Here is a 72,089-nt window from a genome sequence, read left to right as displayed (position 1 = left end):
AGAGGTTCCAGTTACATGAAAAAAAAAGGAGAGGTGGAGCTTAGTCCCAGCAGGTAGGTCTTTACCCACCAGCTCTCAGGTAAAAGAATATCAGTCATAGAGCTTGCAGATGATGAGAAAAAGAACTACACATAGTGTAAAACTGCATAGTGATCAGAAACAGTGTTGTTCCTCATGTTTAGAGACTGGACTACTGATTAAGTCAAAGTATTTTAAAGGGGTTGGCCACTATAACCCAACATTACTACGTTAAGTACAATATATAGTACTATATATAGTACTAAATGTGAGAAAGTAGTCAGAAGGTCATGCCAAGGGCACCTGCTATGCTGGTGGTTATGATGGAGGTGGCATAGAAACAGTAAGGCATGAATGCTCCCGCCAGAAGCCAGCAGGATACAGCACAGCACAGGAAGTAGCGGCACAGGAAGTACCATTAGGGTCTTTTACATACCCTGGTAAAGTTTTGTGGTATGGACAACCAGTTTCTAAAGTGAGGCATGTTTTAATCTTTGAGATCACAGGATTTACTGATTGGTTCTCCCAGAATTTATATTGAAACCATCAAAAAATGTAATGAACTACTAATAAACATACAGTATCAGCCCTCGAGGGGATAAGTGTGACTAATAATCCACCTGAAACTCAACTTTTAGTTTAGAGAGTCATCATCCTTTTATGTTGATCTCCTTGTTTTCTAATCCATTTACCATGACTTCATGTACGAGTGACGTCTACTCTGACAGCTCTAGTAGTTTTATTCCTGGAAACCCTACACTTATTTGCGTCTTACGCTGCTAAAACGCTTCACTAAATTATCAATAATTTGCACATCTTAGACCTGAATATAACCATGACAAAATATGTTGCAGGATTACCTTTTGTGAAATACAAGAAGGACGAATACATTTGTCTGGAGGCACCAGACCATATGATTTATAACTGAGTTGTTCAGATGAAGTTTGAAGGTTCCCAGGCTTCATTTTATACAAGCACCAGTCAGTATTACTGAAATAATGCACCTAGTGCATTCCATTCCTTCTTACAGTAGAACTGGAATAGGACTAACCAGTGGAAGCAACACAAAAGAAGATCCAAATATTAAAGAATTAACATATATATTTCATATTCATGCTATGTATGCCCTGAAACATGTTACTATTTGTAGCTTCTAGGGAATCTGGGTTGAATTTGAATTAATATTTTTTCTTATTACTGTTGTTGTAATTAATCTTGTGTTGATTATTACCACTCCTTAGTTGAGTTTACAAGTTGTGACTATTTTACTACAATGAATTATATGCATTATAGGCAGATAAGCTCTTATGAAGGTCTATCTACTTTCCAATGGGGTGAAGCTCTACATCTGTTGCATCAGTGTACGTCAGGACCATGAAGAGATCTTTTCCCTGAGGTATGTATATGATAATTCATTGCTGGGCCAAATCTGTTTTGCCTTAATCAAACACCCAAACACCCATGTTACCAAGAGTTAGAATAAGAGCTGGAATTATAAGATTATGCTCCATGCAGTACAATATCTTGCTCTCTTACCCTATGTCTGTGAACGAGATGGCATGGGTGCCATTGGGGGAACTCGGATCCTTGCCTGTAGGCACCCAGGTTGTCACCCCAGCACAGAGTTTGCCAGACAGGACTCACAGGAAAACCATTCCTCTTTTAGCTACCTTGTAAGGCAGCTCCCTTGACATCAAGCATGACCTCCAGGAAGCCTTAAGACATGATGCATTCATGGCTATTAGTCTCCACAAGGGGGCTTTAATTGGCAGTCTCCGTAAGGAGAACTCTTACTTCTGACCCTAGTCCCAATCCTCTCACTCAGCCAAACCATTTCCCTGCGATATACTGAAGAGACCCAACCAAGTCGAAGCAGTGCTGTCAACAGTTGGTGGCCTGTTTTTCTGGAACAGATATTCTGATTTGGTTTTAATCCTGCATCGTGTCATAAGGCTTCCTGAAGGTCATGCTCGAAGTCCAGGGAGCTGCCTTACAAGGTAGCTAAAAGAGACGTGGTTGTCCTTATCCCATCCTGGAAAACTTAGCATATTTTCCCAGGAACCCCTAGTGGAGTATCCATGGCTATAAGACTCCACAGGCCTACATGGTGGCCTTAATTGTCCCATCCCTGGCGCAATCCCCAATCCGGAATTTCCGTCGATAATGAACTCTGCCGCGATTCACTTAGATCGTGTGCCAGATTTCCTGCATGTGTCACTACCCCGCTCAGGTCCACCGGAGTTCACCTTCCTTTTCCTGCTGCATGGAAGTGCATTGTCTTGTGACACAATTTTAAAGGCAAATCCCACGCTCAGTCTGAATCCGTCTGTTCGTCTGACAGCCCGCCCCCCCATTTCTGTTGCATGAAAGCCGGCGTGATTGCGCCAAAATACGATGCGTGTGACACAATCCCCTTTTAAATACCTGTCACAGCCGTGCAATCCCCGAAAATGTTGGAATATCCCATGAAAGTGCGGTCCGCGGACCCTTAGTAAATAAGCCCCATTATGTCCAGACAGCAGATTACCTAACACAGTCTTCATTTCTAGATTAGACCGTAACCGTTCTGTGATATATTGATGCAATAGACATTAAAGGGTTGAAACCATATACATGGTTTATTCATCCAGTTAATTATTGCATATTCCATGAAATAATAGTGCGTGGGAAGAGACATGCTAACATGTCCTCTATGAGCTCAATTGATGTCCCCTGGACACGATAAATAATCACAAATCTGTTTGGCTGCTGCTGAAAGTATCTTATGTACTTGTTTTATGTAGCATTTATCAAGCTAAGAGAAGTCAGGCCAGTGCGACTCTTTTCCATCCCCTTAAAACCTTACAGATCCTATGAATACAGCGTTCAAAACACATTGGGGCTTATTTACTGGATCCTTGGGGCTTAATAGTCCGTGCATGCACTTTCGTCGGATTTTAGACATTTTGGGGATTTGCGTCGCTGTGACAGGTATTTAATTGGGGATTGTGTCGCACGCGATCGGATTGTGGCGCCAATGCGCTGGCTTTCATGCGACAGGAATCAGGGGGCAGGATGATCCGACTGATTCGGACTGAGTTCTGGATTTAATATTCAAATTGTGTTGCAACCAAAGAAGAAGGTGAACTCTGGCGGACCTGAGTGGGGAAGTGACAGATGCAGGATATCGGGCGCACAATCTTTGTGAAGTGCGGCACAGTGCTTTGGAGTTAAACAATGCACATCGGGGAACGCGCCAGGGACAGGTAAGTAAATGTCCCCTATTGTATGAATAAAACTGGGTTCACAGCTCGTTCTTTTCCTATATGTTGTAAGTACATGTCGTGTGGATTCCTGATGTGTCCTTGCTTATATGGAGGGACTTGTCACCATCCTGATTGCAGGTGAGTGATTGGCTGCTGCAGATGTTTGGGGTGTTTGCCCAGTGATCTCACTGTCCTTATATGGACAGTGATCAGACTGGCGTCTTTCCTCCTGCTACGCAACTTTACTCAGCAGAGGCTGGAGGACGTTGTTTCTACTCCCCATAGGCTTTTGTTGCCTCCACTGAGTGTATTATATTGCTCAGCAAGAAGGAGGTGGATGGAAAGATGTAGCTTGTTGTGTCTTTCCATCCTTTTTGTTTCACAGGATACGTTGTATATTGAGCAGACGTTGGACAACTATTATGCCTCAGTCTGCCAGTATATGTCAATGGGTATGCTGAGAATATATGATACGCTAAGCATATAGTAAAAACAGTGTGAACCCAGTCTTATGCAGAGTCTACCAGAATATTGAAGAACATCATTGTGATCCAGTCACTGTCCTCAATAATAGGTCAGAGATGATTTCTGGGACTAAATTCTCATGACAGGTTCCCTTGAAGGATTTTCTCTCTTGGATGCTGTTGTCATCACTTACTCTCATGTTTTCAACATAGGTTTTTTCCTGTACTATCTCCCCTTTCTCGACTCATGAGACCTTATGTTGACAATCTCTAATCTATTCATTCAACTGAATGTTAGCCCTTTAGTGTTCTGTATTCTTCTAACACATTTACATTGTTTGTGTGATTTATAATCCATTGTCCCTCATAATATCTTGTGTTTACTTTGCTCCTGTGTAAATGTGGATATTTTATCCTTAACTGATTTTTGATATGTAATGTACAATGTTCCCCCCTTTCCTGTTTATTACAATGAGATAAAGAAGATGGGAAGCAGCAGGAGTTGAAACATCCAGGACCAGGGTGCTCATCCAGGAGCAACAGGACAACCAGCTTGGTGAAGGAGTAATGCAGACTCTTCAAGAGCAAAATGTTAGAAATTTTTTAATTAATACTGTTTAGAAAGTTGCTTTATTTTGTATTTAAAAAGCGAATGAACAGTAAATATTGAGTGCAATGGAAATTACACATTTGAAGACTGTGTTGATAAAAAAAAATCCATAGCTGTATCTAAAATAAATTAGACAGAAACCTGTGCATGCCCAAGACTGGATCAATATGAAGAGAGTAGGGCTAATTAAATCTCCTTGCGCTGACCTATAAATGTTAATTTGTAGCATGCAGACAGCTTTTTATACTGTTTACAGCTTTATGGGAACATAGTTACATTGGATGGTTGAAAAAAGACATATGTCCATCAAGTGCAACCAAAGAAAGAAAGGAATAAGGAAGTGATGTAAGGAGAACACAATTCTATATTGAAATAAAACCAACAATGTTATTTTGGTGTAAAAAGGCATCTAGACCCTTCATGAAGCTCTCTGCTGTCCCTACTGTGAGCAGCTCCTGAGCTCAGCTATTCCACGGATTCACAGATCTTACAATAAAGAATCTTTATCTCATCTGGAGATTCAACCTTGTTTCCTCCAGATGAAGACAGTGCCCCCTTCACAATTTAAAGGACACCTGTCATCAGGTCTGTGTCACTAGTCCTGTCACTACTACCTGTTGGAGCAGCTCACAAGGATCCCATATCTAGTTATTTCATACATTAATCATTGTAAAATCATCTATTTTTTTATCATGTAAATGAGGCTGGTCACATGGTCAGAGGCAGTGATGTCACCCCTGTTCCCCCTCCCCTCTCCTCCCCCTGCTCATGTCTGTGTGTAATGTATAGTAAAGCATTGCTAGTGTGTGTGCTGCATCTGCCAACATGCTGCATCCTCCTAATATACAGATGAGAGACACAGACATCAGCTACACATGAATCTGACATGTTCTGCTGTAACATGGCTGCCTGGAGCTGCTGTATCTCTCCTATACACACACACATGCATACACAGGCTGCAGGGGGCGCCACCACAATCATATAGAGATAGTGGGGAACATTTACTAAGGGTCCGCGGACCGCATTTTCATCGGGTTTCCCTACTTTTTCCGTTTTTTGGGGCACGCAAATGGATTTTGGTGCAATCTTTTTGGCACCGACTTTCATGTTGCACAAATCGGGGGCATGGCCGTCGGACAACCCGACTGATTCGGACAAAGGGCGGGATTCAGCATTCAAAATTGTGTCGCAAGCCATGCACTTACATGCACCGAGAAGAAGCTGGTGAACTCCGGCGACACATGCAGGAAATTGGACGCACGATCTTGGTGAATCGCAGCGGCTCCGAATCCTCGTCGGACAATGCACCTCGAGGATCGCGACAGGACGGGTAAATAAATGTGCCCCATTTTCTTTTAAGACTTGATTGTGGGATGTGATGTGTGGGAACCAAAGGGAGAGAGCCTATCCCTGACACGAGGGATCACAGAGACAACTGCACATATACAACCACCAATTATAAGAGCAACCTGCTGGACATTATTAATGGGATTTTTCAGTATTCAGATGTTACCATTAGAAATCCCCTTTAATGAATGACAGTTTCATTTTTACATTATGTATAACCTCCATTAGATCTCTTTCAAACATCTGTATATGTATTTTTATAGGACTATTAACTAATGTATTCCTCAGTAAGTATTACACTGACAAGTAAAAATCGTATTTTATATTCCATTACGCCATTCCGTACAATCACACTAAAAGAAAACTGCAAAAATCTCAGAGAATGTTCTCGCTGCGGTGAGCAATGCTTCTTGCCACCTCTCTTGGCTTCAGTCGGGGTAAAACCTAAGTTGACAGCTAAATGTTACTTATGAAAGGTTACATACTAACCTACTCATCAATCAAACCATCCTACGAACATCAAGGTCAGCAAATCTGCTGTGTGGAAGAATTAAACATGCATGAAAAAGGAAGTAAGAAATAGATAAATGTCCAAGTGATCATTCTCATGTTGCATCATACGCTTTATTGGTTTTAACTGAATCCAAAACAAGGCGAGCTTAATTAAATGGAAAGGCAGACATGGACACATTGATAATTCTGATGATCTGACCAATAGTGAGTGCCTGGGGCAATATTTAATAGCATTTAACAAATCATCCACATTAATCGCTGTGCATTTTGGGGTCAGATGTATATGTTGTTTTTCCAAAACATTTTATTCATAGCTAGTGATGAGCAGACCCAGTGATGACTAGTTTGAGTCCGTGATGAACATTGCGGGTCAGGTCTCCAAACCCTGACTTCAGCTCAAAATCCAAGTACAGGGTTCAGCTCACTCACCGATGGTAATACCTGTGATCAGCACTGATTGCGGTTGCTAATTCTTTAAATTCTTTAAAGCTGCTAATAAGTTTTAAATACGGGGGACGAGTGGGCATCACCATTGAAATGCAAGCGGCACATGTGTGTCAAAGGATGACCGCTCCCTAATGGCTTAACAGGAAGTGATGATCCTCGGGAACAAGTGCTGCCAGTGGCATTTAAAGAGTTAATTACCTCGATTATGGGGGTTGCCAGCAGGTGTGAGCGTTCCAATTAAGCACTGAACTCAAACAGCACTTTCAGGTTCAGGTTTGGTCAAACATGGACTGAAAATGGTCCACTGGCCAATACCACCTTGTTCACATTCAAGTGTCTATGTTAAATCTGTCCACATTTAATATAATAGGGGATTTACCATTAATATTTGTAGATTCTATGAAATATTTTTGCAATATTCACCAGTACTTCATTATCACTACAGATAACAAAACCACAAGGGACCATGCTTGTCACTAAATTTAGCAGAGATAGAGGGTGATTTATCACAGCTTGTACCCCAATTTTCTGTTGTAAAAGCCCTGAAATAGTAGTTATTCCTGGTGCATGGAATTGCAACTATTTTTCCTCTTACATTCCCTCTATGTTAAGTGGGCATGAAGGGAGGTGAAGCAGGTCATCCTTGGAACTGGTGCAGGTTATATAGCGCAATAAAACAGGAACTAGCACAGCTTATAGCACATTTCTATGCCACCCAGGACTTGGTGTAGAATTGTCCAGGCACACACCAGCCATCGGCTCTATCAGAAAGCTGGAGCCTAAATCAGGCACAGCTGGAGGGATGGGATTTGCATCACATATTGCAACAGCATGTATTAAATCCCCCCATAGTGTGGATTCCTAAAGATTTGATATGGGGGTACACCGGGAGCAGAGCATTTGTCAGTTCTTCACCCCAAGGCAGTTTAGAATCTTCCAAAGGGAGTCAATTGCCAGAGTTATGGCTGACATATTAAGAAACTGTAGGCACTGATACATGGCATGCCGTCAGCAGGTGACAAACATGGCTGGGTAGGTAGAGATTAGAGATCAAAAATGCTCTAAAGTAAGCAGTGACTGCCCTAGTTACTACAAACAATGTGAATTCAAAGGGTTAATATAAAACATTACAATATCCTCAACATTAAAAAAAATTCTAATACTTCAATACTGGACGAAGCCACAGCAGCACAAACACAAGATCTTGCCAAAATCACCATTTTCTAACATAGGCTGTTCTAGGGATCTTTTCTAATAGCTAAACCATGAAAAACATCTATTTAAAGGAAATCTACCATTTGTTTTCATGCATTGCGAACCAAACATACCTTGAGAATGCTGTAGCTACACTGATGCAGAAACATATCTTGTTTTATCCCTGAACTGAGTGGTTTTGCTGAAAAATGTTTCTAGGTGTCACAGAGATACCCACAGTTTATTTTACAGTTGGAAATGGGGAGCTGTATAAAAAAATGTTTTAATTATGGGGAGATCCTCCTCTTTAATATGACAACAGAACTGTGTTTCCAGAAGAAATAGCTGTGAAGTTTGCCACTGTCATGACATCTTAACATGTGCCAACTAGAGATGAGCGAGTATACTCGTCCGAGTATACTGCTCGGTCGAGTATTAGCATACTCGGACCGGCTCGTTACTCGGACGAGTATCTCGCCGGCTCGAGATCGAGCAGTAAATTAATAAAATAAATTTAATAAAAGTATTTTTATTGTAAAAAAAAAAATATTACAGATGTTTGCAGATGTTTTACTTGTAAGAACACATTGAAATAACAATATTCTTCACTGTTCGCGCGTGTCTCCCGCTAAGTTAGGAGATGTTCGGAACATCTGGAATGTGAAGAATATTGTTCTTTCAATGTGTTCTGCACTTAAATGCTCCTGTATTTACTGTTTTTAATGTTTTAATTCTATTCTTCACTTTGCAGCTGTGCGCGCGTATCTCCGAACCTATCGGGAGACACGCGCGCACACCTGCAATGTGAAGAATAGAATTAAAACATTAAAAACAGTGAAAACATGAACATTTAAGGGCACAACACATTGATATAACACTATTCTTCACTTTGCAGATGTGCGGGCGTATCTCCGAACCTATCGGGAGACACGCGCGCACACCTGCAATGTGAAGAATAGAATTAAAACATTAAAAACAGTGAACACAGGACCATTTAAGGGCAGAACACATTGAAATAACACTATTCTTCACATTCCAGATGTTCGTGCACATCTCCTAACTTAGCGGGAGACACGCGCGAACACCTGCAAAGTGAAGAATAGTGTTATTTCAATGTGTTCTTACAAGTAAAACATCTGCAAACATCTGGAATTTTTTTTTTTTGCACTGTTCTTTTACTGTTCAGTTTTATTAAAAAAAAATGCTCGGGTCTCCCATTGACTTCAATGGGGCTCGTTATTCGAGACGAGCACTCGAGCATCTGGAAAAGTTCGTCTCGAATAACGAGCACCCGAGCATTTTAGTGCTCGCTCATCTCTAGTGCCAACCTATCTAAATATAAAAATGTGAACAGCTAATAGAGTGCGATACTTTTCAGCCTTCCGACATATGTATATGTTATATGTATACTTATAATAAAAGTAAAAAATAAATATCTGAATGTAGTTTTACTTTGGGTCTGTCACCTGACCTACCTAATTATTTACAGATACATAATTTCCTATGTAATAGAAGTGGCAACACAATAGTTCGATGCAGATTAATGTAAGGACCTGATACATTGTGAATGGCACAAAAATTGTGTAAACGCTCTGTTGAAACTATTTACTAGTAACAGTAAGCAAAACATCAAATGTGCGCAATGAAAGTAAGATTGACACGGACTTTAATAGTAAATGTATGTTTAAAAAGACAATAATATCTGCAATTCATTCCTTTATGTCTGCTTAAGACACCTGCTGGGGAAAGTGTTTTAACATATAGTGCAAAATGCTGAAATTGTAGTGGTGACAGCTGAAACAGTGTGTAGGAGTAAAAGAGTCAAGCTGGCTCCATTGTTGGCGAGGCACGTAGAGGAATGGCGACTAAAGTTATCTCAACAAAAATATCCGGATTGAACAAAATGTCAGAAGAGATTTCCGGTGTTATTTATCTTATTTATTAATTTTGTTAAGATTTTTGCAGTTGATATAAATTATTTTACACTAAAGATGGCCTTGCATGAAGTTCAAAGCGTTAAAGTAGTGGATGTAGATTGTTATTTATTGGGTTTGGTTTAAACCTACACGAGCTATAATATTTATTTTTAACTTTATTACATTTTTTGTAGGACATAGTATGTTTTAAAGGACATCTATCACCAGATCAAGGATTGTAAACCAAGCATACAGTGAGTGGTTTTGCTCAAAAAACGGACCTTGGGAAAGCTGGGTGCCTACAAGCTGCTGTGTTTCATGACGCTTCCTGAACTGTCCATACAGGACAAATCAACTTGAGCTGGATGACTCCTACACAGCAGCTGGGAGAGCCACAGGAGCCACAAAGCCTCATTATCATAATTTTATAATTGTTTTGTCAGCAGAACCACTGGGATCAGGGATTAAACAAGATATATTTCTGCATCCGAGTAATCACAGCATTCTCAAGGTATGTTTGGTTCATAATGCATGAAAGTGGTAGATTTCCTTTAAATTGATACATTTCTTGGAGTGCAGGCCCCAGGATAGACTCCCCTTAAGCTCATGTAGGGGGCATATATAGCCTTATGACGGGAGAAGGGGAATCCCTGTAGTTTCCCTCTCACCTTTCAGAACACGCTCCACTGTACCCCTCCTCCCTGTGTATCCTATCCTTATTGTATCTGTCTAAATGTCTGTCTTGTCGTGTATTGTGTTCTAGCCTTATTAACATGCTCATTCCAGGCGTGCAGCGCACTGCAATTTTTGGAACTAAACCCCATACTATCCTGAAAGGAATAGGGTGACATGTTGTCAGGGGTAGGGATGCGGCGGTCAAATGGTAGGCACTCTTCAGAGTTCAAATCTGGAGTCTGCTCCCTCTCCACCCGGAAGGCCATTATACTCTTTCAGGGCCTCACTGGAGGCATAATGTGTGACCTGGATATATGTTTATCATACATTGTATGTTATGTACTGATTATTGTAGGCTCTGCCTAATGTTTTGTGAGTTTTTGTTCTACAATGTTTAATAAAATTGATTCAACATTAAATTGATACATTTCATTTGAGAAGTTTCTGACATATTTTTAATCTCATACTTTACATTATCCTCTACTACAGGAGGTTTTAGATTCCTTTTTTCCCCAAAAAATATCTTTTTTTAATCCATCAGACACTTAACAGAATCAACAGCTTAATACACAGATAAAGTGCTTATCTAAGTGGAGGGAAGTTAAGAGTATTGAACCAGACAATTTGCTCTTAATTTCCCAGAGCAGATAAAAAACTACAGTATCTTGTGGAGCCACCTGGGAAATTAACTCCTCCGCTATCAAATCTGCTAAACAATCTACATCCCGTGAAAGGTGGCATGGACCATTATTCTCTTTATGTTAACCCTCGGTGGAGTAGTCAAGATAACTTTTCATTAACATAGCTTTAGAAATGTAAGTAAAGATTGGAAACATATATTTTCCTGTAACTTTCAGTTGCCCTTTGATAAATGAACAAAGGACCCAGCGAGAAGTGAGTGGTGACATAATTACTGCTGGGTAAGTAAAGGTGACTCATTTCTAAATGTTATAATTGATATGTATTTTCTTAATTAGGCTGTTTAGCATTATTTATTAAAATATCCGTATACTATGCACAGATTTATGTATCTTCTACCAGATAATATAAAACTGGCTATATGCAACTCTTAAAGGGGTTGTCCTGTGAAGACTTACCCTATCATGTGTCCTTCTCCGGAACTCCCTTAATAGAAAACTGGTGTGTAAAAGAGTCCTTTGAATTCAAGACAAACATTTATGCGCTCTCCTGGAAATATCATATGTTTGACGGAATGCAAACATCCCAGGGAAACCAGCTGATCATCCCAGTGCTATTGGTGTTAGAGGCACAGATAGTGATATATTAAAGGAATTGGTCACGCAACCTTATGATTTTGTAAAGTGTAGGGTTATGATATTAGGTAATTTACTATCATACATCTATTAAATGTTCAGCAGGGCAAATCCTGGCCATAAAATGGCCGAAGACGAAGGGTCATGTGATCTTAATAGTAATAATAATCTTTATTTACATAGCTCCATCATATTCCATAGCACTTTAGAACTCATAGGGGACATATACAAATATAATATTACATTACAGAATACAAACAGTCATATGGAATGATAGGAGTGAGGACCCTGCTCACAAGAGCCTACAGTCTAAGGGGCACATTTACTTACCCGGTCCTGACGTGATCCCCATCCGGACGGTCCGATGAAGAGGTAGTCCGGCGCGATTCACCAAGATCGTGCGCCCGAGATCCTGCATGTGTCGCTTCCCTGCTGAGGTCCGCCGGAGTTCACCTTCTTCTTCCTGGTGTATGTGAGTGCGTGTCTTGTGACACAATTTGAGATGTTAAATCCCGCGCGTTGTTCGAATCCGTCAGATCATCCGACGCCACGCCCCCGATTTCTGCCGAGTAAAAGACGGCGGCAATGCACCAAAATCCGATCGCGTGCGCCAAAAACCCCAGTTAAATGCAGCGCAAAACGGAAAAATTCAGGAAACGCTTGGAAATGCGTTTTGCTGACCCTTAGCAAATGTGCCCCTATGAGTTTTAACTGCCCATGACCAATCTACCTTTCAGAACCTTAGGCACTGACCCCTCAGCACAGATATCTGAAGCTATTCTGCCTGTTGATGACAGCTCTGCTCCCTAATTGTGATAGGCCCCGCCCCCTCAGTGACATCAAATGCACTGCAAGCAACCGACTACATGTGCATCACATGACCTGCCCAGGCAGCTGCAGGACATGTGATGTGGACATGTGACCAGCGGCCATCTTTAGTTCTGTGTGTACTCCACAGGGACAAAATCAATTAACTGATTACAGGGCCAGTAACATTTTAATCCTTTGTTACAGTGTATGTCACACAGAATTTTTCTGCTAAGGGGAGCAAAATTTTAAATAACAACTAAATATTAGCTTATGTTTTATTGACCCATTTAAATACTAATTATGCTTATTCCCCTTTAAGAACACATCACTTACTGGTTACACCCAGTTGTCAATTTTGATTACAACGCGAAGGAAAAGCTGTGACATCAATGCTATTCTATGGCCAAACCTTTCCAAAATGTAAAAACCCAATGTAAAAAGGAGCTGGAGAGATTTGCTGACGTAGATTAAGTCACACTTATGCCTTGGCACAATTAAAGGGTTTATTTCAGTAAAGCTTTTGGTTGACTTAATCAATGAGCTCATTCCTTCGGCTGCATCCAATTATCAGTTTACTGTACTGGGATTTCTGGTAATAAATCAACATATATTACTTTACATTTCACAGGAAGCCAATGGCAGAGCATGAGAACAGTTATGTTATTAAATGTACAGTTGGACCTCAGCTTTATGAGGATATTGATGAATAGACTAGTTCCAATTTATAAAATAAGTCTGTATCTTCTGATCTCATGAATCAGTCTTCAGCTTGTATACATTTTCTGCCAGTGAAGTGAGTAACAGACTTTGTCTGTAATTAGAAGGACTATGGAAATATCAACTAATAAATAAATCGGAATAGACGCTTTCAGTCGATCTTTCTGTACAATGAAGTTTTTATTTAATAGGGTTACTTTTTAACAACACAACGGGGCTCATTTACTTAGGGTCCGCGGAGCACATTTTCGTCAGGCTTCCCAGCGATTTCCGTTTTACGGCGTATCGCACGCGATCAGATTTTGCCGCTTGGAGGTGGCTTGTGCGCGACAGAAATGGGGGGGGGGGCCTCGGACAACCCGACGGATTCGGACAACGCGCAAGATGTAACATTTAGAATCGTGTCGCAAGACATGCACCGGGAAGAAGAAGGTGAACTCCGGCGGACCATGGCTGGGTAGCGACGGATGCAGTGACTTGGGTCATACAGTCTTCATGAATCGCGCCGGACTTCATCCTTGTCGGACCGTCCAAATCGGGGATCACACCTGGACCGGGTAAGTAAATTTGCCCCTATATTGTATTTTAGGAGAAATAATTCTGCATTACAAAAAAAAGACTAATAGTCATATGTACAATGGGATACAAATAAGACAAGGGAGGGGGGGCAAAACTGGATTTCATTATTGGTTACACTTGATGGTTACACTTTTACTGGATTACTGGAAACACATTGGAGACTGATATATGTTTAAATAGACCATCAGGCCGAATATAATCGGCAGAAGCGGCACAACAATGTCACATCACTGGATGAGAAAGATAATAAAAAGACACATGTACATATAAAAAAACATAGTGTACCCATTTTTAAAAAAGAATCTACAGGCAGTCCCCAGGTTATATACAAGATAGGTTCCATAGGTTTGTTCCAAACTTGAATTTGTATGTAAGTCGAAACTGTATATTTTATAATTGTAGATTCAGACAAAAAAAAAATTATTGGCCCAGTGACAATTGTAGTTTCAATATTTTTTGCTGTATTTGGACTAAGGATTATCAATAAAGCTTCATTACAGACACTTTACAGCTGATCATTACAGTCTGGGACTATAGTAAAGCATCCAGAGCCTCACCGGCTGTTACACTGTGCAGGAGTATTCCTCTCCCTGTTACTGGGGCAGATTTATCAAGTGTCTGAAAGTCAGAATATTTCTAGTTGCCCATGGCAATCAATCACAGCTCAGCTTTTATTTTACCAGTGCTCAAAAATATTTTAAAGGGGAGCTGTGATTGGTTGCCATGGGCAATTAGAAATATTCTGACTTTCAGAAATTTGATAAATCTGCCCCACTGCGTGAGATTACATCAGGCATAGCCCCACATACATACCCCATAGTACTACATGCTCATTAGCATAATTTCTAAGGGGCAGCACGGTTGCTCAGTGGTTAGCACTACAGCCGTACAGCGCTGGGGTCCTAAGGTTCAAGTCACATCCAGGTCAACATTCTGCAAAGAGTTTTTATGTTCTCTCTCGTGTTTGTGTGGGTTTCCTCCGGTTTCCTCCCACACTCCAAAGCATACTGGTAGGGTGATTAGATTGTGAGCACCATGGGGACAGGGACTGATTTGGTAAGCTCTGTGGAGCGCTGCTTAATCTGTGTGCGCTATGTAAATAAAGGAATTATTATTATTAAGTTGATTTTTGAAGGAAGGAGGCTTTTCATAAAAAATATAAAAAGATTTCTAGGTCAGAGTGCCTAGATCTATGAGTAAGTGCCCCTGATTTTTTTTCCCACAGGCACACTGTTACAGATCTTTAGCAATGACAGGTCCTGGAGTCTTATAAAGTGACGAGCAAAGCCAATATGAAGGAACCCACTCACTCGCTTTTGGCTCACACTGGTGGCTTTTCCGTCAGCAGTCAAAGGGTTAAAACCTGCTAGTACATGCTCTATATTTTTATACAACTAGTATATGGTACGGTATTAACAACGGCAATATAAATGGTTGGACGTATTATCCATTGAAATTAATGTGGCCAGATGTAACCAGTAAAAAAACAAAATGAGTAGCCTACGATCATTTTCATACGGCCATGTGAACGCAGTCTAAGGCTACATTCACACGAACGTATAGGAGACGTACATACGGCCGACATATATACGGCATATATACGTCCCACATACATTGCAATGGGCGCCCAATGGGAGCAGCACGGTGCTGCACTACTCCGTGCCCCTTAGAAAGATCTTTCTCCGGAATACAGCGCCATGCACCATATATTCCTATGGGGAGGGGCAGAGCTCTCCCCCTCCTCCTCTCCCCCAGCACTGCCGTGTGCCCCCCATGCTACGGTACAACGGCCAACGGCAGTGTGGATGTAGCCTAATGGTGGGAAAAATACCTTTATCTAGTATAACCATAGTATAAATAAAAGCAGATCTTACCTAATGAGAGGTCAACTCTTACATATGGAAACCTTTCACTCCTATGTCTGTCGTATCTACCTTATTCAATCCGATTAATTTACACTTATGCTTATTATTCCACCAACTACCATATCATTTCTTAAATTTAATATTTAAATCCAAAAGTGAAGAGGAAATACTATCTTATAGCAAAAACTATAAGCATTTTATTCTATGGACATTCAGTCGTGTAGATGTCAGTATAAGGAGACAATCCGCATGTCACTGTCATAAACTGGATGTCAGTGATCACAAGAGATGGAAGGGCGGCTACAAATGAGAGGTCACTTAGCACAGAGGGACATACAAGGGAGCGTCGGTGGAGTCAGCAGTGTTTGCACAAAGTAAGGAAACGATGGCCGAATCGCTAGGAAGAAGAAAATCAGATTAAATAATTAGTGTCAATTAGCTCCAGCAAAATCATTCTCCAAACAATTGGTCTCAAGTGCCCCGCTTAATTATGTGAGACTTTCATTGCTTCTTATCAAGTCTGCTTTGATTCATGTTTGACTCTTGAAGCTCCCAATGGTGCAATTAATTATTGTCTACTAAATAAACCCCTTGCAATTAATTGCTACAGAAAACAGTATAGCACTTTAATAAAAAAAAAAAATCCTTATCGTGGTACTGCAAATACTTATGCAATTTCATTCCATTTTAAGACTTATACGGCTAATGCTCTGCAACGGGGAGCTGCGATGTGGACATTATGATGGTCTTGATGGCTGTACCTGCTGCTGAATTAAGACACCAAATGAGATGTCCAATCAGGTTAATAGAGATCCGTAATGACTTATCGGTGGTTGGTCATAAACCCATAGGCAGCCTAATGCACCGCAGCAGTTAAAAGGAAATAGAGGTGTCTGCCTAATAGAATGAAGTCGTTAATTATGGAAATAGTTGTAAATAAGCATTGTTTTCTAAGTGGAAATAATGTCCCTAAATTGACTGATGCACACAAATTTGCCATTTACATTCACTAACTACCTTTTAAACATAAAATATAAGCATCCCATTAAGGCAGGACATACATATTACAATAATATTGGATCAACGTAACAATTTTCATCAAATGTTTATATGGAAGGGGGGTGTCATCTCTAATTTCTGAAACCCCAGGAATGAAGCATCCGGCATAGTACATTATAATTTGCCCAATTCTCTGTTCTTTGGGAGGTGTCTACTGTTGACTTTCATCTGAACAACAGGCAGGTTTCATTGGCAGAAGGGAAGTATTTTAAAACTGTCTATCAGATGGTCCCGATGGACAGTTAACACATAGTGGGGGGAATTTATTAAGACTGACCTAATGAATGTCAGTCTTAATATTTCCGCCGTCAGTGTATTGGATGTCAGATATTCTCAGAGACTCCCACCTTTTAGTATGTCCAGAGGGAAGTGTCCTCACACCCTCGGCTGCCACGCTCCCCAACGGTTAGTTTTGGGGCTTTTTACATGTCTTGTCCTCCAGAAAACTATGGACAAGGTATGATAAAGTCCACTCACTGGGGGAAAACAGAAGCAGACTGCTCCACTTTCAGTGTAATTGTAAAGTCAAGTAATTGCAGCTCACATACAAGTGGATAGGAGCAGTATCCAAGTCTGACCACTAAACTGAGAATGGAGCTGTTAGTTTTGACGGCTGAGAACATAACTCATAACTTTTGGCATTTGGACTCCACTTATGTGATATTGATGCGCTATTGTGGAGCCTGAAACCTTGAAGCTGTTAACAACAAATATAAAAATCTGTATTATATGCAATATGTTTAATGTGGCATCCATTTGAATAAATCAAATTTTCGGAGACTGATGAACAAGGATTAGTTGACACAAGGTATTATCAGTCCTCGTGTTAGCCTTTAACTGACGTCAGCATTTACCAGGGGATCCTTGCACTCTGATAACATGGTTTCCGGATGGCATTTAAATAGTTAACACCCTCGATCAATGCTGGATGTTAATGGCGAAGGGGGTGGTGAGCTGCATGCCAAATGCAAACTTCTGGCTGATGTCTGGGTTCGGGTTCAGGGATCCAAATCCACACTATTCGTCAAAGACTCTCTTTTTTAGAGGGTTTTCTTTTTATTCCTAGGTGATGTTGATTTCTTTATCTGGGTATTTCTGATATTACAGATCACTAAACAAAAGTCTGTAATATTGGTCCATCAGGTTGGTGCATCGAGCCCCTATCATTCTTCAATACATACATGACAATTAGTATGACTACTTTCTTCTTCATATGGGTTGTCTGATGGGGACCTCAAAATACGCTCCAATAAAACTTCACTTACACCCTCGACATACTATTGATAACTTCTGTCAAAGCATCATGACGGACCCTGGGGTCCTATGCCTGATGTATTCCCACTACTGGCAAATGTCAATCAAACATGTTGAACACAGTAGACATTTTATGCAGGTAATGGTGATCTGAGCTAAAACAATCAGGTAAACTTATGTGGTCAATTTGATTTAAGATTACCATATATAATCGATAGAAGTATATCGATAGCAGGCCACACATATTTCTGAACATAGAGGTTATCACATTGTTCATTCTGGTTACATGTTTCTACTGACATCAAGCAAAGAAAATTTTATTAAGAAAAGATGAATTACCGTATATACTCGAGTATAAGCCGACCTGAGTATAAGCCGAAACCCCTAATTTCAACACAAAAAACTGGGAAAACCTATTGATTCGAGTATAAGCCGAGGGTGGGAAATGCATTGGTTACAGCCTCCCAGTATATAGTCTGCCAGCCCCTGTAGCATACAGCCTGCTCAGCCCCTGTAGCATACAGCCTGCCCAGCCCCTGTTGTAGGAAAAAAAATCTACACTGTACTCATTTTTCCGACGTCCCCCATAGGTCCTCTTCTGTCTCAGACTGTCTCAGACAGAAGAGGACCTATGGGTGACGTCAGAAAGGTGAGTTTTGACTTTATTTTTTAGTTGACTCGAGTATAAGCCGAATTAGGGTTTTTGAGCACAAATTTTGTGTTGAAAAACTAGGCTTATACTCGAGTATATAAGGTATATCAGAACGATCTCAGTCAACTTTTTCTAATCAATAATAAAGTGTTGGTTTCTCAAAATAAATTTTGCAAATGAATAAGTTTAGTATTGAAATTATCCATTTTCATAAGCTTTAATCTAAGGTGTATGCCCACCTTAATGGGGGGCCAAGGCATGGGTGTCACAAAGAACAAAGTGCGCTTACCCTGCTTGGGTTCTTGGTTGTAGCATCATGCTGGTACTTCCAGTCTTTGTGGTGCCAGAGTTTCATGGTACTTGCGTTGACCAATCCATGGCCTACTTGGAACATGGGGTGTCACTTGTGTTGGAGAGTAAGTGCAAAGTGTCAGAGGCTAAATACACACCAGCCACTAGGGTTTACAAGAATTTCTGGAAAAACCCTTTAAGGTGTAATTCAGACAATAGTATATAATATCGCAACACTTTGATTCTATGTCAAAATCACCAAAATACAGAACAATCTGTAGGTAGCCGTTGCTTATTTGGACTTAAATCTCACATCAACACAAGGCAACGCATAAGCATCTAAAGCGGCAGTTATTGTTCTATATCTAGTCATTCTGATTTCTAGTCACCTAGAACCTACAGAAAATGAAGTATTAGGAGAAATTCATGTGAGGAATAGGAGTGATTGTCCTGCTCAAAAATCTCAAAACAGAAGATTAAGCTGGACGAGATTGATTAACCCCAAAGTTGGTTGACAGTAAAGGATTAGATATAGGGGAGGGTTGGGGTAAAGAGAATTAATGAATATCTTTCACAGTACAGCAATACTCAGTAATATATGCATCATAACTAATCAAATAGTGTCACAAGGAATGTCTATAACACGTTGACCTATGGAAGAGATACCAAGAAGCAGAATGTTATATTTTTGTTTGAGCCTTTAATACTAAGAGGCATTGTACGATAATGTTTACATTTTCTGTCAAAATGACCGTACCGTGTAGTCTTTGGTGGTTTTTGATTTATGGGTTTATCATCTGCCTTGAAGCTTTGGGATATTAGACACATGTCACTGGGCCTATAAATCTCAGGCCGCGTTCACATTGGGAAAGTGTTGTGTTACTTTTCAGATGCATTCAGAAAATCCTCCCTCAAATTACAACTTGTAGACTAGAAGATCATTCATAGAATTTACTAAGTTTCTACAGCAGGTCTTGACCAGATTGGTAACTTAGGAAGTATTTTCACTAACAATTTAACCATTTCCAGACTCTCATAGCCAAGACAAGGTCAAGACTATTAATTAAATATGAGGGATGTTCCTTCCGTTTTTGGAGGATTAAAGAAGATAGGAATAAATTATATTAGCATAAGATAATAAAATACTATTTCAGATGGAATATATGTGGGCTTGTACGCAATTCAATCCTTTCATCTTATTAACTTGCTTTAAATTTACATTTGTTGGCTCGGCTCTAATGTGATCTATTGTTCAATGTTAAAGGAAATCTTCCAATCAGATATTGTAAACTAAGCACACTGATATACTGGTGTGCGCCCCCTCTGGCTGGATCTGCTCTTCTTTTAGCTTCTTATGCCTTTGTTTTTACAAAGAATGTAAATGAGCCTGAGGGGCTTCTGTCTCAATATCTGTCTTTATTTGCATAAATTTGAAAGCCTTTTCTGTAAAAAAAAAAAAAAGAGGAAATAACAAGCTGAAAAAAAAGAACCTGTCAGAGGGGGCACACACCAGTATGTACGTGTGCTAGGTTTATAATCCTTCATCCTGGTGGTACATGTCTTCAGGCAGCGTATTCTAGATTTCCACACTGGCAGTTGCTCCTTTATGATGATCATAAGTATGAAGAGTGGAGTCTTTAAGAATGTTCTGGTTCCCCATTCAATTGACCTGACCTGTGGATAGGTAACCAGAAAGGGATCAATAGGGATCTCAAACCCTGCATCTATTACCTGTTATAGGCTTTGGAGCCTACAGTGATGTCCACTTTATTATGAAGGCATGAAAATTTAGTTGGGAACCAGAAAACCCTGCATAAGCTTCTTATGTTACAACTACTCACTTTGCATTCAAATACTGGACCTCCACTGTGCCCATAATGATGACCTATCCAAGGGATAAGGTATACCAGATCCTAAAAAATAAAAGCCCTTTGAAAAAAACATCTTGATAAATCCAAACAGGGCCCTTCTACGCCAGTCATGAATGGCTGCAGGCTATAGGCAGTGCACAGACATGGGACTACCCTACCGTACAACCGTACAAGTGGGTGGAGAAATTGCAATTCCGGCGTCTATGCCAGGAACTGCGACTGTTTTCAGATGTACAAGTCGTGATAAATCCACCCCAATATGTAGATATCAAAAGATAAAATATGTTTATAGATAGATAGGATTCAATGAAGAGGCAGCACTGATAGATAGATAGATAGATAGATAGATAGATAGATAGATAGATAGATAGATAGATAGATAGATAGATAGATAGATAGGATTCAATGAAGAGGCAGCACTCTGATGTATGTGAGCAAAGGGTGAATCTTTTATTCTATAGCGATGTTTCGGCGTAGTGATGCACCTTTTTCAAGCACATGTTTATTCATAAAAAGATAGAGACATAATTGATAATATGATACATAATAGATAGATAGATAGATAGATAGATAGATAGATAGATAGATAGATAGATAGATAGATAGATAGATAGATAGATAGATACATACATACATACATACCTACATACATACATACATACATGGATTATACTGAAGATGATAGAGATAGACAATAGATGTATAGATAAAAAGACTGATTAACAGATTTGATATAGATAGATGAAAGGTACTGGAGATGGTAGATCAAAAGATAATAGATTTATAGATTGACAGATATGATATAGATAGATAAATATATAGATTTTAGATGGATAAATATTAGATACTGGAGATGATAGAGAAAGATAATAGATGTTTAGATAAAGAGACTGATATACAGATTTGATATAAATAAATAGATACATCTGAGATGGATAGGTAATGGATACTGGAGATGATAGAGAAGGATAATATATGTGTAGATAGACAGATATGATATAGATAGATAATATTTACATCTTTGCGGTGGTAACAGGCGGTACATATGTTCTAGACGTGGAACACATCGGCGCAGATAATTACTGTTTATGTCAATAATCAAAATCCTCTTACAGGAAATTAAGTCTCATGAAGTAGATGTTCTGATTAAACGCTTTATTTCTCTTTAAGGTGATGCAAATCACTGTATGTTTAATGAAGGCATTAATGTGCTGCCGGGAGGACAGGGCTGGTACAACTTGCCTGTACATTGTTATGGAGAGAGTTAAAGGAGACAGAAGGCACAATGACATGTTAAATTACCTGCATGATGTATGACTTAATGAACCCCCTTGTGTTGATCACGCTCGGCATTAATCAAGAGCCATGAACAGATTCCCTTATTTTCTCAATGCTTCTCTGATAAACTGCAATTTCATTTAACCTTGGACAGCCACTTTAATAGCTTCCACGGGACAACTGTCAATACTTCCCTGAGTGAATATACAGTGATTAAACTGCAACACAAGATGCATGCCATGAATTTTCTTCATTTGAAATTAGAAATTTTATTTTTGGTTATTTGCATAAAATATGCTAAAAACATTAGGACATAAAGATTTATATTTACGGTGGAATATCATCTGGAAGAAGCTTTCGGGATTCCTTAAAGGAAGTTACTGGGATTAAATGTAAAAGATGCCGAAGAACAAATTAGAAAGAGATTTCTGATAGCTTCCAAAAGGTTTTATTTTGTTCGGATTTAGATAATGTTGACCGATACCAACAGGAGTCCAAGACCAGCCCTTCCACCAATCAGCTTATAACCTATGTATTGCTGGTTCTGTGTAATTGGTGCTGGTGCCTCATTTTCACTAAAGACAGATCGTAAAACCCCATGACACCTGCAGTGCAAAAATGCCTCTCTGCCTTTTCTAAGCATTTGCATTACAATATAATTGTGTGTTATAACTTACTCTTCCATCCTGACAAAATCCTGGAGTAGTCACAGGGGCGGGGCTTTGGTTTGGATGCATTTCAAAAAAACAACATGTGATTTGTCTGAGCCGCAGGATGCCTCCATCTTTGTGCTCCTGTACAGCTTGTCCCTCCCCCACTGATGTCAGGCTGACCAGGCTGTGACCTCTGAGAAGGAGCAGGAGGAGGAGCTGTACAGGAGCATAAAGGTGGGGGCCCAGCTGTGAGGAGTAACACAGACAAGTCACATGTTGTTTTTTGAAATGCATCTATACCAAAGCCCAGGCCCTGTGATTACACCAGGATTTTTGCAGGGTGCAAGGGTAAGTTATAACACACAATTATATTGTAATGCAAATGCTTAGAAAAGGCAGATAGGCATATGTGCACTGCAGGTGTAATAAGCTTCTGCAACCTGTCTTTAGTGAAAATGAGGCCCCTGGTGACAGGTTCCCTTTAAAGTGATGAAATAAAGAAAATCCATTTTTTATGCATCTTCCGTGACTGTGCTGGATTTCTCTTGGATGTTGGTTTGCCATTTCTTTGAAGACTTACACGCTATATCCGTGCAGGGGGAGGATTGTAAAGAGAACCATAAGGGTGAGCTGGCTACCTCGCTGTATTTGCTTGTCTCGTTTTGGCTCATTGTTTTCTCCAAATATTACACTTGTATTACAGTTATACCTAGATAGTCAGGTACTGTATAGGACCACCCTCCAGACTCCTGTGACCAGAATAAGTAAATACAAAATGATAGCTTATATAGAGTCTTTTTCCAACAAAACTTTATATGTCTCTGCTCTGTCAGTCCTCCTGCTCTATAACATGCTGATTGTAAATAAGAAACTATGTACAATCTTCTCATCTCCTCCTGCTCTATAACATCCTGCCTCCAGATTGGACACTATGTACAATCTTCTCACCTCCTCCTGTTCTTTAACATTCTTCATGCACATAGGACTCTAAGTACAATCTGCTCAGCTAATCCTATTCTATAAAATGATGCTTGCAAAATATTCTGCTTGTAGATACCATCTACAATCTGATAAGCTCCACCTGCAGACAGAACACTTTGTACAATTTTTGCAACTTTTTTGCAAATTTTTAGGTGCAAACTTGTGATAGATGCTGTGCAAACATCTGCAGAACAGCCACTCAATATGTCAGATAAGGTGCAAACACTCAAAACCACTAAGTGCTGGACTTTTGCTTGCAACCAAAAAAGTTAGAGACAAATGTAATAACGGCACCAAAAAAACTGTGCAAAGAAAATTGCAAAAACAGTCTAAAAATGATTATCAATGTCCCCCCACAGTGTATGAGCACTGGGAGGGCTGCGGGCAATAATATTGTGTGTGCTGGGGGATCACTTGGTGTAATCTAGAGAAGGAGAAGGAGGTGCTGCATAATGTGAAGGGAGGGGATCATTTGCTCTAGGCAGTGCTGATGAGTCCTTCAATCACAGTTGAATTGTTAGACAACAAGGTTTAGAGAGTAATATCCGTACTTACAGCAGATTTTTTTTTTGCACTTTTGCGTTTTCTTTTCTTATTCACTTTTGCTTTGATGTAAATGTAATAATTTCATGCTATTGCCATTCTCAAAAGTACAGGCAGTCCTCGGGTTACATACAAGATAAGGTCCATAGGTTTTTTTCTTAAGTTGAATTTGTATGTAAGTCAAAATTGTATATTTTATAATTGTAGATCCAGACAAAAAAATTTTTTGCCCCTGTGACAATTGGAGTTTCAAAATTTTTTGCTGTAATGGGACCAAGGATTATCAATAAAACTTCATTACAGACACCTTACAGCTGATCATTGCAGCCTGGGACTATATTAAAGCACCCAGAGAATTTTACCAGAAGTCACAGGGGGCAGAGGGGTCTGTCTTTAACTAGGGGTCGTCTGTAAGTCAGGTGTCTTTAAGTAGGGGACTGCCTGTACGTTTTGTGTACTTTAGTACAATGTATATAGATCTGATCATGTAAGTTATGAAAGGTCAGAGGTCAAATTTTGATAAGCATGTGCAGCATAACATATCATCTAAAAATACTTTTACAAAATATAAAATGTTTCGATGTCATGTTTTTGTGGCTTCTATTGTATTCTAGTTACAGTGGTGGATTCTACATCATTTGGGGAAATCGGAGTCTATAGACCCATGTGTGCTTAAAAAAATTATTCTCATAAATGCAAAAATTTGAATGCCCAAAAATCTTAATTTTAATCTTGACTTTATATATGTAAAAAAAACATTGTCATTGGTGGTATCAGATGTACACATTACTCTGGAGGTGGCATTTCCCACCATAGGAGCAGTACTGCTCTACCATGACTGAAAAGTATACATCATTGGTGAATTTCAAAATTCACTATATTTGTCAGTGTGTGCTGTCAATGTTCTAACACTTTATGCATTTGCTTTGTATATAGTATATGTGTATGGATACATACTAAATGTATAAAAGCATGGCATCACTTTCTATAAAGTCTTACATTTCTGCACTGGGTCACACTTTCATCATGGAGCCATGAACTGTGAAATAAGTGGTTAGATACGGTTGGGTGGGAGGTCCCTCATAGGGTCTGGAGAAGGTCCCACCCAGGGTCTGGAGAAGATCCCTCATAGGATCTGGAGAGCTGAAGGGCAACTAGTGACCTTTGATGTGGAAGAAGTAAATTATTGAGACTTAAAGTTTTTGTGGCAGAGACAATTAAGAAATAGTACGGCTGACAGTAAGTCTCTTCTTGAGTAAAAAATGAAAGGCAAGACTGGTCTGTCCATAGTTCCCTTAAAAATTGACATGTAAATTTTTGGGTATATTTTTAAGAGAGGACAAATTTCCAATAATCAAACCCTAATAGATTTCATTGTGCTCCTGATTATTTGAATCTGTCCACCCTTTTACAAGATATGGCCACGAGAAGTTGTGAATAAGCTAATACTGACCAAGGGGACGGTGACCTTTATTTCTGTCTATGAAAATAAAAGAGAACCATTCCCTTGGTAAGCAAAGGCTGATTCACATGACAAGTCCCAGGGTGCAAATCTTAGGAATTAGTAGATGAATTTAAAAATATAAATAAAAGCCAAAAGGATCAGGAGCTGAGGTCAATGTAGGTTTGTTATTATGTTTTTGATGCTTAGTCTTTTCTACTTATACTTTATACAAGTCCTTTACACAATTACATTGTTTTTTTTCTGTACAATCAAAGAATTTGTTCTGTGGTTTTATCTTTTGAAAAATTTATTTTTGATCATGATCATGTAAATTTTGGATTTATGAGTTATCTTAGAATCCAGAGACTTTCTGTTCTAACTGCAGAAGCAAGAGGGCTAAAACTTAGTTTTCTAGTCACCTTAGACATACTTAAGTTTATAAAGAATGATTTCTTTGAAGCAGCTATCCTCTGACCCTTGTTGTGTGATATTGAGCTCTTCTCTTCCTCTGTGTGGCCCTATTCTTGACCTAATTGACATATTGTCCTGGAATGAATGCCTTAGGAACAATTGAGTTTTCAATTGTTGCTGTTCACACTGGTGCATCACAGTATACGACTCTGTTCACATCACATATATGACCTCTGTTTATCATATATGGCAGGACATATGTGTAAAATAGATGCCTGCGATGGATACAAAAAAAGTGGATCATTGCATCCTGCGGTAAAAAAATAAAACATATACAGGCGGTCCCCTACTTAAGAACACTCGACTTACATACGACCTGTACTCTACTATTTACCGAGTACTTTTATATAGTCCTTCTACAATTACACATTCCTTTCCTTGTGCAGTACACTGACATAAGAGAGGAGAGATTATTAAATAATCGATTCAAAAAAATGTTACCGAATTTGTCTAAGTATTTGATTTGGGTCTGAATGAACTTGGTCCAAATTGATGTGTCTCCAATTCCCTCTGGAGGTCTATTGGTCTAGAAACCGCTTTAGGATTGTAAAACACAGATTATTCATGAAAGGTCCTATCTCAAATTTAAAAAAAATGTTTAAATTTTCCATCGTCCTTATCTGTTTAATGACAGAAGTACTTATCTGGCATTTTAAAAGGTTGGTCCAGAGTAAGGAAGAAAATGTCCTGATTCACTTTGGTGTTTGAAAATTGCCACATTGGTACAGAATCTATGAACCAACAAATATATTTACTTATTTCTACTGGGAGTTGATGTCTGAAATTACTTTTCTTTTGCCTCTTTATAGCTAACGGAACCCTGTAAATATCTTATCACCTGTATAATATATCAGGGCACATTTACTTACCAGGTCACTTGAGTTCACTGAAAGTGTATTGTCTGTGTATAATGCTGCGTTATTCACTAAGATCGTGCGCCAGAAATCAAGAATGTGTCGCTTCCCTGCTCAGGTCCGACAGAGTTCACCATCTTTTTTGTGGTGCACCTTTAACATTGGGGCGTGCAACACAATTTCAAATTTAAATACGGTGCCCGGTCCTAATCAGCTGGATGGCACAACCCCTAATTTGTGTCGCACGGAAGCCAGCGCAGCTGCGCCACAAAAGGGTCGCGTGCAACACAATCGCAGCGCACAGACTTCTTAAATACCTGTGCGAGCCGTTTTAGCCACGAAGAATGGGAACAGTCTGACTAAAGTGCATCGCAAAGCCCTTAGTAAATGTGGCCCAGTATCTTTTCCAGCTTTGACCCTAAATCTACACAACCCAACAATAAATACATATTATGAAGTCATATTGATGAGCAAATTACCCACAAATATTGTTTTCCAAACTAAATATTTACAGTTTACAAGTTCCTAGCGTAACAATAGGGATTGCATATTATTGAATCAGCCTCTTTTGCTTTATATATTATATAATTTATGTAATAAATTTAGTAGTTAAGTTTCACTTTTAATCTCCCAAAGCAAAGTTACCAAACACAATATATAACCAAAGCGATAACCAGAAGCTGCAGGAAGTGACTCAGTATTAGAGCCTGTTATATAAAACTGTGGCACCGGCTCCACAGAAAAGGACAGTGTTTAAGAGAAGATTTCAATAAGAACACAATAATTAAAACTTGAGAGGTGTTTTCTGTGTGTGAGGGAGACAGACAGAGAAAGCCGGCACTTGATCCTTCTTGTCTCACTACCCAGAGGAGGCAGCTGTATTCTCCTTGATATTGGGCCACACATATAAAAGGGATGACAGATGTAGAGCCACCCCTTTCGAGCAGTCATGAACTCCCCCTACTAAACAATGCTTCCTGACAGTTGAGGAGATTCATTTGTTTCTATAAAACAGCCAGCTGCCTCTCTTGTAGTTTCTGTAACAGAGCACACAACGCTCTTCCACAATTCTTCAGATGCGATCACATGGAAATACGGAAAGTCAACGGCCACCTTCCTGGAAAATTTATGGTTAGGTTATGTGTTTATGGACCACTATAAATAACTGCATTAAACTAAGACTCATATAGGATTGCATATTCTGAAGACTTGGGATAAATATTTACTTCTTTTTCCATGTTAATGAATTTTCAAGGTCAGGGAAAATATTGGAAAATACAGGAATCATTCCAAGTTACAAATTTTGGTTGTAATTTGTTTAAAATTCAGGGACTTGCAGCTCAAAGTCAAAGAATTTGGCAACGATATAGTACACAATGCTGGGCTTTATGTCCTATTGTTCAATATCTTTTAGCTTTTAGACCTAGAAGTCTTGAAGCCATGGATGAAGGGAGCAATAGAAAGCCAACAACATCCAATGTGACCACAACATTTGCTTACAGGGATAAGATGTATCTTCCTAGTTGCTCTAATGTTATAGGACATCATATATTATTACACTAAGCTACATCTGATGCTACCTCTTAAATAATATTATCTTTCTCATATCAAAATGTCTTTATACAGTATCTGCTTAAAAGAAGGTTTCCAGCTTTGACCATTAACACAAGATCGGTAGGTTTTTGTCAAATAAACCCCCCCTTCCCCCCGTAAGCTCATACTTGCTGCCTATTGCGGCAGTATCAACATATAGAGTGGAAGCTCTGTTCTCTGTGAAGTGGCTGGTAACTGAAATGCTGTCTGGACATAGGAGCTATTCCTCTGCCTTCATTCATTTTGTTGACTCTAGTTTCATTAGTTTGTAAACCGCTTCAACACCATAAAGGGGTTCTCCAGTGAAATACAAGTTAGCACCTATCCAGAGATCATCAGAATGGGGATCCGTTCTACCTCCGTCATAGCCAAAGATGAAGAGTGTGGCCGGTTGCTGTCTTCATCTATATGTTGCTGACGGAGATTGCAGAGTACAATGCTTGCCTATCTCTGTCAGCACTATGGAGATGAATGGAACAGGCACTTTTCATTTTAGGCTATGAAGGGGGCACAAATGAGGGATGCACAATGCAACCCAATTCTGATCATCTGTGGAGGTCCCATCATTGAGACCTCCACCAATCAGCAAATTAGCTCCTATCCAGTAACTTGTATGTGACTGGAGAACCCCTTTTACAACGAATAACATACACTGCATTGTTCAGGATGTATTTCGATGGCACATGGGCTCTATATTGGCGGAGATGACATCTCTAGAAAGGGGGAAGAGGGCATTTGTTGCTAATCCAAGAAATCCTCCTAGAGATCCAAAAGATTCTCCTAGGCTCCAATGACTGTCATATAATTATTTTAAAATTATGTTACATTTCCTTTATTTGTGTAAAAGCTTGGTCACACTCTTCTGTCCACACCACTGCCTCTCTATTGTTCTTTTTTGTCAAGTCCGTTAAGGGAGCAACTATGGAAATAAATTCAGGAATGAACCGCCTATAATAACCGGAAAGACCTATAAAGGATCGGACTTCATTTTTAGTGGTTGGTACACTAGCTGATTGAACGGCTTGGACTTTTGGGATTTCGGCCTGTACTTTCCCATTACCCACAATAAATGCAAAGGTAATTTGTTTCCTGAAATCCCAAAGAACATTTAGGTGGATTAATTGTGAAACCTGCATTCTTAATTTCAGCTATGACCTTTTCCAAGTGATATAAATGGTCTTTCCATGATCTACTGAATATGACAACATTGTCCAAATATGCCGCATTATATTCCACATGATCCATCAAAAGAATGTCCATAGCTCTCTAAAATGTGGCAGGAGCACAATGGAGACCAAATGGCATGGTTTTGAATTGGTACAAACCCCTAGGCATCGCAAAAGCAGTTTTTTCTTTGGATTTTTCATCAAGTGGAATTTGCCAATAACCCATGCAGAAATCCAAGCAGATCATCAACGCGAGGCATTGGGTAGCTGTCAAAAGTAGACATAGCATTAATTTTGCGAACACCTTATTGTCCCATCTTTTTTCCCAACCATCACTACAGGTGAAGAACTTTTGGATGGTTCAACAACTCCTAGTTTTAGCATATCCTCCACTTTACTTTCTGCCTTGCACTTTAATTTTTCTGGTAGCCGGTAAGGCTTCTGTCTGACTGGAGCATGATCACCAGTATTTATTTCATGATGAACAAAGGAAACACAGCCAGGCCTACTTCCAAATGCATGTGAACTTGACCTAATAAGGTTTCTGAAGCCACATTGTTGCTCCTTAGATAACTCTGGATCCAAAGTTACCTCTGACCAATCTGCACAGTTTATAAACAAATCATAGACCTCTTCAGACATATTCTGTGAAGACTCTGTGACAATGTTACAAGCAGTTTTAGCTTCTGGATCATTCTCTGGTTCCAGCCACTGTTTCAGTAAGTTGACATGGTAAACCTTACTGCTTAGTTTTTTATCTGGGGGTTCAATTTCAAAATCAACTGGACTTTTCTGTCTGATAACTCTGTAAGGCCCTTTCCATCGTGCCAACAACTTATTTTCAGTTCACTTTTTCACAAAAGAAGAACCTTGTCACCAGGGGCGCACCTGCCATGAGGCGAGCCGAGAATCTCGCCTCAGGCGGTGCGCCTCCTACTGGCCAAGGGGGCAGCGTCATGCTCCCACCAGATGGCACATGCTCCCTCCCGCCAGCCAGGCGACACTTCCACCCGCCTGCCTGGCCGGCACATACATACGCCCGCACATACACACGGCCGGCACTTCATCCCTCCATCTGGCCGTCCTCCCACCAGCACTTCCTCCCGCCAGCACTTCCACCCACCGACACTTCCACCCGCCCGCTGGCTGGCACGACGACGATCCGCCAGTCGGCACATTTACCTTCCCACCTGCCGGCACATGCACCCTCCAGCCAGCCGGCACATGCACCCTCCATCCACCTGTCCTCCCGCCGGCACTTCCACCCACCGATCGGCACATTCTCCCTCGCACTGGCACTTCTACCCACCGACACATCCCCCTGCCCACCGCACCTGTACGCTCTGGGTTCCCCCACTCCCTGCATACCCCCCTCTGCTCCCGACTCCCCACCTCCCCACAGGAGGACACGGCCGAAGCTGCCATATATATATATATATATGGCATATATATATGTGTGTGTGTATGTATGTATATATGTTTGCATATTTGTATATTCTGTATATGGTGTGTATATTTGCTGTATGTATGGGCAGTGTGTATATGCTGTATATACTGTTTGTATATGTGTATTTGCTATATGTATATTCAGTATGTGTGTAGATGTTGTATATTCTGTATGTGTGTATATATATTGTATGCATATGCAGTATTGGTCAGTGGCATAGAAGCCCTGGAATAATTGCAAATTTTAGCTTTATACTAGATGGCGGCATGCTGTATGCATTTTATACTACATGGTGACACGCATTATCAATTACATATATGATGGGGGAGGGGCTCTCTATATGGCTCGCCTCAGGCAGCAGAAAGGCTTTGTTCACCCCTGCTTGTCACCAACCCTAATTGCCTTATTTCTGGAATGTTGATCATACCATTTCTTTTGATAGCCCATGATAATGTACACAAAGCCAAAAGCTATCTCCATCAATTGTTGCAGTCTCTCTCTAATTTGTAAAACATATTCTATAACATTTTTCTGATAACCAGGGTTACCTTCCCAAACCTCTTTGATAACATCCAAGAGTCCCCTTGGTCGTCTCCCATATAACAAATCAAACGGGTTAAACCCAGTGAACTCTTGTGGGACTTCACTATAGGCAAATAACAGAAAAGGTAACCATCTATCTCATTGTTTTGGGTCATTGTGTACACATTTTCTAAGCATTTTCTTCAAGGTTTGGTCATACCGCTCAGTCAGCCCATCTGTTTGTGGATGGTAATCAGTAGTTCTGAGAGACTGAATACCAAGAAGTTGATATACTTCAGATAGCAAAGAGGAGGTAAAATTACTACCCTGACCAGTCAGAATACACTTCTGTAAAGCAACCCTGCTAAAGACATTCAGAATTTCTTCAGCAACCCTCTTAGTTACTGTACGCATAGGAATGGCTTCAGGGTAGTTGGTACTGTAATCTACAATGGTAAGAATAAAGAGGGGAACTCTTCTCTAATGGACCAATAATATCTATACCAACTGTATGAAATGGTTCATCAACTACTGGCAAGGGTATAAGCTGTGCTTTAGGAGGGACAGAAGCAGTGTATTGGCATACAGGGCACTTACAAAAATAGTTGGTTATTGCATCATAAACGCCAGGCCAATAAAATCAATAAAGTACCCTGGCCAATGTCTTCTTATAACCCATGTGACCAGCAATAGGAACGTTATGTTTCAGGTTCAACCAACTGTTTGACTGGTTCTCCTGTCTTTGGGTGACTACACACTCTATACAGAATATTATTTTCACTTAGAAAAAAGGGGTAGCAGGCCATTTACCACTTTTTTCAACATCTTTACAGTTATTTTGCTCATATAACGGCTTAATGCCAGTGTCCTGTTTCTGCCGCAATGCAATATCAGTGTCCCAGAGTTCAACATTTTTATACTTGTCATCCTGGGAAAGTCTTTTCCTGAAGACCTGCTGTTCTGGAGCATGCTGACGCTTTAATGATGGTGGCTCCATGATGTCCTCATGAAACGGGAAGATGTCCTCCAAACTCTCTGCTCTAGTAGTCACAGCAGACAAATAATGCTCCCTCAATAGCAAGTCATCAAATCTAAGTGTAATTCTACCAAGCATCACCGGAACTTGTAGTCTAGGAACAACAACTGCTGGCATAGAGAAACATTTTCCATTCACCAGTAGTTCAACATTCGATGTTGAGTAATTTTTTGTATCTCCATGAACACAGGTAATCGGTACTTTGGGAAAGTCTATCTTACTGGTTATCAAATCCTCCTTTAGCAGGCTTAATTTACTTCTAGAATCCAGCAAGGTATCCACAGTCTGTCCGTTAATTTGAACTGGTGGGATAAAGTCACTGAAAGCGGAAAAGAATGCAGATGCTCAGATTTCAATGCTCTTGTTGGGCAAAATTTGGCTACATGACCCTTACCCTGACAGACATAGCACACTCTGTCACTGGAAGCAGTTTTCATTGGTGTGCTAGCCTCTTGTCCTCTACCTCCAGAGATCATTTGGGACTTTCTGGATTGTCCAATTGCAGATTTCTGTATGTCTCTTTTTACAAGTAGAAAGTCATCTGCCAATGAAATAGCTTTTTTAGCATTTTTGGGTCTGTTTTTGAACCCAGGCATCAGCTGGAAGAATGTTTAGAAACTGTTCAAGTACAATAACTTCACTGATCTGTTGAATAGTTCTGGTTTCTGGCTTCATCCATTCCGAGTATAGGTCTTGCAGGCGGGTGACTTTTCTTGGACTATCAGTGAGACAATACTTGAGCTCTCTGAACCTCTGTCTGTAGGTTTCCTCACTGATGTCATATCACCTCAAAATAGTCTCTTTAACCGGGTCATAGTTATTAGCATCACGTATGTCCCTGTGACTATACACCAGCTGGGCTTGTCCAGTAAGATATGGGGCTAATCTTACCACCCACTGTTCCTTAGGCCACTGACATGTGCTTGCAATCCTTTCGAATGTCATCAAATATGCCTCAATATCATCTTGTGGAGTAAGTTTTGTCATGTGAGGGTCTTTCCAAGTAGACACAGGTGCAGGATGAGGAGGTGAAACAGCTTGCTGTTCCATGTTAAAGGAAACCTACCACTTCCGATGGTGGTTATAAGCTGCAAAGGCTGTGCACCAGCTCAGGGTTAGCTGGTGCCGGCGCTTATTTTCGTTATATTTTTAAATAGATGTAAAGTGTTTAAACGCTTTATTAATCTTTATATAGGAAGTGGCTTCACCGCACCGTGGTCCACGCACGGTGAGAACGATCCGCATTAAATTAACGCAAAACACCGGCGGCTCATTCCCGTTCGTTAGCGTTTCCATAGAAACGCCGATGCGATCGGGCCACGGCCCACCCTGGTGGGTGCAGCTTTGTCTGCGTTTTCAAACGCAGACAAAGTGGTGCATGTGGCACCAGCCTTATACCCACCATCGGAAGTGGTAGGTTTCCTTTGTCAGCAACAGTTCCCTCCAGCGTTCATCCTGACGTTACAATTCTTCACAGTTTCTCCTGATCTCCTCCATTTGCCTTTTTTCGGCTTCAATCTGCTGCACAGTTAACCATTTCATCAGGTCAGCAATATTCTCAGGTAAAGTCTTTTCGGGAGGTTTGGTCACACCTGGAGTTAATGAAGCAGCAGCAGCAGCTCCCTGGACCTCTGATTCATCCTCTTTTTCGGCCTGATTTTAGGTCTGGCACCTGGATTTTCCATCTTGCTGGACTTACTTGTAGAAACTCGCTTAGCAGGCACAGTTTCGTTTGGTTTAACCTTTCAGGACCTCGCTCTTTTTTGTTTTTTCATTTTTATTTTTTACTTCCCACAATCAAAAATCTATAACTTTTTTATTTTTACACGTAAAGAGCTCTATGATGGCTTGTTTTCTGCATAACAAATTGCACTTCATAGTGATGGTAGTTGTTATTCCATGCCATGTACTGGGAAGTGGGTAAAAAATTCCAAATGCTGTGAAATAGGTGAAAAAACGTATTTGCAGCGTTTTCTTGTGGGCTTGGAATTGACGGCTTTCACTGTGCGCCACAAAGGACATGTCTATTTTATTCTTTGGGTCGGTGCGATCACGGGGATAACAAGTTTGTATAGGTTTCACAATGTTTTCATACATTTACAGAAATTAAAAACTCGTGTAGAATTTTTTTTTTTTTATTTCGGTGTACAGAGGTGTGTGGTATCAATGCTATGATTTTTAGGAATGTACAACCTTTTGATCACTTTTATTGATTTTTTAATATTTTTCAAAAATGGCAAAAAAAGTGCCATTTTCGACTTTAGGCGCTATTTTCCGCTACGGAGTAAAATGTAAAAAAACTGTTAACTTTTACTATTTTTCAGACTCCCTAGGGTACTTTAACCCTTGGTTGTCTGATTGATCCTACCATACTACAGTATGGCAGTATATGCGGATTTTCCTCCTCATTCATTACAATTAGCAAATCGCACATTATAATGAATGGATTGAAACAAGACATCCTTGGGTCTTCTGTGAGCTCCCACAGCCGACCCATGCTATTACATCACAGGTTGTGAAAGAGTTAATGCACCAGGATCGAGTCTTGTAGATACATAAGAGTACTTAGAGCAATACTCCGCAGACCAGCAGAAGGCAACCCACAAATCTCTGCAATCAAAAATCCCCCCAATTGCTGGTCAGTGCAACCTTTTATACAAGGGAAAATTCCCACAATTCTCTGCAGCTTTCCCTATAAAACACCAGAGCTGCTGCTGGCGCCTCTTATAAGGTCAGAGCAGACCCACCATGCTGCAGGTAAGTAGAGCAGAACATATATTACATTGTAACAGCACATTCCCTGGTTTTGGTACACAGCTCCCAGGTGGTAATACTAGACAGAAGAGAGTAGAGCATTAGGTGGCCGCCTAATGACAGAAGTAGAATAAGTCATTCACACAGAAGTTACCAACCAGGAAACTAATGTACCACAACCAGTTTTATAAAAAAAAACCAGTTATCAATACTACAAAAAACATGCGCCTTCTTCACAGGCGGTAAGTGGGCTGAGCATCAAACGCTTTGAATGATTTTATTACTTAACTAAAAGATTTTAGTTTTTGCAAACATGTTTTACAGTGTTAATGTTTGTTCCTTGACCTAATGTGATGATGGAGCCACAGGTTTCCATTAATGGCGGATGCTGGGAAAAATAGCTCATCTGGTGGATTTTGCCGCACCTATTCACTGCTTTCAATAATGGTGTCTGTCAGAAGTTTATTCTAAGAAGTTGGAGAAATGGCTGCATAGCCAGTTTCCCCAGCATTACCTAAACTTTACTGAATGGGTAAGAACTTAAGGCAAGAATCAGTGCGTATTCACATGTTGTGCTTTGGTTGCGTTTTCATTGCATTTGAAAAACGCATTACAACACCTGATGAGGTGATTTGCATATTACATTGATGATAACATTTACGTTTACAAAACTCCTTAAAAGCGATGTTAACGCATGTGTTAACGTATGTGTTTACAAAACGCATGTTAACATAGTGTTAACACATGTAAATAGTAATCACCAAATTACCTCTACACAGCTGTTGTAATTCCTTTAAACGCAATGAAAATGCAACCAAAACGCAACTTGTGAACGCGCCCTCAGGGTAAGTGGGTTCTCCACGTAGTGTCTTATACTTATCAGCTGTGAAGAGAAACTCATTTCAAGTGGCAGGTTCTGCTTTGTAGTAGATAACTGCACACCTGATTCTGCCCCCCATATTGCTGCAAGTGGTGCAGTCTGAGGCAAGAAGCTCAACTATTAGTATTTAAACCACACTTTGTATGAATGAAACGGATAATAAAATACTCTTTTGCCACATTCTAATATAGTTTTTTCCTATTTTTTTGACTTATTTCCTATTATTTATTCTATTTTATTTTATGACCTGGCCTTTTTTTTGTTTTTTTCATTTCTATTTTTCACTCCCCACCTTCAAAAATCTAACTTTTTTTATTTTTACATGTTACAAGAGCTGTGTGGTGGCTTATTTTCTGCGTAACAAATTGCACTTCATAGTGAGGGTATTTAATATTCCATGCCATGTACTGGGAAGTGGGAAAAAAATCCAAATGCAGTGAAAAAGGTGAAAAAAACATTTGCGCCGTTTTCTTGTGGGCTTGGTTTTACAGCTTTCACTGTTCGCCCCAGAACACACCAAAACTTCGTTATTCTTTGGGTTGGTACGATTACAGGGATACCAAATTTGTATAGGTGTTATGGTTTCATACATTTACAAAAATTAAAACCGCTTGTACAAAATTTTTTTTTAATATTGCCATGTTCTGGCGCTAATAACTTTTTCATACTTCAGTGTACAGAGCTGTGTGTGGTGTCATTTTTTGCGACTTTTGATTAGGTTTTTATTGCTAACATTTTTAGGACTGTATGATCACTTTGTATTGATTTTATTATTTTTCAAAATGGCAAAAAAAAATTTGACTTTTTGACTTTGGGCGCTATTTTACGTTACGGGGTTAAACGCAGTGAACGTTATCATATTTTGATAGGGCATTTTCGGACGCGGCGATACCTAATATGTTTATGATTTTTACTGTTTATTGATATTTGTATCAGTTCTAGGGAAAGGGGGGTGATTAGAATTTTTAGGTTTTTATTTTTTTCTTTTTTCTTTTTACTATTTTTCAGACTCCCTAGGATACTTTAATCCTAGGTTGTCTGATCGATCCTACCATATACTGCCATACTACAGGGGATTTTCCTCCTCACTCACTACAATGGGATGATAGCACATTGTAACGATAGAGCTGACACGAGTCAGCCTCGTGTCTCCGGAAGACCCGAGGCTGTCATGGCGAAGGATCGCCACTCCCCGATGACGTCATGGGGAGCGACGATCCTTGGCAAGATGGGGGCGCATGGGGCACCTTTTTGAAGCCGCTAGCAGTATTGCCGCTGCCGATCGGTGCGAAAACACCCCCGCAATCGGTGCTAGCACTGAACGTGGGTGTTGCCGGTAAATTTTCGCTGCAATATGCAGCAAAGACTTACCGGCTATGGAGTGGTCTCGGCCTGTGAGCCCTCTCCATGCAGCGGGAATCGACGCACGCCGTACTATTACTAGGTTGAGTTATTAAATCCATTCTTTCCATGGCTCTACCTTCACTGCTTTCTGGCAAGATCAGTACAAGGAATAATGTTGCATTTTATACCCAGCACTGAGTTGCCTTTTGCTGCACATGAAATAATATGGGCAAAATTTCCAATTTTAGTCTTTCATGCATCATGCCAATGAACAATCTGAAAGCATTCTGTAATTATGCTGAATAGAAATTAATTTAAAATTGCACTGGATGTGACTAAAAGTATAGTTAACCCTTTCGGGACCTAGGTTTTTCCAAGTTTTTTTTTTGTTTTCAATCCTCTCCTCCCACAAGTCGTATCACTTTGATTTTCCTGTGTACGGAGCCATATGAGGGCTTTCTATATGGTGAACAAATTTTACTTCCTAATAGCACCAATATTCTGTGCCCAGTGGCGTAGCTAGGAGAGCCAGTACCCCATAGCAAACTTTTGATTGGGGTCCCACTTACCCCCTAAAATATATACATACAGCATATACACATATACATGCAGTACCATATACACACTCATGCATCATATATACATACATACTGTATGCATACTCATTTGGAGCATTTACACATCACAAATAGACACATACATCCAAACCCCGGATGCCAGGGCCCCAGACATTGTGAGCCCCCTAGCAGCTGCTATGGCTGATACCCCTGTAGTTACACCCCAGCCTGTGCCATGTACTGGGAGGCTGGAAAAACATTCCAAATGTCGTGAAATTGGCAAAAAAAAATGCAGTTGCACCATTTTCTTTCTGTTTTTACAGCTTTCACCATACCTTTACTCAGAATACTGAATGACAGACTTCCAGCTGACATAACAATGGATTGGTACCCTCCGACGTCACAGGGGCATCCAACCAAACCACCAGGTCCAGCTGCACTTGTCTGCTGTAAAGTACAACTACCGTACGTACGCCTTGAGCCCTCTCCATACATCCCTTGACAACCTGTCAATATACATTGACTAGTTGCATAGAGGTTAAAGGAAAACACTTCTACATAAGGTTGATGGCAGGACTCTTAGAACCAAATTAAACTAAAATATCACTACATTAACCAAAGTGCTAAAGAAGTGCGTAACTTGGAGAGGCAGACATCTGAATGGGACCCCCCTACCTCCTCGGAAAATATACATATCTGTTTAGTCACTCATTTAGTCACTCATTTATACACTCACAAATACACACATTTATACACTCATCTGCTCACATTTATGCACTGATATATACATTTATACACTTACCCAGATTCAGAAACTAAAACTCTCCTGTTCCCTAAAATATTCCCTAGTTTATCATACCAAACGGCCCCCTCATGGGTATTTTAATTAAGCCCCACTCACCCCCTATGGATTTATTAGATACAGCCCCCTCAACCCCATGGATTCCTTTTGTAAAGCCTAAAGTGGGCCCCAGAGCAGCTCTGGGCCCTGGCACTTTCCCGGGTATGCCCAGTACTGGTGCCGGCCATTGGTTATACTGGTAACAGTAAAATACTAATAATAGCAATAATAATACTGGTGGTCCCCAGCTTAAGGTTTATCTACAAGTCGGCTGTCCTTAGTTACAAACAAACCCCTCTCTGGATCTCTAATTTAGTCCCAGGCTGAAACTATGAGGTGTCTGCAATGAAGTTTCACTGTTAAACTACTGTTCCCTGGCTTTGTCAATCCCAATTTTTTTTTAAATCCAAAAAATAATTTGGCAGTAGTTAAACTTACACAATTTACATACAAATTTTACTTAAACGGGCTGTCAGAGACCTGAAAAATGTGGCCAGGATTGGGCTGCTTAAAATAATAAACATTTACTCACCTCCATGGTCCCTATCAACATCTGACAGGTCTCAGACAACCCCTTTAAGAACAAACCTTTAGAACATATCTTGTACATAACCTGGGGCCAACCTGTAATATTCATAATATAATAACAATAATAAGCATGTTATTATTTTAAACCTGTGTATAATAATCCATAGCCAGGATGAAAGCTATTGGTGTAAACTTCATTTCACATAACTAAGACACCTTGGGCCGTGTAACCCTGTGTAAAATAAGTTAATACAATAGGTGCAATAATGCAAAAATATTTGAAGTTACTGTCTCTTTAAATCTACCTAGTGCCACTGTACAATGACTTTTCCCACTGACCATGGGGTATTACTATTACCAAAGTGTACCAGATGTGTTCATCTCTGATCTATTCACATTCACAATGGCACCTCTGATGGGCTGTGACTATGTGAAGCTAAAATACCAGTTGATTTGTTTTCCCCTGATGGACAGAATATCCACCTAATAATCAACATAAATACTTGTTGTGACAAGTGACAGAGGTGACAGACTTGGTGTATCAATTGCAGCTGTTGAATCAATCAAAGTATTGTATGCTAGCCTAGAAGCCGCCTAGCATTAGAGCCTCATCCATGAGGTTCTCCTATGGACAAGGGAGTCAACACCCTGATTAGTAATAACAGTATTACTGCGCCTCTACTTCAAGTGATAGTCTGCAGAATGACATCCCATGTCGCAGCGCTCTGCAGATCTCTCTATTCCACACAGCTTTAAGGGGATTTGCATTTCTACATTGATAATATACAATTACTATAACTAAATACTGCATTTATATAGGTTTGATACAATAAAATATATATATCACACCGGTATATACAGTACTTAAAGGGGCTACCTAACATATAAAAAAATATCATAATCATAGAGTAAAAATTCTGTATTCAGCAGTGGTCTAGCGCTGGTTTTCTGAGTGCCTTTGAGGTCTCTTTTATAAGGTTACAACATGTGACTGCTGCAGCCAATCAGTGGTGAGAGCAGTTACGCGGCATACTTCCGGTATTTTTGAGAGGGTTCATGATGTTAGTAGGGCGGCATTGACTGACCAGGAGTACCATGGAAAGAGTACTGGATCATAGAGATGGTTTTATCTGTTAGCTGGCTCCCTTTTTTTTTTTTCTAGTTAGTAACAGGACAGCCACAAGCTTTTTTACTACTTCAGATATTGAAGGACTCCTTTGGTCAATATTTATAATAATAATATTTTATTTAGTTACAAAGCGCACACAGATTACGCAGCGCTGCACAGAGTTTGCCAAATCAGTCCCTGTCCCCATGGGGCTCACAATCTAATCAACCTACCAGTATGTTTTGGAGTGTGGGAGGAAACCGGAGGACTTGGAGAGAACATACAAACTGCAGATGTTTCTCAAAGTGAAGATCGCTAGAGACATTGAGGGTCATTTATCTTATTTCCTCCTTCTCTGCGCTCTTTCTGCGCTTTTGTGAGTATTTTTTGCACCTCATTTGTCTTCGCAGTTTTGGCTCTTTGTCAAATGCAAAGGGTTTTTTTAGCCTTATTAGGTTTTGTGCAATTATCTGCGCCCATATAGGCCGAATCAATGTTAAATAAGGTGCAAACATCTGTAGAAAGATGCAATGGAATTACAAATATGGCACAACAACATACAATGGTTACGCAGCGAATTGAGGCGCAACATTCCAAAAACCTCAAAATATGTGCAAAATACCACCGGAAGGGGGAAAACAAAGATAAATGACCCCCATTATGCTTCTACATGCTCGTATCTACTTGGTAGATGTTGACTGTAATATGACTTCATAGTGTGTATTATAATTGTTCTATGACAGGGCTAGTGTCCATGTAGTGTAACACCGCTGGGTACTTTTGTCAGATTTGTCACTGTGTGCCTGTTCTCCCTATGTTCCCCATAATTGTTCTCTGACATCAATGTGTATCCTATATCTGATCTATGGTATCACTATGCTTGCACTCCGGCATCACTGTGTGCCCTGTATCTGTACTCCGGCATCACTGTGTGCCCTGTATCTGTACTCCGGCATCACTGTGTGCCCTGTATCTGTACTCCGGCATCACTGTGTGCCCTGTATCTGTACTCCGGCATCACTGTGTGCCCTGTATCTGTACTCCGGCATCACTGTGTGCCCTGTATCTGTACTCCGGCATCACTGTGTGCCCTGTATCTGTACTCCGGCATCACTGTGTGCCCTGTATCTGTACTCCGGCATCACTGTGTGCCCTGTATCTGTACTCCGGCATCACTGTGTGCCCTGTATCTGTACTCCGGCATCACTGTGTGCCCTGTATCTGTACTCCGGCATCACTGTGTGCCCTGTATCTGTACTCCGGCATCACTGTGTGCCCTGTATCTGTACTCCGGCATCACTGTGTGCCCTGTATCTGTACTCCGGCATCACTGTGTGCCCTGTATCTGTACTCCGGCATCACTGTGTGCCCTGTATCTGTACTCCGGCATCACTGTGTGCCCTGTATCTGTACTCCGGCATCACTGTGTGCCCTGTATCTGTACTCCCTCATCACTGTGTGCCCTGTATCTGTACTCCGGCATCACTGTGTGCCCTGTATCTGTACTCCGGCATCACTGTGTGCCCTGTATCTGTACTCCGGCATCACTGTGTGCCCTGTATCTGTACTCCGGCATCACTGTGTGCCCTGTATCTGTACTCCGGCATCTCTGTGTGCCCTGTATCTGTACTCCGGCATCTCTGTGGGCCCTGTATCTGCCCCTATACCGGTGCTCTGACCTCACTGTGTGCCCCTATACCGGTGCTCTGACCTCACTGTGTGCCCCTATACCGGTGCTCTGACCTCACTGTGTGCCCCTATACCGGTGCTCTGACCTCACTGTGTGCCCGTGTACAATGTGTGCAAAATCTGCATGTTGATGCAGGGTCGGAGTAGTCTACCAGAATAACAGAGAATAGACAGGTGACCCTGAAGTCCAGAGGTTTGGCTGAAAACCATTCAATTTAGGTTATAAAATAATTATATCCACATTTTAAAATATTGAAATTTCCTGAAATCCTAAGACCCAATGTTTACTTGAGTAAACTTTAAATGTACAACCTCCAGACTGATTTTTAAAGAAGAACCCATATCCGATAACCAGTTGCAGAAATTTTTTTTTACTTCATTTTTCAAACATTTTTGTTTTCGGTCTTTAATATTTACAGTATATCTAAGTTTGATCAAATTTAAAATATCCTCCAAAGCCCAAGTGACAATGATTGGAAAACAGAGGTTGAAGAAACAACCCTGGTAGTCTGAACTGTGGTGTCTTCAGCATCTAAATATTATATACCGTACTAAGAACTAAATTACAAGTTAGAAAAGTGTCAACCTGGAGGATGTAATATAACAGCATGTAATATACCAGATTATATTTCAATTTTTGTAATCTAGACAGAGCCAATGGCGTTCCAAAGTCAAATTGAGAATGTGAACCGGACCATCAATTTAAATGAATTTCGGGGTCAGGTTTGGGGGACTGAAAATTTGTGGTTCGGTTGGGCTCAACACTACTACCTAGCACTGTATTGCCATTGAGAGAGGTGTTGACGGTGTTGTCACATCGGGCCCAGAAGCCTCAGGGGGCTACTATGACATCTCTTTTCCATATTAGAAGAATAGTCCAATAACCAATAAATTAAGCTGAGTGTCTTGTAAAGAATTTGCCCTGGGCTCCAGTAGTTTTAAATTACCTTGTTGGCCATTGCCAATGTTCTCACTGGTGTTATGCCTATTTTATGCCTCCTTAATGTCTCATTATTAAGGGGATTCTTGTATAGTACAGGTACTTAAGAACACCCGACTTAGACGCCCCCCCAGTCACAAACGGACCTCTGGATATTGGTAATTTGCTGCACTTTAGCTTTAGGCTACAATGAACAATTATAAAATTTATTAAAGGTGTCTGTAATTAAGCTTTATTGTTAATCCTGGTTCTCATGACAATCCAAAGTTTTTACAATCCAATAGTCAGAGACCAAAAAAAAATTCCGGCTTTTTTTTCTTGGCTGCTATACAGTGGACTTAGCCTATCAGTTCCCAAATATAAACCAGATCATTCATTTGGATAAATATGCTCTTTTAATAAATATTCTCCAGCTTGTATTTGTTTGTCGATCATCTGGATCCCTGGGGATTACATTGTTGATTTGAAGCCCTGGGTTCAAATCTTAGCAAGTACAACCTCTGCTGGGAGCATGTACTGTGTGTTATATGCTTGGTCCTTTGACTTCTCGTGATGGCGACCTCACGTCGGAGACGGGGAAAGTAGATAGTGATTCCCTCTAGGGACAGGCACATTGAGTGATTATACCCTATGTTCAGAGCTGCAGCGCATCATCTGCTTGAGGTAATTTATCAATATGTCATTAGTAGAAAACATAGGTTTTGACAATGATAACCTTGGAACATTAACATTTGTTATGCATTTCGTGCAGGTTTCTGCACATAGCGTTGTAGTTTTATTGTCTTTGAGTACACTGTCATTCATACATATTCAAACTATTATGACTGCTTATCATATAGACTGTGGAAGTCCCAAAATAACTTTTTATGGTATGTTCCCCCTTTCTTCTATTCATGCGATTGCCTTGAAATATGTAGATTCTGCCAAAGATGGCAGAGAAGTATAGTTATTGCTAACCAGTGAAGACATGGCACTGGAAATAACTTCTATACTTGATGTCCTGATAGGTCATAGATGCCTAGATAGATAGCATAGACATGTGAAGATAGGATTGGAGAAGTGAAATATATGAGCATTACTGAAAAGGAATGAGTGCTCTATAAAATATTGCTGTGACCTGATTCGTCGGGACTCACCTGTTTGTCTATATATATTGAATGTAATGGTTATGTCTGGTTAGTTTTTAGATATATCTTAATTCAATATTGATTCAAAATATTTACATTAGTATTTTTACGAATTTATTACGTTGGGTTTTTAGAAGTTTATCAGATTTGCACTGTTTTGCAATGAAATTTACTGTTTGACGGAAATGTTGTAGTATGTCTTTATAACTCCTCCTTGCTGGAGTGTAGGACTTCAGGGCTCAGTATTGACTTAGGATTGATAGCCCCTGACAGTGGTATGTGTTAGGCTTTAGTGTATTCTGTCGATATGACATCACCCATCACCTAAGCCATCTATGGGCTCATGGCCACCCAAACCACTCACCAAATTTTAGACTGAGAAGAACCTTCACCCATGATATCCTCATATGTCTGTTCTTGCTCTCAATGCACATGTACACAAGAGCCATCTCAGGACCTTTGAAGACCCTGGAACCACAAATGGACACATCTTCCTTTCCCCAAGAAGCTTCTAGCACCATATGTATGAAGCGACTTCAGACTTGTAGGAGATATAATATTCATACAGCCCAGGGCCCATGGTGGTCTTAATCTGCCCCTGGCCCCTTTGATGTCCTGAAAGTCCTGTGTAAAACAAGTCTTGGAGAAATCCATTGTTGAAAGTGCCAGGACAGCCAAAGAGATTATTTGAGCCTCGGATGAATTAGACCATTACAGATATTTACTGGGGGAGGCGCCAGTGTTCTAGGGCATCTGGACAAAGGTGTGGAGTGATACTCTATCACATATGTGACTTGTACATCTGTCTTTGCTTTTCTAAGTGTCACCATCAAGGTTACAAGTAAAGTGTGCTATTATGTAATTAAAGGGGTTGTCCCAATAGACAATAACCATTCTGACTTGCAGCTATGTTCAGAGACTGGCCAAAGACCACAGAGTACAGCGCTCAGCTATTTTTGGCCAATCCCATAGAACTGAATTGATCAGGAGTATACACACTTGGCCCGCCACTCCACCTATTAATGAACATGAGATCCACATTCTCCTACTTGCTGGGGGTCCTGTTCTCATGATTGTTGGGGGTCCCAGCTGTTGAACTCTCTCAGATAAGCAACTTATTCCCTAAGTTTAAAAAAACCTTTAAACAAGGGCACCCCAATTTACCACCACTCTACACCCTTGGGCACAGTACTTTATTTCATGTCCTCATAGTTTGCCCACTGTTTGCTGAGACCAATGAATAGTACAAGCTAAGGAACAGACCCTTGTCCTATGGCCATTTCATGCCTGAAGCTTGGATTGCCACCCATAAAAAGATTTTGGGTAAATCCGCTACAGATCCAGAGAGATAACATAGCATGAAGATTGTACCAAATCCTTAGCACAGATTATATCCCAAATAAAAGGTCTGAAAACGAAAGGAATTCCAGCGTCCTCTTTTTAAATAGGAAATACTTTTTATTCAAAAATCCGGAGGGGAGGCTAAGGAAAGAAGTACCTTATATACTCGAGTATAAGCCTAGTTTTTCATCACAAAATTTGTGCTCAAAAACCCTAACTCGGCTTATACTCGAGTCAACTAAAAACATAAAGACAAAACTCACCTTTCTGACGTCACACATAGGTCCTCTTCTGTCTGAGACAGTCTGAGACAGAAGAGGACCTATGGGGGACGTCGGAAAGATGAGTACAGTGTTATTTTTTTTCCTACTACAGGGGCTGGGCAGGCTGTATGCTACAGGGGTTGGGCAGGCTGTATGCTACAGGGGCTGGCAGACTATATACTAGGAGGCTGTAACCAATGCATTTCCCACCCTCGGCTTATACTCGAGTCAATAGGTTTTCCCAGTTTTTTGTTGAAATTAGGGGGTCTCGGCTTATACTTGGGTCGGCTTATACTCGAGTATATACGGTAGCACCTTCAGCAAGCTGTAAGCTCATAGCTTTACTACAGCATAAATTTAAGATCAAACTCAAAATAATTTTGACCCTCAAAGACCAGAAAAATGGCTCAAAAAAGTGGATATTTGGAAGTCAATTAAACAGATTAGTATGAATAGATTTATTTCAGATTAGCCTTTAACCTAAAACAATTGAACTGATCTAAAACCACCAAACAATATGATCAAATGTCAATATGTATTTTATTTAAGTGACATAAAATGCGTAAAAATGAAATTTGGACACTTTGTCCAAATATGGCTACCTGCTAAATTATTTACTCCAGTGGGGTCTATTAGATATGAATAGACCAGCAGTTTTTCTCTGCAATCTGCTTAATGGTAAGGCAGAAGCAAATTTGGGAATTATACCTGGGGCCGTCTATTCAGATCATTCCTCTGTAAAAGGATATTTCGGTTTTAAGCTATACATTGAAAAATATAAACCAGCCTTAAGAGATTACCAAACAACCATCTGCATCTTTTCAGTCTCACGATTTGCTCAGTAATTTGGCATTATATTCTATGGGAGCATTATAGTCCATGTTTCCTACGTGTTTAGCTTAATAGTGATGCCGGTGGGAGCCGGAGGCTTTCAGGACTAACTATATGAAATGGTAAAGTCATGGATATTTCTTTATAACCGGGGTATAATTTTCATATTTCTCTTATAATATAAGTAGATTTTATTGCCCATAGCATAACTATTAACCTCTGTTCACACTAATGTTATTGACTTTTATGGATTCCATCTGAGTTCCATTTAGAATCCATTAAAAATGTTCAAGGCAATGTAGACAGCTCAGCGAGTCACTGGTGTCTAAGGATTTGGCAGTCTCCTTAAGAAATGGTTTCTTCTACCATTTTGTGGATACCGTTGTGGAGAGAATCCAAGGAAACAAAGAAAGTGACTGTGGTACCTTCATGATTACATGAAAACTTCAAGTTAAAACTAAAAATTCAAGTTAAAACACAGGTACATTATGTGCGGTAGGTGTAAAGACAAACATGTTTTGGCTTGTATTTAAGCTTTATCTGAGTTTAGATACAACCTGAAACATGTAGGTATCATCCTTACACCTACCACTCATGATGTTCATGTGTTTTTAAAACTGTTTTCAGATCAATAATCTTAACACAGTACCTCTTTGTTTCCTTGAATTAACCCTGGGCCCGACAATGATATGCACTCCACAAACTGTGAAAAGGTGAAAATATTGTATAAAGGGGGGTTCCAGGACTAAAATATTGATTTTAATACAACAATAGATCAATATCATATTATTGGTTGTCTGACACCCAGCACCCCTGCAAATTAGCTGATCGGTCCAGTAGTACCATTTCCGCTACCCAAGCTTGTGAAATCTATTTCTTTGGTTATGTGGCCTGGTTGCAGTTTAGTACAATTCAAGTGAAAGGTGCTGAGCTGTAATACCAAGCACAGCTGTAGTCTCCATGAGAGGTTGAGATGCCCTTCCCCTACCGATCTTGTATTGATGACCTATTCGAAGGATAACATTAAGCAATAGAATCCGTGGTACTCAATGTAAGATTCTCGGTCCAGTTAGGTCTGTTAGTAGACATGGCACACACAATGATGAAGATACTTTTCTTTCTGTTTTATTTTAGTTTTACACAAAGGATAGCCTTCACCGTAATACATGAATCATAAGAAAATATATGTAGGACAGATCCATAAATTACGATGTTTCGGTCATCTCTACCTTTGTCAAGTTCGATCTGCTTCTAACTTGTCGAAGGTCAAGATGACCATAAAGTTGTAAAATCACTAAAATAAAGCAGAAAGAAAAATATTTTCATCTTTGTGTGTGCCATGTCTACCAACCTATGCTAAGGATAAGTCATCATTATCTATGCACCCAAAAACCCTTCAAAATGTCTTGCCCTACTATTGAATCCAATAACACTTTTGAATGTGCCAGAGAGTTCAAATGATGTCAATTTTCAACCAGTGCCAAAAAGGAGCCAAACAAAGCCCCAACGCCCCTTTGTTCTAGAACTGTGTGGGGGTCCTAACTCACAATCCCCCTTCGATGTTACCTTCCAAATGTCCCAATGAATTCTCCTTAACTAAAAATAGATAAAACACTGATCACAATTATTGTTCATGCACGGATATCTGCCCCATAAGATGTCCTATAATGCTTCTATTCAACCCAGGAGAATTATTGATGAGCACATTGATGAATGCAGCCTAAAGATAAATGTTGTAGGTCAGTATATTCATTTTTCAACTGCACTAATAGGTTTCTCGGACATGGGACATAAGCCACATGTGTGGCCTGTGTTAGCTATTGATTCTGGGTCTTTGTGTTGTGGGTGACTGAGAACATTGCGGACCACTGCTGAGAAGATGCCTCTGAATGTATTGGGAACAGGAATGAGGAAATATTATCTCATTACGTGGATTAGTTCTCAAAATATGGATCTGTCACTCTAAATGAGCAAAATAGATAAAAAGAAATTGGTTTCATTCTGAAGCAATTGAATGATCATGAATGGAAACCTTAATATTATTCCATACATATAGACTGGCAGTGGACTTCCAATACTAAGAGGCTTTTGGCTAAAATAAAGTATATAAAATATACCTTTCTCTTACCTCCCCAGTATCCGATGGAGGATACAGATTTGTGCCCAAAAAAGACATTTAGTGACTTAGTGTCCAATACAAAAACATACTCTAGGTTTCCTATATCTGGGGCAGCAAGTATTATGTATATTATATGTACTGTATATGTAGAGTCAAATGAAGAAGTTGATCGTAAATCTAAGGCTATATTCACACGAACGTATGGGGGACGTATATACGGCCGATATACGTCCCCCATACACTTCTATGGGCGCACGGCACCCTACGGGAGCGGTACGGTGCAGCACCGTACCATTCCGTACCCGGGAAAAGGATAGGACCTGTCCTATCTTTTCCCGTAATACGGCGCCGTGTGCCATAGGTTGCTATGGAGAGGGGCGGGGGTGAGCTACGCTCACCTCCTCCTCCTCTCCCCGTGCACTGCCGTTGCTACGGTACGGTACGGGCGGGCAACGGCAGTGTGAATATAGCCTTAATGTTGGTCAAACCTACCAATTTTGATAGGAACAATGGCATCTGATGTGCATATGGGAAGGCTTTGTGGGGGAGAAGGATCAGGCATCTGGATTTCAACTTGTCCATTCCCTTTTGAACTTTAGCTGTGTGACGTATTCCTCTTTCAGAATGCATTGAAGTGTAAGAGGAAAGTTATCCAAACAAGTATCCAGCCAAGTGAGAACTAAAATGGGCAGCTCTGCTGAGGTTGGTACATGGTAACCAATGAAAAGTGAAGGTAGCAACTTGTCTAGTACATACCTACAGTAGTAGGTATTAGGTAGAAAGATAATAAAGCTACTGGATGAATCCACAATAGATATTGCAAATCTAATATATTTCTGAGATATTCTGGTCTTCTTTGTTATGCCACATGACCACCTTCTTATTGGAAAAACTTACCCTTGATCCAGAAGATGGCAACATTGTTTTGTACATAGCCTTAAATAGGATCGGTCAGGGCAAATTGGGGACACTAAATCACCAAGAGGTCCTTGTGGACCAGTGTTTCAGTGTCCCAAAGGTCTCTATCCCAAGTCCTTATGTGCCCGCTATCAATAAAAAGTTTATACTTGCCTCGGTCCAATGCTCCCTGCGGCTCTACAGCGCATGCGCCGTAGTTGTGGCGCTTGTGCAGTGAAGCTGGGGTGCACAGATTTGGCTTGACTACGCAACTGCACAGGTGATGGGAGCACAAGGGATGGGTCCGATGCGTCTCATCTGACCCATTTCTAAGTATAAATGTTTTATTTCAAAAGCAGGCTCATAAGGACTTGGTAAAGGGCGAGTTGAGAGACTAAACCACCGGTATATAAGGACCTGTGGGTGGTTTAGTGTCCCAAATGACCCTGAGATGCTCCACCACGACCCCCTGCCCCTTCACCCATTAATTACTTTCTGGAGTGTTCAATAATGTTAACTTTTGTTTCTGAAATACAAGGGTGTCCTGTAGAGGTCTAGTTGAGGGGATAGCAGGTCATTGGGGTATTATAGTGTTGGGTAGTAGATCAGTTTGGAAGGTAGGTAATTGATTGAAATATGAGTCATTTTGTGGGTAATCTGATCTAAACTCTATATAATAGAAGTGCCAGCTTCAGCACATTAGAGGATCCTCTGGTACTGGGGGTGCAGCCCGACCCGTCTACATTTCAGCTTATATTCAAGCCATATCAGAACATCCCATTCAAATGCTGTGTTAAAAAATTAATTATACTGCTGGTTTATAATCCATAGCTTGTCGTTTAGTATTACCGATTCTAAGACCAGGAACAGACAGACCACAATCGCATCTAAAAAGTATATATAGCAAGCTCTGTGGAATATGTTGGTGCTATATAAAGAGGAATTATTATCATAACTAGCTGTAACTCCCGCCGTTGCCCCGAGATAGTAAATAATTGCCCTTGGCTACAACAAAATAGAATGGGTTAAAAAAATATATATTTTATATGTATCTACACTCTCAGATGGTCTCTTGCAGTGACTGTCTGCCTGTCAGCGGCAGCCTTTCAGTCACTGTCTGCCTGTCGGCGGCAGCAATTGTCTGGCTATAGGCGGCAGTTTCTTGCAGTGACTGTCTGCCTTTTGCCGGCAGTCTCTTTTAGTGACTTTCTGCCTGTCACCAGCAGTCTCTTGCAGTGACTGTCTGCCTGTCGCCGGAAGTCTCTTGCAGTGACTGCCTGTCGCCAGCAGTCTTTTAGTGACTGTCTGAGAGCTCAAGTTTCATTTTTGCACAGCTGTTTATAAAATTACAGCTGATCTCTGATTGGTTTCCATGGGCAACTGGAACAGTTTTACCTCAAACATTTCTGATAAATCTCCCCCACCTGTATCCCTATCCATCTTACCCTCACACAAGCATCTTATACTCATTGCCTATAGTAACCAATCAGAGCTCATATTAATGACCTGTGGCAGAGCAGCAGCCAATCATGGCTCGGTTTTAAACTGCCACAGCAGCAGCAGACAATGGCTCCTGTATATTCTGGTTAATAAGTGGATTTTGGAAAGTGTGAGGTGTAAATTTCTGCTCAAAGCCAAGTCTGACATTCCCTAAGTCACAGGCAACAACTGTGCAAAATATGGTGATTGTAAACGTGACATACATGCATACACACATACATACACATACATGGATACACATAAACACACACACATACACCAGCTTTATATATTAGATATCCGCAATCTGCTGCCCCCTATAACCACCGCACATAGGAATATCCTACAGAATATGCTCAACAGATGATAGGAATACTGCAGCCAGAACATTACTCCATTACTCCTGATCCTGCCAAATGTGACATAAAGCTGCATTGTACAATCCCAGGCCATTGCAGTGTCTGTGTGGTAATTACTGGATGTCTGCCTCTCTGTGCACATATGTAAATGGTGCAGGGGCTGACTGGCAGCCAGAGCTGCTCCTCTCCCCCTATACAGGCAGACAGCATTGTGTAACATCAGCCTGGCCCAGTCCTTACCAAATTATTCACATTATTTCTGCTACATTGAGCGATCTAATTTCTTCCTGATAGTCAGCTAATTGCTCTGGCAGGTAATTACTACTGGTTTATAAAGCAAAGGAGGGTTTTTTTTTTCTATTACAACCCCCCCCCCCCCCCTGTATTATTATTATTAAAGTCCTCTGTCACATAGTCTCTATAAGTGAAATGTCATGGAAGGAAGTTCCCATCCTGCTCTGCACAATCACATTGAATGTGTGGGAAAAAGTGCTGAATATATATATATATATACATACCACATGTGTGTATAGCGTAATAGAAGAGGGAGAGTTTATAGTTTTCAGCTTTCTCAAAAATGTGGAAGGTACAAATATTAATCTAGGGTATTCAACATACCTGTAGCTATAGATGGATAGATATATCATTTATCATCAGCAATGAAAGAGAGGGAAGGAATAAGGAAGAAAAGAAAGGAAGGAAGAGTAAATGGAAAAAAGAAAATAAGAAAGAAAAAAATGTAAATGATGGGGTAAATTAATAAATAGACAATTGACTATTTTCATTTGATCATCAGCAATGGAAGGCAGGAAGGAAATAGGATGCATTATTAAACAAATAGATAGTTCGATAGGTAGACAATTGACTATTTTCATTTGGTCGTGGATTGAAGACTAGGAAGGAAATAGGGAAAGAAATTATAGGATACATTAATAAACAGACAATTAAAAAATATTCATTTGATCCTCAACAATGGATGAGAAGAAAGCAAGAAAAAGAAAAGAAAGAATGACTGAATAATCTAACCGATTATTTAACGATTCAGTGAAATGTATATGATATAGATAACATATGACAATAGAAGATAAAGATACATCATTATGTATAGAATATAAAGCTATACTTTAGGTGATGGATGTTTTGTACTATATATATATATTTCTCTCATTTTTGTTTTACATTCTCAAACTTACTATATTCAGTCTGTCAGGACACGTTCTCATGACAGTTGTGGTTATAGGATAACAGAATATAGAAGATGGGATGGGATTATTCTTCATCTCTTATCCTGGAGGTAGCACCATTACTTGCTGCTATTCTCTGTCATCACATAGAACGATATACATGAGCAGAATATATCTTATGGTTATTGTAGTCCAGGATCAACCCCTTATATGAGGAGTTTTTACAGAACAGGGTGTAAGTGGTACCCAGTATAATATATATATAGATACAGCCGGGCTACAGACATGTCCAGTAAGTAGCAGACATGGAGCAGACTGCAGACTATTCATCTCTATTGGCTGCAGTGATTTGTGGGCTTATAAGTGAATAGCGGGGGCTTTAATCTCACTAAATGTACATGCTTCATCTACTGAGTGCACACACATAGATTATGTATATGTGTGATAATAAGACACATGGCTCCACATCCCTCATCTAGTAAATGATCTGGCACCAGGAACCTACAGCTACCGATCTCATAAATTCATAAGTCTATCTATGTATCTCTATATCTATCTATCTATCTATCTATCTATCTATCTATCTATCTATCTATCTATCTATCTATCTATCTATCTATCTATATACCTATCTATCCATCCGTCTATCTTTCTAGTACAATTCTTATTAATTATGAGAATAACAGGGCAATGGTAGGTAAAATATTGGTTTAAAGTACAGCCCAACAGTTTACATTTTAGCATGTATTAATGATAGTATGTAAAACCTGGTATAAAAGTATACAAAGATATTTATTAACTAGACAGAGAAATACAAATGTTTCTCAGTCTCATAAATGGGTAGATAGATACATATTGTTTCCTTTTATAGTAAATAGAAGTCTAGATATGATAACCAGATGCATTTCCAGATGTATAAGATGATAGATAGATAGATAGATAGATAGGGTTTTGTTAATAAGTCTGATCACTCATGAATAAATAAGAGGAAGATATATAGAAGTGAAATAAAAATACGTGGGTAGATTATAGATATGAATAGAGGAAATGAGAAAGGAAAATATGATGATGACTATACATATATAATAGTATAATATCCATCTACAGATTAAAAGAAGATAATAGATTAGACATAATGTAGATAGATAAACATACCGATAGATAATGTAGATAGATAGATATGAAATAGATGGACAGACAGTGTAGAAACATACAGATATTTACTGTAGATAGATATGCGATAGGTGGATAGATGTTAGTAGTTTTCTGGGTGTTGTGAGGTGACTGGGGGTGTTATGTAGGACACTGCCCCCCTCTATAATCAGGGCATGTGACAAGTGTCTTCATGGGAAGGTTGTTTGTAGGATGTAAATCAGCCCCAAAAAGCTGTTTGTCCAAATCGAAGAAACAGAGAGATTAATGAGCGGCGCGATCCATCACCCGGCAGTGGTACAGGGGCAGACACCTGATATGATGAAGGGGCCGCGGTGGTTTTAATTAACTTTGTGCTGTGCGGTAATGATGACAGTGGTCAATAAGCGGCTCCTATCACACACATACACGGCCGCCCTGATTAAAAACCTCCTGCCTTATTACATCTGAAATTCTAATGACAGAGCGGCGGCTACTGCGGGACTAGTCATCAGCAGCAGGAGGCTGCGGTACCGCACCGGCGGGGGAAGGGGGGCGATATCCCATCCAGGTACCAACTCTACCCTCCTCCTCCCTATGAGATAGATATATATATACACAACTAAAGGTCCATTGTCTTCAGAGAGACAGTTTAAATACTTTGCGCAAAGGGTTAACCATGATTTCAGCAGTATATAGGAATGATTATAAATATGACTGCAAGAATAACATACAATGAAAAAATTAAACAGATGATAGATTTAACCTCTATATAATTTTTCTTTCTATTATTTACATATCAATCATATATCTATTATATATTTTCTATCTACGTTATATCTATTATCATATATATGTATTATCTGTCTATCATATACATCTCTGATCTACCTAATATCTATTTGTTGCTTATATCAGTTCATCTTTATCATATCCCTCTATATAGCTATTTGTCTATGAAACCTGTATGTATGTATCTATCGATCTTTCTATCTGTGTGTAGATATATATTAGACATATTTAAAAGCTTCCCCTATCTATCTATCTAGACATATTTTTGATATGTATATAATCCCCTAACTTCCCCCATCTATACTTTCTAGGTTAACCTGTTGCCTGCCATGATGTCCCAGTACACACATACCGCCCCCAGGGCAGTGTAAGGGTTAAGCCCCCCATTAAACAAGTGTGTATTAGCTCCTGGAAATGAATATCATTACAGGACCAGGGGAAAGCAATGAAGTTAATTCTTTTTTATTTGTTAAACGCCGTCCCCTCCTCGGCCCGCCCGATCCTCCCTCTGGGCCGGGCTGTGCCGCCTCCTCTCCAGGCTGAGATCAGTCACAGGAGCCTCGGGGAGAGAGAGGGAGAGAAGTACCGGGATCATCAGATAATAGTGCAGGGGGGGCATCATCCATACCTGTCACCTGTACCCCCACACCAGCAGATAATAGTGCAGGGGGGGGGGGGCATCATCCATACCTGTCACCTGTACCCCCCACACCAGCAGATAATAGTGCAGGGGGGGGGGGCATCATCCATACCTGTCACCTGTACCCCCCACACCAGCAGATAATGGTGCAGGGAGGCATCATCCATACATGTCACCTGTACCCCCCACACCAGCAGATAATAGTGCAGGGTGGCATCATACATACCTGTCACCTGTACCCCCCACACCAGCAGATAATAGTGCAGGGAGGCATCATCCATACATGTCACCTGTACCCCCCACACCAGCAGATAATAGTGCAGGGGGGCATCATCCATACCTGTCACCTGTACCCCCCACACCAGCAGATAATAGTGCAGGGGGCATCATCCATACCTGTCACCTGTACCCCCACACCAGCAGATAATAGTGCAGGGGGGCATCATCCATACCTGTCACCTGTACCCCCCACACCAGCAGATAATAGTGCAGGGGGCATCATCCATACCTGTCACCTGTACCCCCACACCAGCAGATAATAGTGCAGGGGGGCATCATCTATACCTGTCACCTGTACCCCCCACACCAGCAGATAATAGTGCAGGGGGGCATCATCCATACCTGTCACCTGTGCCCCCCACACCAGCAGATAATAGTGCAGGGGGGCATCATCCATACCTGTCACCTGTACCCCCCACACCAGCAGATAATAGTGCAGGGAGGCATCATCCATACCTGTCACCTGTACCCCCACACCAGCAGATAATAGTGCAGGGAGGCATCATCCATACCTGTCACCTGTACCCCCACACCAGCAGATAATAGTGCAGGGGGGCATCATCCATACCTGTCACCTGTACCCCCACACCAGCAGATAATAGTGCAGGGGGACATACATACCTGTCACCTGAACCCCCACACCAGCAGATAATAGTGCAGGGGGGCATCATCCATACCTGTCACCTGTACCCCCACACCAGCAGATAATAGTGCAGGGGGGGCATACATACCTGTCACCTGTACCCCCACACCAGCAGATAATAGTGCAGGGGGGGCATACATACCTGTCACCTGTACCCCCACACCAGCAGATAATAGTGCAGGGGGGGCATACATACCTGTCACCTGTACCCCCACACCAGCAGATAAGTGCAGGGGGGCATCATCCATACCTGTCACCTGTACCCCCACACCAGCAGATAATAGTGCCAGGTGGCATCATCCATACCTGTCACCTGTACCCCCACACCAGCAGATAATAGTGCAGGGGGACATACATACCTGTCACCTGAACCCCCACACCAGCAGATAATAGTGCAGGGGGGGGCATCATCCATACCTGTCACCTGTACCATGACATCAGCAGGGCACAGGTTAATGTCACTAGGCAAAGTGATACAAGGGGTGAGACGACCCATGATCAATGCAAGGGACATAAGACTCATGACATGGATATTTTATACACATAATCTATACCTGTCACCTGTCCCCCGACACCACCAGATAATAGTACACGGGGGTCTCCTATCTACATGGCACCTCCCCCCCCCCCCCCCTCCAGATAATAGTACAAAGGGGTCTCATATCTACATGTCACCTCCCCCCCCACCCACCACCATATAATAGTACAGAGGGGTCTCATATCTACATGTCACCTGCCCCCCCCCCCCAGATAATAGAGGTAAAGAGAATAAAGTTTATATAGATAACTATAGATATATATATATATACAGCTAATGGGTAAAAGAAATGATAGTGATCACATGGATTCACAGATTATTAGATATCAACGAAGATATCTAGAAAGATATGTAGGTAGATAGGTAACATATACATAGATTGATGATATATAGATATGTAGGTATAATGATAATATATATAGAAATCTAGGTTATATTGATAGATGGATAATAATAGATAGTAATAATAGATAGAATATACAAGGGCTTTTCCTTTCCAGGCTGTGTAGTCTCTGCAGGGACTTGTAGTCCCCCTGTATGTGGTGGTCTGTATCCCCCTTATTGTATGGTGTTTTGGATACTGTACATCCACATGTATCGTACAGGTAAGGGGATCTGCAGCCTCTGCTCATTTCTCCCCAGCAGCTCAGAAGAAAAAAAAAAGAAAGGAACAAACTGCAAGAAGAAGATAAAGAAGCAAAAGTGAGGAGGAGAAGCTTCCAGTGAACTTGTCCACAATTCACACAGTGAGAGCAGCGCCGGGGGTCCGGGCGGTGATTGCGTGAGCCGGGGCGCCCCCTGGCTGCAGAGGGAGGGCCGGCAGGGGCCGGTGTGTGTGTGACCTGAGGCCGGCTGCGGCGCCTGTGATTGGCTGTCCGGGGCTGAGCGCTACTTCAAAGCTGGAGAGGAGCTACAATAGTGCGGCGGGAGGGGCGGATCGCAGGATCGCACACCTCTAAAAAAAGCAGCTCTGATATGTACGTATAAAACGGATCCTCTGAGGAGGGCGCTGCTGGGATGGCCACGTCTCTGCTGGGGGTGAGTGCTGCCATGACTGCTTGTCTCTATTACCGCCTCAGTGCAGGGTTATAACCGCCACGTCCGGGCTCGTCCATAGTGTACGGAGGGAGAGACCAGAGAAGGGACACACAGGGGCAGAAACCGCAGCGGCACCGGAGCCTCTCCTCAGGTACGTGCTGAGCACCGGGACCGCGGCTCCCAGCACCTCCGGCCCCGCGCCGCAAACTTGGGGAAAAGCCGACAACTGTTGCGTGGAGCTACCGCACCTCACAGCCCGAAACCGCGGGGGGGCCGGGTGTGAATGGACTGCAAGGACCGGACTCCGGTCACACTTCCTCATACAAGATCATTTACCATCGATATCCTTAGGGTTTTTTCATTTTCTTTTTTTAGAAATATTGCATGTGTTTTAGAAAGTGTAAGGGAAATTCAAAAGCCGAAAATTCTACAGAACCAAAAAGTTTAGCGTTTGCTTTTTCCAGTGGAGTATTTTTTTCTTTCGTTTTCCATCATATACGAGGATAGATAATAGAATATAGATAGATGGATAGATAGATTTATAGATAGAATTTAGGTAATAGCTAGATATAGATAGATAATGGATAGATGGCTATATTATAGACATAGATAAACAGATGGATAGAGGATATAGATGGTCATAAATGTAGACATATAGATAGAATATAGAGAATATATAAATAATTGACATAGTTATATTATAGATATATAAAGATGATGGATACAGATAGATGTATTATATATGATAAAGAAAGAAAAGATAGGAAGGTAAACCCGATTTTTATGAAGTAAGAGATGATCGAAGTTATAAATTCTATAAAATCATGTAAAGCTAAATCGGAATATTTTAACATATTTTAAATATTTAAGATTACTTGAATTTTAGTTGCATACAGACAATATAGTAAAGGCAAAAAGAGATTTATGCATAAAGTTATAAATAAATGTAAATTTGTGTTCAAAGGGATTAATACAACTCTTAAAACATATATATATATACTTAATACTGTTACTACTATTCAGTGAGGAATAGGAACTAGTCGAGAGGCAAAAACGCCCTATATACGGGGAACATCAACCCTTTTAATATATCTATATATCTGTATCCACTTTCCATTTATCTACAGTATCTTTCTACAGGATCTATCTGGTCGATATTTCCGCTTATCTTTCCTATCATATAGATACAGTAAGCAACATAATTTACGAAAATATAGTTACAGCTCTATGTAGATCTAATAGATATATATCTATCTCAGATGCATGAAAGATGGTAACATATTAGATCTATCTACAAGTGATCACGGGATGTAATCTGTAGGGCGCTATACAAATTCGGCAAAGATGGGACTTAGATAAAACTTTGTGCAGTGTTTCTGTGTATTGTGTAGGAGCTGGCAGTGATTTTATATTGTGCATTATACAGGATCTAGAAAGTCACTGCATAGAACTTCTATTAGCGTGTATATGGACCTATATTCAACATAGTACATGTATCTATGAAGTTACAACTTTCCATGTGGTGTCTATACGGGTTCAGTATTATACAGCGCTATAGGATGAATAGAGAACTTTCCATGTGTCCAATATTAGGGAGCTGCATGTATTATACAGGGGTTTACTTAACTATATAACACTCCTTGTATATCATGTGTAACCCATTAATGCAATAGGACATCAGGCTTTGTACTTTGTATATGGTGCTTTGTGCTGTGTATATGGTTCTGTGTAGTATGTACAGAGATACAACTTAGTATTGTTTGTGTTTGCGTACTGAGTACTTTGTACACTTATGTACAATATGTGATTATGCTAAAATAATATCTCTCAATTGTAGCAATGCCACAATATAGATAAAATATATCAGTAAGGTAGAAGTGCTTTTAAATAGGTTTATACTTGTATACACTTGTAGCAATGATACAACAGTGAATGAACTAGCAGTAAGATTATACAACCTTGTATGCATTCATTTTAATGATACAACTTTGTGTACAGGGTATATGAGTTAGTAGTCTTATTATACAGTGTTGTGTACATCTATTGTAAAAATACAAGTTGATAGATATAGATAGTGTATGAGTCACATATATTATTATACAATATGGTAGACATCTGCAGTAAACATACAAGTTTGTGTATAGGGTGTATTGGCTGGAAGTGTAATTTGTTTAATATATATCAATAGTAAAGCTTGAGCTGTTTGTATGGTGTTTTAACTATCTGAGATTTAACATAGTGTGGTGTTCACCTGTTGTAAGGATCTAACTTTATGTATGTGCTGTATTAGCTGGAAATACTATTATCAAGTGATACATCTGCAGCAATTATACAGCTTAAAGGTGAAAGAGACGGCAGTGTTACCATAAAGGGTTATATGTGATATTATATATGTAATATTGCAACTATGAATTTGTTGTGTATTAAAGTAGTGTTCATACCGGTAACAACATCACAACTTATATGTAATACATACATGATCATATTGTGTTTTATGTAACACACCGCAAGTAATAATACAATTTGGTGATATTATATATTATATACAATGAGCAGGTAAAATTTGGCGCACATGTTTATTTCCCGGTCTTTTTCTTCTCTCTACAGGAAGAGCCGCGTTTGGGATCTACACCCCTGGCCATGCTTGCAGCCACCTGTAACAAGATTGGCAGCCCCAGCCCATCCCCGTCCTCCCTGTCGGACAGCTCGGGCTCGTTCGGGAAAGGATTCCATCCATGGAAACGTTCTTCATCCTTATCATCCTCTGGTAGCTGCACCCTAGGCTCCGGTTCACTCTCTGGCTTTGGTGTCAGCAGCTCCTCCAGAGGAGGCTCTTCATCCTCCAGTGCTGCTGCAGCGGCGGCTGCTGCAGCGGCGGCTGCTGCTGCAGCTGCCCTAGTCTCAGACTCTTTCAGTTGTGGGGGTTCTCCGGGCTCTAGCGCATTTTCCTTAACCTCCTCTGGCGGTGGGGGAGGCGGTAACTGCCCCGTGTCAGCCGCTTCACCTTTTGCTAACGAGTACTCTGTATTCCCAGTCAGTGGAGGATCCCAGGAGGCAGCAGCAGCGGCCGCAGCAGCGGCCGCTGCATCCCACCACCACCAACCGGTCTTCCTGTCCAAAGTACACGCTTCTGTGGACGGTCTCCAGAGCATCTACCCCAGAGTAGGGATGGCGCACCCCTATGAGTCCTGGTTCAAGCCCTCGCATACAGGGGATGTGAGTGCTGCAGCTGCCGGGAGTGCCTCCAGCTGGTGGGAAGTAGGAGCTGGATGGATAGACGTTCAAAGCCCTGGAGCTGGAGCGGCGCTGCACCCAGGGTCCCTGCAAAGCTCGCTGCACTCCCCACTAGGCGGGTACGGCTCAGACTACACCGCCGCTGGCTTTGGACACTTTACCACAGGGGGAGGCGGTGGAGCCGGGACTGGGGGAGGTGGAGGAGCTGGAGGTGGAAGCGGGGGAACTGGTGGAACCCCAGGAGGTCATCTTCTTAGTCCAGCTGGACAGCACCTGATGGACGGATTTAAGCCAGTGCTTGGCCCTGGGACTTACCCTGACCCATCATCCTCCCCACTTTCTGCAAGCTCAATGCTAGCTCCTGCCGGACCACTGGGAGGCTCCCCACGTTCCTCAGCCCGCCGCTACTCTGGGAGAGCTACCTGTGATTGCCCCAACTGCCAGGAAGCAGAGCGTCTGGGCCCTGCAGGGGCAAGTCTGCGGAGGAAAGGACTGCACAGCTGTCATATTCCAGGATGCGGCAAAGTCTACGGAAAAACATCCCATCTAAAGGCACATCTGCGCTGGCACACTGGTGAGCGCCCCTTTGTCTGCAACTGGCTCTTCTGTGGAAAGAGGTTCACCCGTTCAGATGAGCTGCAGCGCCACCTGCGCACCCACACTGGAGAGAAGCGTTTTGCCTGTCCCGTGTGCAACAAGCGCTTCATGCGCAGTGACCACCTGAGCAAACACGTGAAGACCCACAGCGCAGGGGCAGGCGGAGGATCAGGCACCGGCGGAACAGGCAGTGGGGGCAAAAAGGGCAGTGACACAGATAGTGAGCATAGTCCCTCTGCCAGTCCGCCCTGTCATTCACCAGAGCTGCTGCACAGCACAGAAAGGAATGGCTTGGAGTGAGTTATGGACAAAATCCTGCCATCTTATACCCCTATACACCCCTACAATCCTTACTCAGTGCTGTGACTTAGGGACATACAAGTGACCTCAGCTGGAGCTCTCTCTAGTCCTGATGATGCCAACACAGCTGGTTTATCTAAGGAACCTGGAACGCATCCCCTTACACTTAGGACTCAGAACCTGGAGCTGAGAGGGGTATAAGTAGGGCCCTAAAACTCCTACAACCTTCAATAATTTAATAGCAGAACTGGACTGTATGTCAATCTTACAATACAGCCTGGAAATTCTATCAAGATCACTGAACAGCACTGGCCTGACTATATGCAGTCCTGTATAATGCACTGTATCCTATGGAAAAAGTAATCCCAACACCCAGAGACTGGCACAAGCTGCTGTCTATAGTAGGGTTCTCAGTTATCAGCCAACAGGTAATCATAATGATACTATATTCACTGGACTATGGTAGTTTATGGCTTTATACTTCTAGACAGATACCTGTTTGCAGTGGACAATAAAAAAACGAACATCTTGTAATATAATGTTAAGGGTCAACATGTCTAATGATAGGGCAAAGCCATGAGAAGATAATTCTATGGATTATTAGGAATGTTCTCATTTCCTTTAATATCATTTTAAGTCTATATAAATTTATATGACCACTCAGACCCCCTATAGGCAATAAACTGCCCAATTATTCTCTTGGCCAAAGCCCGAAAGCCTAAATATATTAGCACTGGATCCACTGACACGGGTTTAGCTGGCTATAGACGGAACAATTTGTTTGCTAGTAATAATGGGGCTACAATAAATTTATCGAAACCGGACGATTGATCCTAATTGCTTATTTGATGTTTGTTTTTGTTTTTTCAATCAAATTTACGTTGAAACAATTAAAAATAGAATAATTGGATGACAATTGTCCCGTGTAGAGCCAGCACCATTGACATATAGGTGGCTATCAGGCAGTTTGTATAGTATTTTTCTTGTATATTCATTACAGTAAATATATATAGGAGTACAGATGAGTTTCTTTGTCTTTTTATTAATATAATTCTAATTATTTTGCTCCTTGAGGTTGCACTTTTAGGGGCTAGTTTTGCTTGACTATGACTTTAGATAGGTATAACATGTATCTCACCCATGGTGAATGAGCTGTCAGTGAGGACTGTCTTGGGTTTTATTCACCAGTGGGTGAGACACACACTCATGTATTAAATAAATGTGTCAGAGTGACCCTGAGCTGTCTTTGGCCTGTGTATTCCCTGCTTCAATCACCATCACCCCAGACCTTTGTCCATACAAGTGCTGACTGACACTACAGCTAGAGTTTGCAGACACTGCAGACTGTACTCCTTGTTGTAATGTTCAAAGAATTTGAATATTTCACATTGAAATGGAAAAAAAAAACCTTTCACTGAGACGTTTTAGATTGCATTATAAATGCATGAGATGTAATTGGTTTTATTTGTAATATTTTAAATAATGGTATTAATAAACTCTGGAAAAGTATCAACATTTGTGTTTATTGCCTTTCTGTTTCTTGTATTGCTTTTGTCTATTTGCTAACAAAAAAAAGATACAACTACTGGTAGAGGACTTTGGTAGAGGCCATGTATCGCTTCGATTTTTATTTTACTGTTTTAGTAGTTGAAATGATAACAATATTATTAATTATAATAATACTTTTTAAAATTATTAGATTTCCCTAATTTGAATTGCCCTAATAGCATGCAGGTCAACTGCTACAATGTTTTTGTGTTTAGTAATAATATCATTAAGATAAGTTTAATATAATATAATATAATATTAATATTATAATTATATTTACATTTCATATATAATTTCATATATAATTATTGTTACACATCTTATTATAAATATTATACACAAATAAACATTAGTTGCTCCCTATCATTGGCTTAGATTTTTAAAATGTATTCTGCTAGTAGAACTACTATGCTGAGATTTATTATTATTTATATTCTTCATTATTATTACTGATATTATTTTCAATTAAGATTTTGATTGGTTATCCACTAATATTGGCTAGTACTACTAGTAAAACAATTTTTATTATGATAACCTGAAGCATGGGGCACTTATTAACGTTTACTAGTTGTATAATTTCAATCTAGTTATTAGTCTAGTAATAATCATCAAAATCTTTAATATCTTTAAGGAAACATTCTTTTAAAAATAGGTAATGCAAGTCCTTGGTTCAATAATTTATTGATGTATTATTTTTCTTATTTACTGTTTTATTTTTTTTTTATTATGAGTTAATTATTATTCGCTTTCAGCTCAGCACCTGGCAGAGGTTCCGTAGTGGTGATAACTATCTGCACTCTAATAGGTGCCTAATGGACTAATGGTCATTGAATCCCGACAATATAAAAGCCTGGAAGCTTGTAATGAGGAGCATCTAGACAGAGGAAAGGAGATGTTATCTTATCTTTACATCATATTCTTTACTAAAAGCTAAAGGAATGGAGATGAACTCCTGCTGTAATGTCCAGAAGTCTTGGTTACTTCCAGTAGTCGCACTGTCATTTAGGGGCAATTACACGCAGCCCAGGGCAATTTGTGTGGAGGGCAGGAAGCGAAGATGAAACACTTGTCTTACATTCTTGAAGGGTAATAAATGGAGCTTGTGCTCAACAACCTCTGTCTGTGCGGCCGCCGCGTCATAGTATCGGGGAAGTTTTACACTTAACCCTACTACTTACTACTTACATACAAGTCATGGTCACCATGCCATCGCTGTCTCCTACTAGGTATTTCAGTACCCCAGAGTTGTAATATTACTAATCCTTTGTGTAACTTTCCGCTCTTTCTCTCACTCTGCATATCGATATTTTATCTATCTATCCATCTATCAATCTGTTTCTTATCTATCAATTGTAGATCTATTATCTATGTATCTCCTATATATCTGTTTATCCATATATCAATTATTCCATTTTCTATCTATATGTTCTATCTACTATTTGTAAGTGTCAGACAGTAATCCAAAACGTGAAAATAGTGAGTCTGTAATCCTCCATCTACCCATCATCTTTCTACCTAATATCTATCTTAAACCTATCTTTTATCTATATCGTATAAATATTTATTATCTATCTACTATCTATCTATATCATATAAATATTTTCTATTTATCTATCATATAAATATTTATTATCTATCTACTATTTGTAACATACATATCTATTTTATATCTATATCATACATATATCTATCTATTATCTATTTTATATCTATATCATACATATATCTATCTATTATCTATTTTAGATCTATATCGTACATATATCTATCTATTATCTATTTTAGATCTATATCATACATATATCTATCTATTATCTATTTTATATCTATATCATACATATATCTATCTATCTATTTTATATCTATATATCCATCTATCCATCTTGTATCTATAATCTATTATACAGTCATATCTATCTAATATATAACTTCTATTTATCGATTTATCCATCTGTCTATCCATCTCTCACTCTATCTTCTATAATCTATATTATACAGTACATATCTATCTATTATATATCTTCTATCTATCTATTATCTATACCGTAAATATATCTATCTTACTCTCTTCGATAATCTATATTACACAGTACATATTTATTATATATCTTCCTTCTATCTAGCTTTTATCTATCCTATACCTATCTATTTTAACCATCTCTTATCTATCTATTCTATATATCAATATATTTATCTTATACCTATTATCTATCTACTCTATCAATATATCTATCGATTTAACTATTTCTCTCCTTTTTTTTCCTCTCCCTATCTACATAAATGAGGATGTGTAAAGTTCTGCAGTAATGGGAGGTTTGCAGGTAGGTGCCTTGTATATAACTTAGAGCTCTGAGATTAGTTCTAGTAAGTGGCGCTCGGTATTGCGCCCTAGTACTTGCACTCCGGATGGAAATCTTTCCCCCCGGCTTCTATTCACTTAAATTTTTTTTTTTTTTTTTTCGGAGTGTGAAAACCTTCTTGTGTGTAGCGCGGTCCTCCCCCTCCTCACCCGCTGAAAAGTTTTATTGCCCCTTGTAAATAGGGGATGACTGACAGACCCCCGAAGCCGGGCCCCTCCAGCACACATCACATCCCACTTATTAATAATTCTTCTAATTGTTATTTTTCTGTGATAGAAGTCAACTTCCCGGGTGTCTGAGTCAGTGACTCGTCTCATACGACAGATCAGGACCTGTCATCCGCTGTCACCCTCGGGTCACCTAGCTGTCCATCACCGCTGCATTATATTACTCCCTACAATAATGTGCGACCGCATCAGAAGCTGGCGCAAAAGGGGCGCAAAGCCAGACACAGGTCACAGGTATAAAGTAATAACAAGTGATGATCAGTACAATGGAAACCGATGTGATCACATTTATTATAGATGTATAAAAGATTAAAAAATAACCATATACACTAAATAATAAAATTATTCGTTTTAATTTTTTTTTTTTTTAGCGGTGTATTCTTGTTACTTGAAGTAAGGATAAGCACAACATTTATACCTAAAAGTAAAAAAAAAAAAATAAAAAAAAAAAAACAGAACAACAAAAACAACAGGATTGGCAGCTTGGGAATTGTGAGGGACTTCTCCCCCAGGATTCGCCATGTCCTGCACTTGTCTCCTCTCAGCAGGGGAGATCACTGCTCCCCGGGGAACAATGGATGGCAGTCCCCGGGGCTCTTGTCCCTGGCCTGCAGGAGGAAATCACTATTCTTCTCCGGGGAGGATTAAAGGGCCCTGAATATAACCTCTTCTATTCACAAGTGGTCACACTGAGCCCCCAACTTCCTCCAGGGCCACTCAAGCAAGTGCTTACTATACAATACATAATATATATATATATTTATATATGTGCTTTACTACATAATACATGGGACCCTACATACAAGTAGAGAGGACATAGCGTATAGTAGCATACAAGTAAACAATAAGTAAGCACTGTTTATAATATAATATACAAGTATATGTGACTTACTATATGATAACTATATATTAATGTATAGGTAACAGGGAACACAATCCACACTGAATATATGAGTATATATTTGTAATCAAAACACATACTATGCACTACGTTGTTTACAGGTAGACAGAGAATTTCATGTACTACAGGAGTAAATGTAATATACAGTAAGTCACATACCATGTAACTATACCGATATACTATGTAATATAGGTGTGCATATAATATAGAGGCAGGCAGAAAATACATACTATGTATTATAGATGTAGATGTAATATACAGGTCGTTACGGGAGATATACAATACAACAGAATACAACATTATTGACCACTTTCGGGAAATAGCTTTGTATACATACCGTCCGAGCCAGGACACCTATATATATATTATCTACAGGTATACATAGAATATATACTATTTAATATTAATCTGCATATAATATACAGGTAGATGCGAATACATCCTATGTAATATAGGTGTGCGTACAATAAACAGGTATTATACGTATACAGAGAAAGTATAACATGTATATCTAGTATTTACAGGAGGCAAGGGCATATCTATCTATCTATCTATCTATCTATCTATCTATCTATCTATCTATCTATCTATCTATCTATCTATCTATCTATCTATCTATCTTTGAGCAATCTCATCAATATCTAGGACTCAGTTCACTCTACCGTTCAAACCTCCCTTGCTTACCCCCAGTTAAAAATCCCATTGATATCAATGTAAATTTTCAGTATCCGTTATGTTCCATTTAAGCAGGGATCCTTTATCCATGCGTTTTTGGGAGGGAAAGGTGATGGAGTCTGCAGTACTTTTGCTCCGTTTGAAAAAAAAAAACACCTAAATAATGGTTGATTTAATTTTTACATTGAAGTCAAATGGAGACCAATAGTAAGAAAAATTGTCCGTTTTTTCAATAAGTTCAGTTTTTTTTTAGATAGATGGAGAGATCGGTTAAGGCTAAGTGCAGACTACCGTTCCTCCGTTAAAAAAAGTAAAATATTGAGGTTTGATGGAGGTTTAATGTATCAATTAAAAATCCCATTGTTATCAATGTAAATTTTCTGTCATTCATTTTGTTCCGTTTAGGCAGGGATCTGTTATCCATGTGTTTTGATGGATAAAATGGTGGGGGGTACAGTACTTTTCCTTCTTTTAAAAACGCATGGATTAGGGATACCTGTTAAACTGACCATAATAGATGACAGAAAATTTGATAGGAATGGTAGTGTGAATTTAGCCGAACTTGCACACACTTACTGTACCCTGTGTATACAGAGAAGGTTTCAGCACAGTATTAAGTATGTGTTACTTCCAATAAGACACGTGTAGTCAGATATTCTTACTGCTTTGTGAATTTACAACATATAGCAAGTTTTATAGATGTTAAACAGTTAATTCACAGACAAAAGCTATACAGAGATGCTACACATAACAGATCTATCTATCTATCTATCTATCTATCTATCTATCTATCTATCTATCTATCTATCTATCTATCTATCTATCTATCTATCTATCCTTAAACTACATAGGCTTTAACCTTTTTTTTTTAATTGCTTGATGTATTTAGAAGGCTCAGTTCACACTACGGTTTTGCATTACGTTTCTAGTATAGGACATAGTACGGTAGGGTAGAACATGGTTGGCATACATTAGTTTGTGGCTACATTCAGGGCACCCTGCAGATACAAGTATGTAAGACATTCCTACACCTGTAGTTCTACAAGAGCTGGAGAGACTCTGCTTATCTCTTGTGTACAAGAGCAATAGTGACCCCTGGCGAAGAAACCTTGAAGTGCAGCCTCCACCAAAAAATTATAGTTTAATTTTTGTGCAAATAATTTTACCAGGTTGGGTATAGAAGGAAGAATGTTTGACTTCAGTGTCTTATAGGAAGGAACATAAACTATATACTGCAAAAGAAACTTGTGTGATGTGTGTTTCCTGTATATTGACACCACGGAAGATCTTTGTATAAAATGTAAACTGAAAAAGAACACGGGTTATGCAAAATTGTGTTCAAGAATTCTATAACAAGCTTAGATATATACATATACAGGCAGTCCCCGGGTTACGTAAAAGATAGGTTCTTTAGGTTTGTTCTTAAGTTGAATTTTTATGTAAGTCAGAACTGTATATTTTATGATTGTAGCTCCAGGCACATCTTTTTTTGTCCCAGTGACATATGGATTTTCAAAATGTTTTTGCTGTAATGGGACTAAGTATTATCAATGAAATGTAATTACAGACACCTTACAGCTGACAATTGCAGCCTGGAACTAAAATAAAGCATCCAGAGATTTTCATCAGATATCACATTGGGCAGAGAGGTCCATCTGTAACTAGGGGTCGTCTGTAAGTCGGATTGTCCTTAAGTACGGGGCCGCCTATATATGTACATTACACATATGAGGTCATTTATCTTTTTTTTTTTCCCCTTGCCGTTGGTGTTTTTACAACTTTTTGCTGCATAATGGCTCTTTTGCGGCCATTTTGCGCTTTTTTTTGAATGTTAAACCTCAATTCAATGTGCGTTATTGCACCCTATTTGTCATTACATTGCGCCTCTTTACAGATTTTTGTGCCCGATTTATTATACTATCACGCCTATATGGGCGCAAATAATTGCGCAATAACAAGCCAGTCCTGACCGTGCTTGGGAAAGGCAATGGTATGATTGCACAACAAATTGCACCTTTTTAAAAAAGTTGCACCTAATAAGGCAGAAAAAACCCCCCTGCATTTGACAAAGCCAAAACGACAAAGACAAATGAGGGGCAAAAATAGACTCACAACAAATTTTATTTGTCATCCGTTTTTTTAAAAGAAGAGATAAAGAACGCATATGCCGGTAGTATAAACTTGACCTAATACACTTTTTAAAAAAACAACTTTGCGGTAGTTAAAGGCATGTACGTAATAATATCTAAATGCTTAAGGGGTAAATTCTCGCAGGATAGTGTGCACAAAGAGTTCAGTGAAAAATTGTCAGATTAATAAAGTATCATTAAAGCCGGTGACATTTTCTAATTCTCGTGTGAAGGCTTCATGCACTTTGGGAGTGTGCATTTTGCCTGCCCAAAGCAACGAGACGTATGCCATAGCTTGTGGCCCGTCTGATATCGACTTGTGAGCTATGCTCACACACCAATGTCCATAGATAATGATTGTCGTAACATAGGAAGGAATAAGACCACGGCTAGTTGGCATGGTGAATCACGGTGCATGTACTGTGCCATGAATGTGCCCAATGGAAACAAAACCATGGGGGCACTTTTTGTGCGTTAAACTCATGGCAAAGGACATATGGGGCACATTTATTATGCGCTGGTGTTCGATGCGGCAGCCTGTGATGTTGTCTACACCTCCTGGCACTGGAGGTGACCCAAGAAAGGTTGAAATAGGACATTAAAGTGACCTTCAAGGTGATATTTCAGGGGTATAACTTAGAGATACATAAGGGTGCGGTCCAACACAGGTCTCCAATTTTAGAGCAGACACAAATTACCAAGTTTGAATGAATGGCACACAATGGCACTAAATGCAACACATAGTAATTTGAATAATCTTAACATAGCATGCAACTCATCTGTTAAAAATTAGAGAATGTCCCGGCCAGATCTGTTTTTCATGTATCCCTCATAGACTATAGTTGATGAGGACCCGACAAAACAGATGCCAGACTAATGCAAACTGACAATATTTTTGAAGCTTTAGCTGTCCCTTCCCTATACAGAGACCAGTACTATAAACCATACAGTATAGTTGGGGAATAGACTGTTACAGATTTTAGTATTGGGGCACAATAGCTTTTAAAACTTTTGCCACTAAATAATTTCTATAGGCCAGACACTCCTTTTAAAGGGAACCCGACACCACATTTTACACAAATACACCTAATGACAGGTTCCCATAGTGCCCTGTCCACTAAATGCCACCCTTCTTTTAGCTAAAAATTATTTCCCTCACATTCACATTAAACCAACTTTAAGTTAACCTACTTTGTATCAAAGGAGGCACATCCTGCTCCACAGACCCCTCCGATATACTCCTCATATGCCTCATCACCATTCAGCACTTCATGACATGTGACCAGGGTGATGTCATCTAAAGTCCTTTTCCCTATAACATTTGCAAAGTCTACCCCATGTATGTATCTGATCACATGGAATCACAGCAGCCTCCGTGGACTTCTACTCCTCCCCACCCATACTGGAGGCTTGCTGTGATTTAATTTGATCAGATACATACATGAGGTAGATGTTAATGTTACTGAGTAACTAACGGATTTGCTAACTGAGTAAAGCAAATGTTACTGGGTAAAGGATCTTAGATGACATCACCCTGGTCACATGATATGAAGTACTGAATGATGTAACAGAACTGTCTCTCTGTGTACAACATTTGACATAGCAAATCTACCTACCTACCTCTTAATAATAAGTAAACTGTATATAAGTACTAGTTCCATACAGCAGCATGTCCTAGCAGTGAGACCTGTCAACGATGCAGGGCAATTCAAGTAAACATCACAGCTATGGAGAGGAGCCTTTAGGCATAAGGGCAATGCTTTTTACCATCACTTTTTATTAAGTATTTATTTTGGGTGTGTTAATTTAAATGGCAGGTTCCCTTTAAATCATAAAGCTTTATCCCGTTCCATTGCAGTCCATGTTAGAGAGTTAACAGCTCTAGTCCAAGTTTTTCCTGCTCAGAATACTGGTGTGACATTGATTCTGCCTCGCCGATCGATAGCTTCTACGTTAAAAGCAACAGGAATTGACTTTTCTATCTGCGTATAATTCACACACTTCTAACTGGTTTGTCAATAGGTGAA

The 72,089-nt window shown here is 40.1% G+C and overlaps 1 protein-coding gene across 3 annotated transcripts; it reads left to right on the top strand.

Annotated features, from left to right (window-relative positions):
• The first annotated feature begins 35,406 nt into the window (after positions 1–35,406).
• On the top strand, positions 35,407–63,735 carry SP8 (Sp8 transcription factor). Of its 3 annotated transcripts, none has more exons than XM_072153827.1 (2): positions 35,407–35,546; positions 60,699–63,735. In XM_072153827.1, the coding sequence occupies exons 1-2, from the start codon at positions 35,538–35,540 to the stop codon at positions 62,220–62,222; spliced, it is 1,533 nt and encodes a 510-aa protein (XP_072009928.1). In that variant the 5' UTR covers positions 35,407–35,537; the 3' UTR covers positions 62,223–63,735. The 3 variants fall into 3 exon arrangements, with proteins under 3 accessions (XP_072009928.1, XP_072009926.1, XP_072009929.1); XM_072153825.1 differs by lacking the exon at positions 35,407–35,546 and adding an exon at positions 57,979–58,091; XM_072153828.1 differs by lacking the exon at positions 35,407–35,546 and adding an exon at positions 58,098–58,242.
• Positions 63,736–72,089: the final 8,354 nt, after the last annotated feature.

The sequence above is a fragment of the Engystomops pustulosus genome, chromosome 5, assembly GCF_040894005.1.
Source record: "Engystomops pustulosus chromosome 5, aEngPut4.maternal, whole genome shotgun sequence".
NCBI classification, from domain to species: Eukaryota; Metazoa; Chordata; class Amphibia; order Anura; family Leptodactylidae; genus Engystomops; species Engystomops pustulosus.
Note: the sequence above shows the minus strand (reverse complement) of the source record. Positions and strands in the feature narration are given on the sequence as shown.

Excerpts from the sequence above, each read along its gene's own strand:
- SP8 (XM_072153825.1), top strand. The coding sequence starts at position 58,071 with ATGGCCACGTCTCTGCTGGGG. Across the intron at positions 58,092-60,698 it reads TGGCCACGTCTCTGCTGGGG|GAAGAGCCGCGTTTGGGATC; the intron begins GTGAGTGCTGCC and ends TTCTCTCTACAG.